The following is a 68,002-nucleotide window of genomic DNA, read 5'->3' as shown; positions in this document are numbered from 1 at the left end:
ACTGCTACTCATTGGCATGATCTACTTGCAGTTTCTGTGAGATTAAAGAGATGAGCCTCATGATAGAAGTAGCTCCAAGAAAACTGCATGACTGAGCTGTGTTTTTGCCAGAACATAGCAACGTCTTAGCCTTGAGGTCTCTCTTTAAGCTACTTGCAGAGCTATAAAATTAATATAGCAGGCTTTGCCCTAGAGTGGATGGGGAGCATGCTCGTGAAACAGCATTTACTGGCTCAGCTCTAATGGTAATGCTCAGCAAAGCATGTGGGAAGCAGCATAGCCATATTTTTGCAGTGAATTCTTGATGCCTAGGATTAAGGCAATAACTATGCAGAGTCTCGAAATACGAAGTGTGAGTTTGATCAAGCCTGGATAATGCCCTACAACCTGTGTACCTGGAAACATACATTTTGTGCTTGGGCCTTTTTAAATGCTAGGTCACAGAATCATAGAATAATGTATATTAAAAGAGCCCTCTGTATGTCATCTAGTCCAACCTCCTGCTCAAAGCAAAGTGAACTTCAAAGTTAGATCAAATAGCTCAACTCAAAATTCAGCTGACTTAAAAATCTCGAAGGATAAGCCACGAAAATCCCGTTGGATAGCCTGTTCCACTGCCTAACCACTCTCATTATTATCACTCTGCGATAATAATGAGGAGCATCCTCACAGGTGGCTTGCTCACAGGAGGCCACTCAAATGTATATTTGGGTTAGTATATCCTCAGGTGAATATGTCACAGAGTAGATAGGATCACTGTCAAAAAAAAAAAAAAAAGTAAAATAAAGAAAGTTAGATACTACAGAAAATAATTGTAATTTGGAACCACGTAATTTTTAACTTTGTCACAATTCAGCCTTGTGCTAGGTTCTGTGCTGAAGCATGTTTAAAGGACCGAGTTCCTGTTCCAAAGAGTTTCCCATCTAGCTCTTTTTATGCTTCACAATTAGTTCCATCACATGCTGGGATTTGCAGAGGAGCTACGAATTCCCCTTAGCTCTCCCCAGTTTCCAATGGGATGCTTTTAATCACATGGTCATCCTTCCACCCAGAAGGGATGGGGACAAAGGTTCCCACCTTTCATATTTTCTGCTCTCAGCACTAGTTAAAGTCTTAGGAGTCATTTTCTCAAAAGAAGAAACGTATGCCTTTCTAAGGTACAGACTTAAGTCCTTGAACAGATGGAAAAAAATTAAATTCTTCTGCTGTCTCATCAGGAGACTGCCTGCAAATTATCTAATCTCACATAGTGACTGTAGCTTTAAAGAATGTTTTTCATTAACACTACATTTTCTATGTTAAAGCATACCATGACCACCAGCTAATTCCATAGTGCCCTGAAGAACTGTCAGGTAAATTGGACTAATAACCAGGAAGGGAATGCCTTGGTTTTGTTTCAGCAGTCCCTCATACTATCAGCCCTAGTTTACCTGACTTTATGCTGATGACTCAGTATGCTTCATAATTTAATAACTGCAATATTGATCTAGACAGCTTTACAAAAAAAAAAGCCACCCTGCCTAATTATGTTAACTGGTGAGCCTTGAGGGGTCTTGCGGGTATGTAACATACAATTAAATACTACCTAATTAAGAATTTCCCTGATATTTTGATAGTCTCTTGAGTAAATGCTATTTGCATGTCTCCATTCTTATCCAGGAACATCTTGTATTTTACTGATTAGCAGTTTCTGCCTGGTCTCAGTGGTACAGTTTGGGAGAAGGGAAAGTGGGGGTGGTGGTGAAGCGTTTTGTAGGCTTTCATGAACAATTAAAAAAAATCATTAATAAAAATCTGTTTAAGCAGTGTTTGAAGTTACGACGAAGTCTAGGCTACTCAGGGTGAATGCTCAGCAGATGTGCTAGGGTACTGCAGTGAAGCAAGAGCTCTGTCTTATGATAAGACATCTACATTGTGGTACCTTGGCAGAGCGGTGTGAGCCACAGCTGATGCGTCATTCCTCTTGATTTCCTGGCTGCGATTCGCTCATGTCATGGCTTCATTGGTTATTAACTCTCTTCTCGAGCAACTAGTTTTGTATTGTTAGAGCATAGATAGACATTTTAAGTCAATGAATGTAGCAGGATGTCCGTAGATCTTAATTTTTTTTTTAGTGTCTTAATGTTCCTATCTGCATACAGCTTTCCTGTGTCAACGAAGTAATTTAGCCTTTTGCTGCTTACTCATTGCCCAATTTTTTTTTTTTTTTTTTTGTGGGAGTATGTGGGGAGGGTGTGCTTCAGAGGGGTTTTGGTGGTGGTTTTTTTTTTATACTGAGGTCATTATAAATGCCAGTTGGAGCCTTTCTCCCAGCTAGAAAAAAATGGAAGAGTGCCATTTCCCACGAATCCTTTGATATGTCCAGGCTTCAACCTTTCTTTTATGAGGCTGCTAATAGAGCCTGTCTTCCATATTCCTGTTTTTCACAAATGTTTAGAGAGTTGAGTATGAGTGATAGCCCTTTGTTGAGATTGGCCAGCAGGCTCAAAAGCAAGTGAGCACATGGTTATAGGTACAGAAAAGACTGAAGTGGTATATTCTTGTTCCCATTTGCTGTCTTAATAAACATGTAGAGTATGTCTCCTTGGTTACAGAAATGACAAGTGCTGGTGAAGAGAATCTTTGTGTCACTTGTTACAGTAAGATGCTTTCTTCTTGGATTTGTCCCCTTGAGCACAGGGATCAGGATCATCAAGGACATTTGCAAAGTACAGAACCTGTGACAGAGTTATCTTATTGTTACTTAGGGCACTGCTGGCATTTGGGCCCTGATGGCTTCACTGGGAATGAAAAGAGCTGTGTACTATGGCAGGATCAGGTTTTCAGGTTCCTAGAAGATGCCTTCAGGTCTGTTAACATCGCAGCGAGGTTGAACCACTGCTCTGAACAGACTGGAAGGAGATAAAAGGAGGATTTACTGAGGACTGGAGTGAAATTGCTGGGAACTGCAGGCATGACTTTCCATGGACTTCTTGGTGATGGGAAGCCAGATTGGTCATGAATAAACCGTGCTAGCATAGTGTGAATCAGATTGCCTGCCTTTTTGTACAAACTCTTCTGGAGTTCCAAAATCAATAACCCATTTAGAAAAGACTAAGTGGGCCCTGAATCAACTGTTGACAGAGATGACAACAATAATGAATGACTACAGCGTAGCACCACAGGAAATACTCAGCAGCAGAAGCAGAGAAAAATGGTTTTGTGTCTTCACTGTCCCGGTTGCTATGCCAGCTTTCTGCACTGGTTCACAGGTCCAGCGCACTCTTCCACCCATCCCTCCGAAACAAGACGGTGTCATTTCATGTCCATCCTCCCACAGTTCTCCCAACTTGCTGACCTGTCTTCCTCTCTGTTTTCTTTCATAGGCCATCATTCTGGTACACTGGCTGCTCACAGTGTGGTGAGTGATTGGTAACTGGCCTGGCCTGGGTGAGAAGAGGGTATTCCTTCAAACTAGGAATGGGACATTCTCAGGGAATCGGCACTCCCTGTTTGTGCCTGTCTGCATGCAAGAACATCCTAAATCTAAGAGTGAGGTGTTTGTATGGGAACAGGGATGAAAGCAAACAAACTGTTGCAGGCTTATTGTGCATGTGGGCTGGGTTTTTTTTTTTTGTCTTGTTTGGCAGGGGATGCATGAATTACATGTTGCCAGCTTCCTATGCCTGGGGGAATTTCAGTGTCCTTGCAGTGGGGATCTGGGCCATTGTGCAGCGAGATTCCCTTGATGCCATCATGATGGTGAGTGTGAGGGTATTTGCTTCCACCAGGCTGCTCAGGGAGAGGGTGGAGGGCAGAGACAACTTCTTGGGGACACTGATGATTTTCAGCTATTCGCAATACAGCAGTGAACAAGTCAAATTCCCTGTTTGAGTTGTGGTTTGATGATGGGTTTTTTTTTTAAGAGAGGGTATAAAACTATAAGCACTGTAAACCATGGTGAGAAGCATTCACTATCACTTATTTTGCTTCTCAGAGGTGAGGCATACTTGATTCTTACTTTTTTACCTGCTGTTGTGACTTGTAATGCCAGAGGAGGACTTAAAGCATTTAATGTGCTTGAGTTGGAGGGGCTTTATAAAACCCTTCTCTGAACATTAAAGAGATTGGCAAGCAAAAATAAACAATCCTGGAGCATATCATGAGAAGATGTCTGACAGATGTGAAGAAAATGCACAAAATAACAGATCATTCATTTAGGAGTCTCTGTCTACCTGGGGCATTGTCAAGGCTTAGCAATGTGTGATACTGGGGTGAAGGCGTGATTATGTAAACGCAAATCTCGCAGGAAATAGACACTGTAATGACTGTTACTCTTAGTGGTTAATCCCCTATTCAGTTCATGTCCCATTCTCTCTTTGTTTCCAGTTCCTGACTGGCCTGCTGCTCACAGTCCTCACAGACATCATTCACATCTCTGTCTTCTACCCTCCAAACAACTATCTCACTGATGTGAAGCGTTTCAGTATAGGCATGGCCATCTTCAGCCTCCTCCTCAAACCTGTGTCCTGCTATTTGGGGTATCGAATGTATCGGGAGCGTGGAGGAGAGTACACCTTTAACATAGGTAGGATGCTTCCTCTGCCTCCACATCAGTGTGGGCCACCTCCTCCAGTGTTAGGGAGACTGCCTTACACTTTGGACCCTTCAGCCTGAGCTCTGTGCAGCTGGATTCTGCCTCCCTTTCCAGGGAGGGGGGGGTGCTTGCTCTCTCTTGCTCATGTCTGTTCTCCCATTTTGTGGTTTTGGTGTGTCTTAGGCCTTAAATTTACGTTCTTCCTCTCTTCCCTTGCAGACCTGGAGTCCTCGTCTGACAGCCATTTTGCCCACAATGGTATTGCTACCACTGCTGTCTCTCTTATTCAATATAACTGAGAGGCTTTTCCTCTCTTCCTCCTGCATTTGTGTGTGCTTGTTGGAAGCCTTTGGGTGTCCTCCTCTCTTTGTCAACCCTTTCTTTTCCTTCTGGGGGAAAGTAGAGGCAGCATCCCCTCTAGCTGGATTATGCACGAGAGGGAAAGAAGCTGGATTTCTAACTCCACGCTTTCTCTGGGCCTCACATGTCCTTGATTGCTTTGGACCTCCATTTCCTCACCTGGAAAATGGGACTGATGTTTACCTCATGGGACTTTGCCTGGAGGCTCTCATTTTTCTCCTGTTTGTACTTGCTAAGGATAATGTGGCAGCCTTGCCAGACAGAAGGGGCTGTGGCTGGATGTTCTGGGTCTCAGTCAGCTTCTTTGCCAAGCATGCCTGGTGCTAGTTTATGCTGGGGCAGCTGCCAGGGATTGTTTGCTGTGTGGGAGTTCACCCTGGCAAAACCAGCAGCCTGGCACAGTTATCTTTTTGCCATCCTAGGAAGGCTGTGCAGAACAAAGGATGGTATAGCTGCATTACAGTGTTTGAAGGCTGTCACTTGTGCTGCTTTGGTGCTAGCAAAGAAGGTTACACTTCCTGTGAAAAGAAGTGGATACCTGCAGAGGAGGAGAGGCCATGGAAGGAAACCATGGCTTGGGGTGCTATGTGCTATTTGCATCTCTCTGCTAGGTGAATGTGGATGTCTTCTCCATCAGCTGCTTGTGCAAATCTGTCTTAACTGGGTCAGAAGGCCTGTGAGTCAACTGCAGTGCCTTGCTGTGGGCCACGTTTGTGCCAATTTTTATTAGCTGCTCACTGCGTTTGTGACTGGGATTTGACATTTGTATCCCATGAAAAGGGTAGGTATCATTGAGGAGTTCATCCCTTTGCTTGGAATTTGGGAGCACTCTTTCTTTTCAACCATACTATCCCAACACAGGCATGATACTGTCTGAGAGTGTCCTCTTAGGCCAGGTTGGAATTCAGACACTTTGTAGTTTCATATCCTCTCCTGAACTGTCTTTCTCACAAGATTTTCATTACAAACTGTGTGCTGTTGTTTTGTCGAATGTGGTTGGCAACTTTCCTCTCTCATTTTCCTGCTGTCTGGCATTTTCCTTTTGAACCTAACAGTGTTGCATTTTTCCTGGTCTTCTCAGTCTCATTTTCTTTCCACACAAAATCCCTTTTTGTTGCTTGGCAGCATCCTTGCTGCATAGAACAAGCCTCTGATATGGTTTGGTGCCCACCTTTGATTCAGGTTGCTTTCTAGCCACGGCAGATGCCTGGCCTATAAATAAAGAGCTCTCCATGCATTCTCTGTCTGTCTCTCTCCTATCCCTGCTCATCCCCTGGACAGTAACATGATTTTGTACCATTCTTGTACCGCAGGCAAATTGTTCGTAGCGCAGTTGGGAGCACCGCTGGATTCAAATTTAGTGCCATGGTGTGGCACACTTGAGGCATAGCTGCGTTGTTGGGAACAGTGGTTCATAGATGACTCATGCTCTTAAATCTATGCTGTCAGCCAGCCATGGTTCCTGCTGCTTCTGTTTTTGTCTGTTCATTTTTCCACTAGATCTCATAAACTTGATCTTGCTGAAATATGCTATTACAGGAGCCTGTTATGCTGCTATGTAGTATTGTGGGTCTTGTTTACCACACAGCCATGTGGCTAAGAGAGCAGTTCTCAGGGAATGAAGACGCATGTTCAAATGCATCTCAGTTATTTTGCCTTTGCTGGCAGGATGAGTTTTCTTACCTCCTGCCTGTGGAGTGAGGATGACAGAACACAAGCACTGGGGAGCTGGTAGAGCAGCTAATGTGGTATGCTCCTGAGCTGTTGTTTTCTTCTAGGGGATTCGGTTCTTCTGCGTTTGTTTTTTTCCCAAGCTTGTTCTCTTCCATCTCCATTCAGGTGTCACCCGTGCAGGCCAGGATCGCAGCACCTACGAGCCAATTGATCAGCAGGATGCCCCTCCACAGTGGCCTGACTCAAGCAAGACAGCCCAGCAGCCGTACTGAGGCCCTCTCTGCAACAGAGAACGGAAGCTTCCCTCGCCCAGTCTAGCCTTCCACTCTTCCCATGTCTGTTCTGATGGAGCAAGACCTGCTACTAAGCAAACAGGAGAGGATCTGATTTTTCATTTCTCTTGCCTCACTGAAGGTTAGGCAGATGGGTTCCTGCAGTAAGTCCAGAAGATCTCGGAGATGTCATGTTAAGCACTGTGACTCTTTGTAATCCCAGTACTCTCCTTTCCTCCCTCCTCTGTATGTGTGAGTGGATGCACCTTCTGCAGTCTTCCAAGTCTTGTATTGTGCATCCCCTCTATTGTAAGGGAACCACTCAAAATATTCCTGGACAAGCTATCTTTAAAAGGCTTATGGACTGCCCTTAAACAATACAGTTTAGCCTGCTTTTATGCAGATACATTTCCAGGAAACATCTGGGTGTTCCTGGGGGTTGTTTTTGATGCTGTTATTGAACTAAGATTTATGACCATAATGCCCTATGCTAGCTGTGGTGGTTTGCACAAAGCTGGGGTTGGTATAAATGCTCTTACTGGGCCAGGGAGCTGGTTGTACTCCCAGTATATAGTCTTGGGTTTTATTCACTGATGCTTTTATGCAAGTTGGAATGTCCTTTAGGATCCTTAAAATGGCTGTTGAATGTAGGTTATAGATACTCTGTGCCTTGAAATGTCCTTTTGCCTTCAGCTGCATATCTTAATAGAACTTGAAATGTTACATTTTTCTAAGAAAACTATAAAATGAACACAGTTTTTCTGTGTTAGAAAAAGTTACACTGATCACCTATGTCTCATTTGAAAATGTAGGTATTCCTGAGGGTTTGGGACTGCAGCCAGGCAATCTGGGAGAGTCATTGTGGGGGGAAGGTCTACAGGGCTTTGATGGCTTTTAGTCTAAGCTTTACTCAGACAAGTAGAGGGTACTGCTTGTAAATGTGTGGGTGGGAAGGTGGGCTAGTCAAATGAGGATTGGGGAAAGGAAAAGATGGGTTTATTTGCGCTGCAGTGGTGAGCTCTGTGGGGTGTCACAAACTAAACTCTAATCTTATACACAATAAATCTGCCCTGCTGTGGCTTTCAGGTAAAATCCTAAAAAAAAAAAAAGTTCAACAGGATTCTTTTTCAGAAGAAAAAGAGTATGTCAGCTTTGGCAGAATGAAAATACTAGTGCTAGGAAGATGTGTGTTTTTCTGAAGCAGTTTCATTTTCAAAGTTTACATCTGTTACTCTACAATTGCATTTCTCTTGACAAGACCTGCTGCTGCATTGATTCTTCAGTGACCAAGAGCCCTGTTAACTTTGCTGTAACCTCTAGAACCATGCCATTTGTATTTTTAAAACCAAGCAATTTTTTCCCAAGTGTGGTCAATTTAAACGTAAGCAGATGCTTCCTCCACTATGCTGCACAAGCACCACAGCGACCTGCTGCTGTACCTGGTCCATCATAATTTATGCTTGGACCAAGCACATGGTAAATGCCATAAAAGTGCAATAATCTGGTTTACTCTCTCAAGGTGAGTGTTGTGCATTCATTTTGCAGGCTGCCACACAATAGAGCATAGGAATAGGAATCAGTCTGCTCTTGTGATCAGATGGGGAAGAAAGAAGAATAGGTAGGCCTTTATATTCAGTGAATGGTTTTTTCAGCTCTTGAGAACTGTACAGTGACAGCACGGATCCCTGACTAACACATTTCAATGCTCAGGTGTTTTCTTCCCTAGACCTGTGAAGCACAGACTGAAAAGAGCTATTTTAAATGCCATGCTTTTTGTGTATTTGCACGAACAGAGTTACATCTAGTGAGGCCTTCCCAGCCATTCTCCACTGCGAAAGATGCCACAGAATCTATCAATACCCATCTGGCTGACCTGCTGTGCTCTTTTCTGTGGAGAATTCAGCACATCTGGGAGCTCAGGGGAGCAGAGCAAGGCAGGAGTTAACTAGGCTGGCTGTGATACCAATTTTGGGCAGTAAATCAGAGAGGTGATGGTAAAAACAAGGCCCCTCTCCTGGCTTCTGAGGAGGAGGGTGTTCGTTTTGGCAGTGCTTACAGCGAGCACCAACGCGCTCTTGGATCAATACCTGGTTTAGTAGGGCGTGTGGGGATTCATCCAGCCTGTTGTGCTGGAGCACGGCCTTGCTGATCCCGGCAGCCTGGCTTCACCGCCGGGCTCCTCGTAGCTTGTCGGCGGGGTCTCCTCAGCCAGGCGTGCAGCAGGTGTGTTACTCCGCACAGGTTTTCTTGCTTTGTTTGGTGTTTTTAAGTCCTTGGGTCCTGATGTGCCGGGTTTTTTTTTTTGGCGATGAGCTAACAGCTCTCTCGGATTAACCACAACCCGCCCAGTGCAGGTGCCTCCCTCAGCGGCAGCGTCTCTCCGGTGGCCTGAGGGGGTGGCGGGTCTGCCCGCGGGGCTAACGGCCGGCCTTCATCGACGGGGCGGCCCTGCCCGCCCGCCCAGCCTCGCACCGCTGCCCGCCCGGGCCGGCCTTGCCCACGCTCTCTTGGGGGTGGCCGCGGGGCCCGGCGCTGCTGACAGGAGCCGGGACAGTGGGTTCGGGGTGTAAGGAGGAGGAGAAGGTGCCCCCTCTCCTGAGGCGCTGCCGCGCGGCAGGTGAGCCTCTTGCAGGTAGGCCTCACCTCCCCGCGGTGAGCTGCCCCGGCCTGCCAGGCCCCGCCTGGTCTGGGCAGCCTTCAGGACGCAGCTTTAATTAGCCGTGGGCGAGAGCGGCTTTCCCGTGGCCATCTGCAGCCCCGGTGACTGGCTGCGTTGCTAATCGCGGGGGATAAGCTGCTTACAGCGACCCAGCTGGAGCGCGGTCGCTGCTGAGGTTTGGGCATTAAGGGGGGACAAAGCTGCAGGTTTGCCCCTGCGCTCGGAGGCACGGGCACAAAGAGGCGTGTGTCCCGTCCCTGAGGTTCTGGCAAGGCGCAGCGGCATGTCCGGCGGTGGCTATCAGAGTAAGTGTTATGAGGAGAGGTGCATCCGCGCCGGTGCAGAGCGCTGGGAGCCGTCGGGGATGCTGAGCGGGGGCCTGGGGCGTGCGCCCCGGCCGTGCCAGCTGAGAACAGGCCTGAAATGGCTCCCCCGGGCTGGGGCTGTGGGTGGTGGCCCTCCCGCTCCCACCACCGCATCCCGGGACACCGGCTGGTTCTTGGATGGCAGCACGCGAAGGGCTGGAGCAGTAACTGCCCTCTCCCTGGTTGAGGGAGGAGCAGTTGTTTGTGCCTGTTGATCTCGAAGTGGCAATGAGAGGCTCATGCGAAGGCAGCGATGGTTCGGTCTGTAAGACTGAGCAGTGGGGGAAAAGCCTTGTTTCTAAGGCATGTGAAGCATGGTCTTGGACCAATCACCAGTCCCAACTTGCAACGTGAAATGGATCAGCCTTGGTCTGCAGGGATGGGAAAATTAGCATTGTCTGTGCAGTGCTTATGTGTTTATTTTTGGGTCTGTCATTGTCATCGTAATGCTAAAACAGCATTCACTTGAAAGAGCTTGTTTTACTTTTCATGAACTGTGCTATTTACTTCCTTTTGCTTATAACAACAGAAGTATGTTGATCAGCTTAATTTTTGTTTGCTTAATTGGATTTGTTTCAGGTTTTAATGCATTAGTGCGTTGCTGCAAAGTGTATATAGTAAGCATGCATTAAATGTTTTGGTTGGAAACATCAAAGCTAATATGAAATCCATTGGTCATGGATTTTGCAGTTCGCAAAATGTTCTGCTTGCCTTGAGTATATCTTTTGGCCTTAGAAGAAGTTTTAAAAAAGCACTTACTCAAAAGGCAACAAGTTTTTATTAAGATTAACTGCTGCTTAAAAGTGGTTCCATTAAAGTCCTGAATGGCAATTTTGGGGAGGCAGACAAACATGATTTTTAAAGGACGCTATCTCTTCCTGGTCTCAATGAGACGGAAATTAGGAATGAGTGAGATGAAGAACACCACCTAAAATAATCATGACAATGTGTTGAGAACCTGGTACCTGACGGAAAGAACTGAAATGGAGAACTAAAAAAAATCACAAGTCATCAAGAAAATAGATTATGTCTAGGTTCTTGAGTGTAAAAGTAGTCCAGTGCCAGGTTCCAGGTGTTAATGAAGCAAAACAGCAGTAATAAACATGATGGTTTCATGTCCTTTCACAATTCACATCCTTTATAACACCTTTTTGTGATACATTACTAGTTGGCTGGATTTTCCTGGGATGCAAGGAGTGCTTCTACGGAACACCAGTCTGCTGCATTTTGTGGTTATACTTCATGCAGTGATAGGAACCCTCAAGAAGGCAGCCATGCTTTGTCTATTCACTCTGTAGTTGCCAACTTCTACTTGTCTGGAAAAAGTAATGGGATCTTTCTGTTCATGGTACTCTTGGTGATGTATGAAAGGAGTTATTAGCAGTTCCCAAGGATAATTGCAACATGGCATGACTGTCTGCTGTTGCTTTAGTGATCGAGGTTTACTCCCCAGTTTGCAGTGATTACCGAAAGAGTTTGCATGTGAGAAGGGTAAGGGGGCTGTTTGCAAACAGGGATGGCTGAGGCTCAGATGCTTTCTTAGAAGAGAATGAGATAAACATAGTTTGGAAACAGTGCAATTTCGCAGGAGGCTTTCTGGTATTTGAGTATGTTTGAAAAAGAGAATGGGCATTGATTTCATAGGCCATGCTGTCTCTTTCTTTTCAGATTGACTAGGGGTTTTTAAAGATGATAAAGGTGTGTGTGTCTTTTCACAAGACCATTTTCATGTTTTAAAAGGGGGGTGAAAAAGAATGGTAGTTAGAATGACAAAGTGATTGACAACTTGCTTTTAAAATTTGAGGGAATGAAAGCACAGTCCCCTCGAATTGCACTTACCTGTTACCAGCAACTTACGAATCTGTGCTCAGCGTGACTGTTGTATGCGTAACCATTTGACTTAGTGGCTAGACTGCAAATTAGATCTCCCATCTATGCTGTAACTGTTCCAGGTTAGGGGACAATGTAGATTCTCTGGATGTGTAAACATGGTTTCATCCTTTAGTGTGGACGAGAAGAAATTGGCCTGCATAGCCTTGAACCTTTGCAGGGCTGTAGTATGATACGTTGACAATTTTTCCACTTGTTAAGCAGTTAAACAGTACCTTAAGTCGAGGCACTACCTTTCCATCAGCCCTGGAGAAAATACAAGTGTGGAAGAGACCTGAGCTGGATTTCCAACCAATGAAGAGGGGTAAGCATTGTACTCTGGCTGAAACCATGTTGCTCTGACTTCTGTAAAAACATATTCTTTTAGACCAGTTCTTGTTTGGTGTTACATAGATGTGGTTAGATGTAAAGCATTCTGGAAAAGCAGCTACGGACTACCTTGTCTTGGCAGGAGGATAGTCCATCCTTGCTAGCAACAAGTTCTTTTTGAGGCTGCAGGTGCATGCATAATGCTGGAAGTCTTTGTTTTCCAGGTTTTCTGTTGAGAACTAAGTCTGTCCCCTTCAGTTATTCCGGCTTTGCCAGACATGACTGTCTGCTGAGAAACAGGAAGAGAGTAGTGTCCGTAATACTTTCAGGACTGAAGCTGGCGGATTGGATACAAGAAATTCATAAGGAAAGTACCCAAAGCCTTTGGCAAACTAGGCAATATGTTATGAGAAATATGCATGCTCCTTTGTTTATATTTCTTCTTGTTTTTCTTCAGAGCAAAGAAACATTCAGAAGAACGTGAATGTTGATCTGTATTTGGGCACTAGAAGTCGAGTAGACATTTCCCATCACTGTCTTGAGGCTGTGGCATTCAGTGTAACTCCCAGCCAGACAGCAGAATGAGGCCGGCTGTGTACCGCACCTCGGTCAGCTGGGAAGAGAGATCCCAGGCTGAGACAGACTAATCCCTCCTGCCCTTCTCAGCCGTTCTGGGACACCAGCAGTCAGTTCTCCAGTTCCTGTGTCCTGCAGCAGAATAATCTCTGCTCCAGGCTGCACCAGCACAGCTCTAAGTGTGTGGCTCATAGGATTCCCCATCTTGCTTTGTCAGTGCTCCCTGCTGTGAATCTCCCTCAGAGACACTCATGCCTTGAGGCTTGTAGTTTAGAAGGGAGAAGGAGTGAGAGTATTCACTTTTCTCAACTACATCATCAGAAAGCAAAGGCAGCTGGTAGCTGCTCCATACACACTGCTTGCCATCGCTGTTTAGAAAGTAGGAACAAGAATAGTGATTATCCAGTGGAAAAACAATAGCATCAGCTTCCTGCTGCTGCTTGTATGGATCCTATGAACGCTTCACTGGTCAATGCACGTTTGTCATCTCGTACTGTGGATTCCCCTCTTAAGCACGAATTGGTGGTGTGTCCTTCTTCAAGGAGCTCAAGTGAAAGTGTGAACGCTTGTTGTAGTTCAGCTCTGACCTTGGGGGATCTTGATCCATCTAGCTTGGAGTCCCTTCAGTCTCTTTTGCAATCCTCACGGATTTCTGCTAGCTTGTGCTATTCAATCCAGAGGCTTAAGCAGGAAACTGCTTTGATGGGGATATGGGGCTCCCTCCCTCTGGAGCCCAAGTCTTCTCCAGTCAGTGGCAGTTTGTGCTTTGCTCCTGATGATTCATCACCTACTATGCTGAGCACAGGAGAACAGCTAGCTGGAGTAAAGACCAGTGCTGCTCAGGCAAGATTGAAATGGGGTGTCCCATTTGCTAAAGACTGGAGCCTTGGTGCAGCGACAATGGACTTCAGTCGTGCAGAACCTCTCTCTGTCTCTCACAGACATGGATACATTGACTTGAACACATGGAGAACCAAAATTTCAGGTGACACCCAGCCAGAAACCCTCTCTTCTGGGGTGGGCGCTGGCAGGCTGGTAGATACAGCAGCAGATTCCTCCTACAATTGCTCCCCTTATTTCAGATGCCAGTCCCAGGCAAAGCCAACTCTGGAAACTGGTAGTCTTTATATTGACATAGAAAGTCATTCCCCTGAAAAGGTTTTTAAAGGAGAAGAGACATCTAATGGGGCATCCCCATGTGCTGTATCTTGGAAGAAAGACCCTCCAGCCAGTCTGTATCCACAGGGTCTGCAGGTGTCATTGGAGACAGATTTGTTGGGGGCTCAGATGAATGTTGGTGTAGCCATGTATGGGACTCCAAGGGAAGTGTGCATGAGAGTCACTTCTCCTGCAGGTAAAGAGTTTAGACCAGTCCAGCAGCTTAGTATTAAATCTGTAGAAGTCAAAAACTCTGAACCTCATGTTAAGTCCAGCAAAGAATCAGAAGAAATATGTGACTCTAGATCACGAGCAGGCAGAAGAATGGCTGTGGTGGGCAGCAGCCAGTCCAGCCCTTTCGGTATTCAGGTTGAAGAAGGCTTTGGTGAATATTCTGACATAGATTGTATGAATGTGAGCAGAGAAGGAAAGAGAAACAAATACTCCCAGCGAAGCAGCTGGAGGAATTGGGAAGCTGATACCAATCTTGACCAGTCTGAAGAACCTTCTGTGGAGAGGAGTGCCAAAGAACCATGGTGCTGTGAAGAAGGGAGCCAGACACAGGAAACTGTGTCCAGAGAGGTGAGGGTGTGCTCGCTGTGTAGCATCCCTGTTCACAGATACTACTTGTGCTTGTTTCTGCTTCTTGCTAGAGGTGCAGAGTTGAAGTACAACAGTGATGGGGGTGCTTGTCCTATAGTTTTTTTCTGGCACTGAATGGCCAGAATCTTCTCTCTTATGGTCCTGCTCCATCCCAACATAGGCATCTTTCTGACCAGCTTGTTAACTTGGTTGTTCTTGGGAACGTAAACACCTGTTTATATTCTCTGGATCTACATGCAGAGGGAAAGCATTAAACTGCTTTTTACTCTGTGTGTAGTTGCAGGGCCCTGAGATTTCAGTTTTGTTGTGCTTTTCCATGTCTGAAGTATGTAAGAGTATTCACAGAGCGATGGTGGGGGCAGTGTCAAAGGCATCTGACATAATACACTGCCCTGAGGCAGCACTGTTCTGATCTCCATCCAAAATGACTTGCCATGCTGGGCACAGACAAATTCTTCAACAGAGTAGTGTGAATAATCACCTGAGTTACTGTTTTTTGTCTGTTTGCAGGTCTCGGAGAACAGTTTCTGGTCGTTGAAGATGAATGAGCAAAGGTAAAAAGACTCTGTGTTTATGTGTGAGTACGCTTGTAGTTAACAGGGGAGGAGAACTGCTGGAAAGTGGCTAAGGAGCCATGTTCCTGGGAACATTTGGTTTTAGGACTTAACCTACATTATTCTGCTATGGCTGGCTCAGGGGCCGCATCCATTTCTTTTCAAAGGGTTGCCATCTAGAATGGAGCATGCCCAAAAAATAATTTCTGTATCTTTTAAAATCTAGCTTCTAAATTCAACCTTGGTTGTTGCTAGCAATGAAGAAGCATTGGTACTATGTATGCTACTTTTCAGTGCCGCAAATTCCAGCATGCTCACCGCATAGTTAGCGAAGATCGAGAAGTGGGCTTATCCCTGAGATGCAATTCAGATTTGTGACCTGTGAATAAGATGTGTGTGAGATTGCTACCAATTTAGCAACAGTAATACCTTAATCTGGTGTGAGACTGCACGTTTTTCACTCTTCAGAGAGAATGATTTGAAATACCTCTTTTCAGCTTGATGGCTGAACTCTGATTGCCACCTCCTGGCTGTGTTTAACTTCCCTTTCTGTTAACTGGAGCTCACTTTTGTTTTTTCTCTTTAAGTTTCCAGCACTTGTGTGACAGACAAATGCTAACTAAGTGCTTCCAAGCCTGGAGGGGACACGTCCTCCAGAAAAGGGCTGCAGCCAGGCAGCTTTACAGACAGCAACTGCTTCGGAAGGGCCTTGGTACTTTGCAGTGGGCTGTGCACCAGAGGAGGATGCAGCTGGAGGTAGCCCAGCAGAGACATGCCGAAGCTCTGCTAGCTGTCAGCTTCTACAGGGTGAGGATGGGCTAGGGACAGTAGAAGTGGTGCCATGAGTTTACTGTTGTGCAGTCAGAGAAGGCAGAAATCCTATTTGGACAGGGAAGAGGAAGGGGTACCCTGTGTGAAATTCAGTGATGTGGACCCTGATACTGATACTCTGCCTGCAGTTTGTTCTAATCATGTGGTTTCTCCTTCAGTGGAAGGAAGCTGTGGCAAAACGAAGCAAGAAGGAAGCTCAACAGTCTGAGCCATGTTTTTATAACCAAAGTTCATCAACGGGGTTTTTTGGCGTAGGAAGATTAGCAACTGTGACAACCTCAGCTCAGCACCAGCTTACAGTAGGATACTCAAAGGAAGCTGAGCAGGCTTGTAGGTAAGCTGAGAGCATTCTTTTTCTGTTATCTTGGACAAGTGGAAGTTTACAAACACAGGGAGAAATTTTTCTCAAATGGTGGGAAACTTGTTTCCAGGTCCTTGGATGTATTGCTGCAGATAAGCACTGCAAGAATTAGTAACTTAGTTTTAAGAACTAAACGATCCTTTTCCAGAGCTTCTGTGCACTAGTGTTTTCAGTCTGATTTGACTGTCTGACAGAAATACTCCTGTACCATTTCTTGAGTTCACCTGTCACCTGCATATGTGATGCAGGCATAACTGAGATTGGAATGAGGCAATACTACAGTCTCTAGCAGGACGGTAGAGGTGTCAAAAGAAAAAACTTTTGTTGTGCCTTCTGATTCTGAAGGCAGAAGAACAAGTCCAGGCAAAATGCGAGAGCTACCTAGGGACAAGGAAGGCTCTGGATTCTGTTCTCTGAGTGCCTCTTTGGACAGATGGATGTTAAAAGCATCATTTTGTGACTCTTTCAGGGTGGAGGGAGGACTGTGGACACAGCTTCATCGTAGGCAGAAAGGAGATGAGTTCTGCTGGAGAGCTCAAGCAATCAGAGATATGAGACGGCTAGCTGGTAAGCACACGTTCCGTAGCTTTGGAACAGCTTGGAGGTAGTCACTGTTTCACCATGTTTCTTGGTTTGTGACTAGTTGTTTTGACCAGACTCTTTCAGAACCTGATCCTGCAAATAGCTGAGCCAGTGTCTGTGATGGTGGAGGGTGGCCCACTTGCGGTGTCATGCACCTTTTGCCTTGTTCCTTGTATTAATTCAGGTGCAGCAGATGCCCTTGCTCCAGCAATGTGAGCTGTCTCCCTTAAGTGCCCTTTCTCAGACAGCTGGAGTTCAGCCAGGGAATGTTTGCTATGTGACACTAAGTTGTTTGAAGTTCTTCTAAGTTATTTTTCTTCCTGTCAATCTCTTCCTGCCCTGCAACACAGCAGCTTTCAGACTGTGGCGCCTGCAGAAGGAGTTGCTGAGCAAAGAGGAAGCCAGACTTTCTGAAGTCCGTGCTCTGCTGGAAAAGAAGCGGCTAAGAAGCATTTTCTGGATGTGGCGTTCCCGATGCTTGGAAATGGAGCAGATTTTAGCACTGACAACTCGGATCCAAAGAAACTTGGTCTCTCGGTAAGTTGATGAGGTCTCTTTTTCATGTGAAAAGTCTGTTCACTGTGAAAGTCCAAGGAATGACAGAGCCAACCCAGACAGTGATGTGTTGTTCCATCTTAAAGCCATCTATTCTTTTGTTTTAGGAGTTAATAAAGATGAAAGTAGAGATAAAAACTTGAAAAGGAACTACTGTGGCCAGAGACATTATGACTTGCCTCCTGTGCACTGCCAAAGCTTTTTGGTCCTGACCTTTGATGTCCTAAAAGACCAAACCTGAGAGCACCCCCTGTGCTGCTGTGCTCTAAGCAGGACAGTGGCTTTTTAATGAAATAAATGAGTAGAAGCTCAGAAGATGACAGCTTCTGTCTGTCCTTCCTGAACTAAACCCAGTCTCAGGAGGAGACACAAGCTTGTATGCTCTTCACATGGTTTTCTATGTGGATTTATTTTCCTTTGGTTTTCTCAGGTGCTTCAGTGCATGGAAGGAGGCTGTTGAGCAGAAGGCGCTTTACAGGCGCAACATGGCCCATCTCAGAGCAGTATCACTGAGGAAATACTTCCAGCAGTGGGTTCAGATGCTGCATGTCAGAGAAGGTGATAAGCAGGCAATGGTGAACTTCTTCCTCCTACGATGGAGGCAGCATTATGGTGAGCAGCTTGGGGCCTGTGCAGAATCTAAGATTTGGAGGTGTTTAGGCTCCTTCCTCATCTTCTTGAATGGTGAAAAACAGCTGAAAACAGCCTGGTAACAGAGACGCTCAGGTGATGCATAGTATTAACAAACCAGAGTGGGTAGAGGATTAGTTGTTCTGGATGTGTCAGTGAAGCTACAGGGAGATTTGTTGCTCTGCTTCATAAACCTAGCAGAAAGTCTTAAACCTTGCTGATAGGAAAGCAGTGTGAGGGCTGGGCTGAGTTTCTTAGGAATGCCTTTTGACAAACGTTGTCTCTTGTCACTCTCTGAAACTGGTTAAGGACCCGTTATAAACTCTGGAGCTGACAAGACTGCGACAAAGAGGCATGAAGATCAGCCATTGTGGACTGTAGAGAGATGTTTTCCTGAGAAAACAGGCTGCTCTCTTGATGACTTCTGCCAAAAGGTGAAGCTCCAGAGAGTATATCTGCTGTGGAAAGCAAGGCTGTGCGAGCATCACAGAGCTGAGTGAGTGAAGAAGAGCCAGTTCCTGGAGCCCTGCCCTCATTAGTAGTGCCCACTTGACTTTCTGGTCCTTCTGGAAGAACCCCTTTTACCATCTATCATCTGTCATGTCTGTACTAGTGTCCCCCTCTGGTATCCCTTTTCAGTCACTTTGCTGTCTCAATATATTCTGTCTCAGTTCTTTCTCTCAGGCTTTGGAGCAGTGTAGACTCAGAAAAGCTCTGAAATTATGGCACCAAAAGTGTCTCATGCTGAAGGCAATTGAACAAAGTCCTAAGCACTTGCACAGGACTGTCTATGAAGAACCTCTTGCTATGATGTTTCCTGAGGACCTCTCAACATCTTCCGGCTTTGACAGCAGTGCTCCAGCTACTCTGGGCTCTCAAAGCTCATTGGAAAAGGTGAGGAGGTCTTGATACATCCAGACTGCTCTGAGGTATTAAATTGCTGGGATTTTTCAGGGCAAAATTTCTTGTTCAACGTGCAAGATACTGTCATCAGCAAACTGTGCTTAGTATTTAGGCCTGAAGAGCACTGAGTCTGTAGGGTCCTGGAGTTTAAATATGATTGGAAATCATGAAGTCACTTCTCTCTGTGCCCTTCCTTGTTCATCATATGGGGAGGTGCTTAGCTAGTGAAGTTCTGTTGTGCACTTGCTCCTGTTTGTGGCTGCAAGGTGGAGGGGATGAGGTACAAAGAACTTCATCACTGAGAAAAGGGAAAATGGGCATATGCACTGTCTCAGTGATGGTTTGCTGTGTTTGATTACTGGTTGTTTTGGGTTTAACCATTCCCAGACTAGTATAGAAATACCTTTCCCATCATGTATGTGCGTGCACTCCAGAGCTGTCCTTCCTAGCCTGCAGTTCCTTTGGATGCATCTTGAATTTCCCTGAATCCTTGCCAAAAAGAGGAGTAAATGGCATGGTCAGAACTGTTAGCTGAATGATTCCATTGCGAGGACGCTTACCTCACAGCATGTTCTTCCCTCCATACCTGCAGGAATACAGTTTTAGTGACAGCAGCCAGCAGAGCTTCTCCTCTGTTCTGACTGCTGAGGATGTCACACACATGCCGTATTACAGTTCTTTCCTGCAACTACACCAATGCGCAGAGCTGCCTTCTGAGCTGGGTGGGGATCTGTACTTGCAGGCCTCCTTTCCTCGACGGAGTACTGGATCTGGGTGAGTTGGATACTGGTTTCTTGGGATGCCAGTAGCAGTGTGGCCCCTTGTTTGGTCTGGCTGAATTCCTTCCTTCTGGGTAGTCCCTCATGTCATCTCACAGCATCCTTCCGGATACTTTATCATCTTCTTTCTTTCCCTTTTCTCCCGACACTTTTGTCTTGCAGAAGAAATTGGTTTGTGGGAGGTCAGTTCCAGTCTTTGGCACTGCAGAGTCCAGACAATAATGCCCAGCCTCTCACCAGTTACTCTACATGGGAAGAGGTGAGGCTAAAAAGTGGTGCAATGCATGTAAATGTGCAAGTGTTCTCTGCGTAGCCCAATTTAGCGAAGAGCCTTTGGGTTTCAATATCAGCATATGGAAGGTCTCACTGCTGTTCTCTCTTTGTTCTTCTCTCTTCTCTCTCAGACAGAAGGTTTGGGAGATTGAGGCATTTCTCAGGGTAACTCTTCCCTACCATTTACCAGCTGAGTTGGCAATTGGCTGTGTGTCAAGGATTTAAAAGGGATGTGTTAGACCCTCGTGTCTGGGTGTTCATGTGGTGTGTGTGTGTGGGTTAGTAACAGGTTGTTAGGCAATCACAAAAGTCGCAGTGGCAAGGAGAAAGGGCTGAGTTGCGTGGAGTGACTGTGTTACAGCAGCAGTTCAAGGCCCTTTTTTTGCTTTCCTGCATTACAGGACTGCAGTTCTGACAAGGAGGTGAAGAGTTGCTGGCACCAAGCAGAGAAATGCTGCCTGCAGAGGTACTTCATTGCCTGGTCAGCTCGGACTCAGCAACTTGTAAAGGCCCAGCAGTACTGCAGGCTCGTTCAGCTGTCTCGGTAGGTATTGTGCTTTGCAGAAGTTTGCTAAAGCTGTCTGTTTTGAGAGCTCTACACTTGCTTTTAAAACAAAAATCTTCCTCTAGCTATCTTTTTTAGTCTTCAGTGGGAGTTTTACAGCCCATTATTTTTTTCCTGCTTCAAAATTATTATATCTGAACACAATAATGTCTGGTTTGATGGGATGCCTCACAAATCAGAGCAAGCCCTGGTAACTTCCTATCCACTGAACTGGCCTTGCTCTCTACTCATTCAGAAGTTGAAGAGAACAACAGGCTTGGCAGAGCCAGGACAGAACTCCTTACTCCCAACAACTTGCTCTGTCCATTGTTTCCCCTGACTTTTAATAGGGAAAGGATGTTAACAGATCAGATATGTTTTCTAAACTCCCTCACGTGTATGTTTATTGTTAAAAGTTTCAGTTACGAGGGTGTGAATTGGTGTGAGTTGTTCCTACAGTTGGTCCAACGACCTTTGTCTTTCTCAGAGCCTTTCTCAGCTGGCACCACTGGGTAGTGGAAAATAAGAACCGAAAAGCAGCAGCAGCCCTAAAACATCGAGTTCATTGCTGCCAGATGGCTTTCAGCCTGTGGAAGAAGAGACTGGCCCAGAAAGTGGAAGCTGACCAGAGATTCAGGTGTCACATTCACCAGATGACTGCTGATGCTCTGTGGCATTGGCATTCCTGCTGGCAAAGTGAGTTACCCCATCCTACAGCAGCACTTGTCTGTAGGAGAGGGATGATGTGGGAATGGTTGGGGTGGAGAAAGTCCCGCTTCTGGTTGTAACTCTGTGCACTGCTCCTCTGGAATGGCCTAGTCCAGGGGTCAGTAAGTGCCTGTGTCACTGCTGCCTTGGGGTTACAAGCCCTGCTGTTTTGTGGTGCTTTATGCTAGGGAAGATGCTCCTTTGGCAGCTGATTGGAAAAGGGGTTGATCTCACTTTACCTGCACTACCAAAGGAGTGTTCAAGCAGTGCATTTGAGCAGCTGGGGAGTTAAATGGAGTTCAGATGCAGCATTCCGAGCTTGAACATGTCTCCTCAGACCCAACAGTCAGGCTTTGCTTTGGTGGGAGCAGGGTGTATCTTTTGGGGCTGCTTAACAGTCCTGATTCTGTCCCTCAAGGGATTCCAGGTGCTTTAAATGCTAAGTACTTACACTGTGCCAGGAAAGGAACACTCCCAATTTTTGATGGAAAACTGCCTTGCAGATGAGAATGAAAGTGATCTGTGATCCCTTGCTTGTTGAAGGACGGGGGGAAAAAAAAAAGGTCTGACTGCCTTGCAGACAAAAAAACTACAACTCTCTTCAGCTGCTGAAGAGAGAGGACAGGAAATCTTAGAAAGTCTGGTCCCATTTGGTATTTGCAGCAGAGGTATTCTCTGCTCTTGTCTGGACTCTGCGATGGAAAAAAAAATTGTTGGGCTCAGCTTAGCAAGCTCTTGTGTTCTCTCACAGGGAAGCGTGCTGTGAGAGAGCTGCAGCAGCAATGGGCTCAGCATAGCTGCCAGGAGAAGAAGAGGCTGGTCCTGCAGACATGGTATTGCCAAGCAAGGAAGCAGAAATATGCTGCTTTATTCTGGGAACGTCTTCTCCTGCACAGGTTTGTTTTCTGCCCTCAAAGCATTTCCGAGGGAAGCTTTGAGTGAAGAGCAATTTATGTAGCAGAGAATCCAGTGTATTCAGACCAGAGCTGGGGTTTGAAAGTACAGCTAACAGAACTCTTGTTCTTCTCATTCAAAACCTCTTTTCTTTCTAGAACTTCTGTTCACTCTCAGTTATGCAGTGTGGTATTTGTAAACTAAGCAAGGGAGATGCAAACAATTTTCTATAGTTTAAAAAAGTGAAAGCCCCATTTCCACTGGAATTATTCAGTATTTGCCAAAAGAAATACTGGGCAGAGGTCTTTCAGGTTTGTAAACATCAGATCTCTGTATCTTTTAGATTCTGGACGCAGCGTGTTGATTTTCATTTAAACTAATGTGAAAAATTGAGTTCAATATATTCTTGCAGAAAAGCAATGTTCAGTAAAGCCTATGAAGGGAGAACCATGATATTCAATTAATTTCTGTCTTAGTTACAATATATGTGAAGCTGTAGTATGTTTTGGAGTCTTATGTTATGGTGCAGATCCTGAAAACACAAGAATTTAATCTGAAGAGCAAGGTGTCTGCTGCCAATCATTAACAACTTCTTTTCTCTCTTAGCTGTTGTTCAGTACCTTTCTCACTGAAATCTGTTTTGTTTGTGGTTTATGTTTTGTGAGGCTACTGTCTGCCTGAAATGCAGTGAACTGTCCAGCTGCAGTGAACCAGGAATTGTTCAGGTGGTTCTCTTTGAGGTAACTCGGGAGGATAAGATTGAGTAAGATGATTTATGCCAAGGATTCATTTAAGGCATGAGAAGTGCAGGTTTGGCCCTAGCAGTTTTCCTTTTGAATTGCAGGTTCAGGCTGAGAGAATATCAAGATCTGCAGAGGAGCAACTAAAAACCCAATAAAGCCTTAGTGGCTGTGATGCTTAGACTCTGCACTTAGCCCACCCAGTTGCATTTTCTTCTGCAAATCAGTCTGTGTGGTGGCACCCTAGTGGGAAGTGTGTTTCAGAGAAGTCCTTAATGTTGCTCCTTCCTGTAGAGTGTGTCTCCACCATTAATCTTCCTTCTGAGTTCTCCTTTGATGAGAGAGCGCTTCTAATTTCTCACCTGGATATGGTACAGGCTGAGCCCTGTCTCTTCTGAGCGGGACATTTTTCCTGCTAGGATAACCTGCAATAGATTCTCTTGATCTTCAGAGTAGCCTGCCAGGCAGAGGATATTTACACCTCTGCCCTGTGGTGCAGTGGGGTGATTTGCATAATGAAAGTCCAAGTGGAACAAGGAACCAAAAGGATAAGCCAGGAGTTAAAAGCAGATTGGCTTCTGGGGTTGCAGGGGAAGACTAGTATCCTCTGCATCAGCCTGCAAGATACAGAGAGATTAATGTGGGTGCAGATTTACAGTGCTGTTAATAGTAACTCCTGTAGACATTGATTTTTTTTTTTTGGAATAAAATTGTCTCCATAAAGATGCTGTATTATTCTAGTTGTACATCCCATGTATGCAGGCCCTTAGTTTGTGACAGCCAAGAAAAAATTAAAATCTAATCTTGACAGAAGCTGCTGTCTTAAATCCAGCCTCATTCTGCAGCAAGCAGAGTCTGCTGGGTTCTGTGCTGAAGGAGATTTTAGCAGTTTTATTCTAATCCCATAAAGAAAGAGCCTTCCTCAGGCATCATCCTAAAGGTCAGCTGCTGGCACAGAGAGAGATTGAAGACTGACTAATTCCTTTTTTTTTTTGAGAGAGAGAGATCCACTATGTGTAGTGGCAGGGTAGCCTAGGAAAAGCATTTGCTTTGTAGGCAAAGGAAAAATGTAGTATAGCATTGCATTCAGTTTGCAGAGGCCTTTGAAGAGGAGGAAATGCTAAAATGGTCAGAAGGAAGCAGATATACTTCTGGGCTTTGAGGAGTTGAGAGGTAACAGTGCTGGGAATCTGAAGTAAAACAAGGGGAAGTTTTTAGCAGAAAGAAACTTTAGTGAGGAGTCTGAATTCACACCTCCCAAGGATGAGGCACTGGAAAAATAAGTAACACAGAGAAAGATACATAAATGTCAGTTGCGGAAGGAATAATAGGAACAGCTTTTTTTCTTGTTGAATGCTCTTTTGCTTGCTTTGACCACTTACGTGTGACACTGCAGGGTGGGGTGAGAAGGTGGAATTTGGTCTATAGCCTGTTCAGTGCTGACATGGAAATGTGACTTCAGGCATCTGCCGCTTTTCTGTGCTTGTATTGTTTTTCAGGTGCCTAGTCACCTGGGCCCAGGTCACTGCTTGTAGACTGAGGCAGCATGAAGCCCTCTCTTGTTTTAAAAGGGTCAGAGAGCACCATCTCCTAGTTGTGAGCTTTACTGAGTGGAGGGTGAAATTCTTGACAGCTGAACAGCGGGTGCTGAGAGAGAGAAACCGCAAGTGGCAGGGACCCTCTCAGGGTAAAGCCTGTCACCGCTGGCGATTGGCCTCAAGAGGACAGCAAGCCCTGCGCCTAGGATCTGTTGCTACTGTAAAACAGGTAAGAAAAGATGAAGGTCCCTATGAGTCAGTCATTCTTAACTGTCTGTTCTCTCGTGAAGACCTCCGTTGGGTCACTAGGCACTGAGATACAGTGACAAAGCTTGTATAAAAACCTGGTTTGACTTGTGGTGATTGCTTAGTCCCTGCCTTGAAATTCTTTGCAGACTGTGCATGCAACTTCATCACCATAATCTGGCATTGATTGCAGCAACCATATGGAGCAGAGCAATAAGGAATGGGGACATTCTGACCAGAGAGACGAGAGCACTCCTTTCTCTCTGCTCAAAGATGAGATGGGATAATCACTGTCCCTGCAGAGCAGAGCAAGCTGTCAGGGTTGCAGCTTTTTTCAAAAGACTCGCAGCTAGCAGACCACAAAGAGGTCGATTGATTTGGAAGGGCTGAGTCAGTCCTGCTGGGATCTCATCTGTGCGGTTTCCAGCCTGGGGTCTAGCACATTAAACTACCTGCAGGGATATGAACATAAATGTATCTCTAAGGCTAATTTGTGTGTGTGCTGTCTGTGCGTGTTGTGGCTGCAGCTGTGTTCTTTCTGTTTGCAGGCCTGCAACTACTGGACAAAAGCAGCTGCCTTTTCCCAGTGCTCACGGCAGTGCAGTACCCTGATAGGTGCTAGGAAGAGCAGGAAGATGTCTCTGTCTTGGTCCATGAGTAAGAAGATGCCCCCTCCTCTCTTCCTTTCATGGGGCCATGTGGGGAGTGTGAGTGAGGAGGGAAGGGGAGTAGTGTTTGCTAGCCAGATAACTGGGATTTCCCTGTGGAGTAGGTGCTCATGGCAGTTCAACTCTGACTGTGGGTTGCTTCTGTGTTCAGGAGCCAAAGGACTAAGGGCCCATGGAAGCTCTGATCTCTCCCTCTCTAGCTCCAAGGTTAGCTCCTGTGTGATTCCTCTTTTCTTTCCTAGAAAGTGGAAGAGGCAGAGAAAAGGGTTCAGCACCACCTGCCCCTCTTGGGCTTTTTCCCAGTGCCATTCGCCGCTGGCTGGTGATCTACAGAAACCAAAACAGGCCTGAAAGGCTGCTGCTCCCTCACCTGGTAGAGAGACCTGGTGTGGTAGGACCCTCTCCCGCACACACAAGGATCCAGGAGAACAAAGCAGAGGTGGACTTGAAGGAGCGGGATGAGAAGTGGCTTGGGTAGGTGGGGCGGAGGGCTTTGGGCTTCCTCTTGCTGCTGCCATCAGGGAAGGACTCCCTTGTAGGGCTGTTAGGCTGGTAAAGCTTATTTTCCTGTCTTGCCTATAGAAGGAAGTATCTGAGGTGGTGGCATCACATGGTGATACTTCGCCGGTGCCAGCATGACAGGAGACTGCGCTGCCTGGCAAGGGGATGGCATCAGTGGAAAGAAGCCAGCAGGGTGGTAATGGTGGCTCAGGTGTTGGTGAGTGTCTGGTGCTGCCATCAGGGTGGCAGTGATGGGTGTTACTGGGCAAGCCTGCTCTGCTTGCAGCCTCACATACATCCTGGGAGATGAGTCCTGGGGATTTAACAAGTTCCAGAGTGTGTCAGAAATCCTAGTTTGCTGCTGTGGCTACTTTTTCCATCTTTCTCTTTGCAATGCCAGCATGGCAAACTAGCATATCCACATTATTTAGTTGTGCTTTGCCCCATCTTACAGATGGGAAGCTGAGGCAGGGTGATTTATTTAGATTGTCTGTAGCCTGTGCAAAAAGTTCACAGCAAGTACTACAATCTGTGTCCTCATATGTGTTCCTGATGCATCCCTCTGGTGTCCACAGCCTGTCATTTGGCCTCCCCTTCTGCTCAGGCCCTAGCCATCTATGGACAAACCCATGTTCTGTCTGGCTTCCTGAGCATGAGCATGAGGTGTCTGAGATGTGCTCTGGCCTTCCCATGGGATAAGATGACGCACGTATAGTGAGTGCATCCATAGTCACTGAGGAGCTGTGCCAGAGCACTGAGGGGCACTGTCCTGTCCCCCAGGGTACTGTGACTTAATTAGCCACAATATTTGCAGGAGGCAGTAGATCAGCAAGAGTTTTGTTAGTGGTCAGCTTTGTTCGTTACCAATGCAAAGTCATTCAAGAGTGACCTGGGAAACCAACTGGAAGCAAGGTGGGACAAGAGGGAAGTGAGGTAGTTTGCCTGCCAGAGCCCAACTAATCTGTGCACTGCCTCTTTTCCTGGCAGGACCAGCAGCGGCTTATAGAAAAGGCCTGGAGGGTGTGGAGACGACGACATTTGCAAAGCCGTGTTGTGCAGAATTTTTTGGAGGAGGAAGCCAGGAGCCTACTATCTCAGGTAAGAGTTTATCACTGCTTTAATTCAGTGGACCAAAAAGCACCCCAAAGGGACAACTGGTGTTCCCTGTATCTCTCTCCTTGCACAAAGCACTTGCTTAGGGAGAAGGGAATGGGACTTGCCCATAACAAAGGGAAATAGCTTCCAGCTTTATATGGGTTCACCTCTGGGTGTTTTTCAAAGCTCTGTGTCAGCAGTTAATTTCCCTGTGTGCCCCCTTCCCCACTGTTACCAGAGATGTTAATCCACTAATCCCCCGCCTCTCAAGAGCCCACTCAGGGAAGAAACAGGCTCCACATTGGTGCGGGAGGACTGTGCTGACTTGCACCCGGGGCAGGCAAATCGCTATAAGTTTGAGTGAGCAGGCAAAGCCTTAGAGCTCAAATAGCTGGTTCACTCCTCTGCCTGCCTCCCAAAGATCCACGCAGCATTAGATCCTCCTTTAACAATCTGAGAGCAAGTACTGAATTTAGAGGGCGGAGAAGGCATTGGTCTTCCTTTTCTCACATTGATTTGTACTCTGCACTTCACTTATGGGGAAGGGTTCTGAGTGAATGGTGAGGCAGTTGGCATAGCCATTGCTAGAGGAAAAGCTTTGTTTACTGGTACTGTGAGGGTGGCTGCAATCCCTCTGGGATAACCTGAGCATTTGATTTGTCCTCTTTACTATTTAAGGCCTTTGGAAGGTGGCGCCAGCTAACAGCATTCCAGCTCAAGGACAAAGGACACTGCTGAATGGTGGGGGCCTGCCTGCAGCTGCTGCTCATTTCAGGACACGTGGAGGATACAGCTGGCTGTCACAACAAAGAGCTGGTCCTGCCGCAATCAAGAAAGTGAACGCTCTGCTCACTTGGTAGAAACAGTGCTGCAGGCCAGAAGCACCATAGCCAAAGGACAACCAGGAAGAGATGGTACCTAGTGAAAGGTCCTCTTTAAAGGACTGATATCCTACCTCCCTAGAGGCACAAATTTGAGAAGTTATTCCCTTTTCTTCTGAGGTTGTGTTCCCTTCTCCTCTGGTCCCTGATTTTGCTGGAGTTCTGATTAAAGGTCAAAAAAACACCTTATAGGCTCCCTTTACTCAGTGTTTTTTCCTGGACAGGAGTTCAGTGTCGTGCAGGGGAGTAAGCAAATACATCAGTCTTAAAGAGATGCGCAGGAGTCTGCCTGTGCAAACGCTACCTCCTGTTGATTCCAAAGTCTGGACTGTCTTTGGTAGGTGTGAACACAGGTCTTTATTTTAGATTTGGCTCTTCCCCTGGGGGGTATTCCCACATGGCTCCCACCTCCTTCCCCTGTCTAGGTCCATCAGCTCTTCATTAAGCCTTTCAGTGGGTGGCCAACCTCTTGACTGCTTCCTGCTGGTCCCTTTCTGTGCTGAATGGGCTAGGGCTGAAGAAACCTGCTGAGAACAGCTGAGCACCAAAAGCTTTGCTGAGGCAAGACAGGCGTGTCTGACCCTCAACCTTCCCATTACTTACTTCTGTGATTGATGCCCTGTAATTACCCTGGATATATGAGCCCAGTCTCAGACAGCTGTAATGAGAAGGTCTGAAGAATCTGGAAAAGGCTTTTCTTCCTTGCTTGTTTGAAAGAGATGCTCACAGTATGGCAGGGATCTCTAAATCCCACTGGGAACTGCCCCGAGGTCTTGTTTTCCTAGCCTGTGGTAGCTTTGCAGAATTGTTAAGTACACAAAGCAGCCTCCATAGCTCCCCCCACCCCTTATTTCAATGCTGTGGGGCCTAAGGCTGTTAAAGAGTCATTAGGTCGGGAAAAATAGGCTATCTTTCCCTACAGGCATTGGAAAAGGACCACCCCAACTCCTGTGACTTTGCAGAACAGAGGCAAAGGTTGTAGCTGGTTGCTTTTGGTAAATTTTAGGATTTAAGCTTTCTTTGTTCTACCATGGAGCTTTGCCCATACTTTACTTAGGGCATGTGTTGAAAGTGAAGGCAGAACTGCCCCATAAACAATTGGTTTTTTTAAAACTTTCCCTTGGGCCAAGCTGATTAGTTTGCAAACAACACGAGTCTTTGCTACTTACAAGAGTATGGCCTAGCACTAGAGACATTTGTATTCGTGTATTTTACTGTATTTTATTTAAGAAATAGTGTGATTCCTATTCATTCTCATCCAGAAGTGAAATTCACACATTCCTATTAAAAAGAAAACAGGGAATATAATAAAAAGAGAAAAGTTAGGGAGAAAACTTGAACCTTCTTCTGGAGTGAGTGCAAAAGAGCCTGATATGATCAGTTATGCAGAAATGTATCTTAGGAGTGCAATGTAAAAGCAACTTGAGCTTCTTTTCAGGGTTGGTAACTGCTGAAAGAAATAGTCTTCTTGCATAGGCACTGCTGACAGGAGTGGTTTTGCCCCCAAGGCAGCATTTCTGGCATGAGGAAGTTACCAGAATCCCACTGAGCTTTATCGCATTGATGCACAAGAATTGTCCTGTTAGTGTAATCAACATAGCCATGATTAGCACCTCTTCATCCTGCAGAGCTGGCCTTCAAGCTCAGTCTAGAGCCTCAGCTCAGAGGTTCAGGTAGTTCTGGCTATTGTTCAGTGAAAAGGGGTCAGGGAGCCTTTGTGTTGGGGATAGAAGAGCATGTAGTGTAGGTAGATCAGAGAGCTAGCCTGGTCACTGGCTTTAGGAGTGTGTGTGGTCCACCATCAGCACAGGAGCTGCTTTTTCTCTGCCTGCAGTCAGTGGATGGACAGAGGAAGTAAGGGATTAGAAGAGGAATTTTCACTGTTGAGTCGGAGAGTTTAACAGCTCAAAAGTATCATCCACAACCTGCCAGAGGCAGTTTTCAAGTGGGAAGTCATTGTCCACCAGGTTGACCAAGTAGTAGTTGTCATGGATGTACTGGATGATCATGCGAGAGGGTGACTCTTCTTCATAGAGCTTGGCCCATTGCTCGATCCACAGTGCAAAGGCCTCATCCTGCCAAGGGGAAAAAAAAATTTTGTAGTGGTGTAATTGCACATGTTAGAGAGCTGCATTTTCATATTACCTTATTTAGGACAACCAATGTCACACATGCCTGGCCAGCCTGTGGCCTGTTCCCTCTCAGTAAAAATTGTAAGAGCTCAGCAAGGAGCCTCGTGCTTTCCAATCAGTGGGAATTGCCTTGAACACAACTGTTCAGAGCTGAAAGGAGACACGTAGGCAGTAAAATGGCTCAATACTGCCCCTGTGCGTGTAAGAGGGGAGGGAGAGCTGCTGCCCAGAGCTTGGGAGGCCAGTACAGTGGCAGTGGTAGCTCCCAAGCCTCCTGTTACTGGGCACTTGGTGTCTGTGAAGAGCTCTTGCAGGAGCAAAGTTCTCCTTATGCTGAGGGAGCAAGACGAGCAATATCTGGATGTCTGCAAGCCAGTGTCACAACAGTACTCAATTGCGAGAAGCATCACAGACTAAAACCAAACCAGACACTCTGAACTTGCAGGACATCACAGCAATGTATCGAGGAGGAGGACTCACCTTCCAAGAGAGAAAGCTTACAGGATCCACTACAGTGGGCTGGATGATCTCTCTGCCTGGGAAGATGCCCCAGGTGACAGCATTGGGTTGCAGATCTGGAGCATTGGTGATATTCTGGCCCTGCCAAAGGAAGGCAAACATTTCTGAAGCAACTGCTGGAGGAAGGACTGAGTGAGTTGGAACAAGTGCATTTACCCTCTCCTTGTTCAGAGATCAGACAGCTGCTGCACATCACAGCTGACTTGCTTCACTTTCCCTTCCCTTCATCAGCCTTCATGTCACACTTTGTTCATAGTGATATCTGAATCTTTGATATTTGCCTCTCTCCCAAGGTGGTGAAAGGAAAGTGTCCTGTAAACAACAGCCTACCTTGACATTGACAATGTGGTAGTTCACTCGCAACTCATACTTCTTCAGCACTTTCAGCAGTGCCATGACGATCTCGCTGGAGGTGAAGAATTCTAGGTATGCCTACAGGGAGGGATGGGGAAGGGGAAAGAGAGTAAGAGCCTTAACCCATGGCAGGCCTGGGACAAATACAGGCGACCAAGAGGACAGTTGTAGAGTCTGGGCAGCTTGGAAACCAGGCAGCCTAAGCCTTGTACGTCCATTCCCAGAAACATGTACTACAGAGGAGGCTTGAGCAAAGGGCAGAGCAAATCAGTAGGAGAGCTGGGGGGAAAAAAAAATAAAAGTTGGGAAGAGCAGAGGTAACAGCCCTGGAGCAGCCAGCTCAGGAAAGCTACAAGCTTCCTGCTTTGCACCCACGTAAGCCAGCAAGCTCCAGACCATGTAACAACTGCTGTGCCTGGGAAGCAGTCTGTGCCAGACAGTATAGAGTGCTCGGAAGAGGCCTGAGCTTGACCTCTATTCCACGCAGTAGCCACTGAACAGCAGTGTCCTGCCAAGGCAGCCCAGTCTGACGGGAGCAGAAGTCAGGGGTCTCAGCTGGGCTCTCCCAAGCACCCTACCGTTTCCTGTCCTCATCTTTTGTTCACAATTCTCCCTGTGTGCTTATACAACCTAATTCTGTACTTGCTCTGTCTACTGCTGCTCTGTGCTTGGCTGCTCCCAACAACTGCTTCCCCTCCCCCCTTTTCCTGGCTATTGTGTGAGATGATGGATTTCCCCTCACCTCGGGGGAATTTTTTCCTTTGAAAACATAACTGCATTTGCCATCTGCTGGTCTCCTGGCTTTAGCGGTTTGGAACCCTTTTGAATAAGGCTGCTTTGTTTCCTAGTATGAGCCACTTGCTTGGCATTTACCTTGATGGGAGATTCCTATCACAGCCATTAGTGGCAAGGCTCTAGGGCCTGAAAATGCCTGACAGTAGGAAGCAGGCATGGCAGATAAGACTGCTTGCAGGCCAGAGAAGGAACCCGGCAGCTGTTTGAACAGTGCAGCGGTAGTGCTGTGGGGTGGGGCAATCAGTGGAGAATGCTGCCTTAGAGGAGAGAGAGGGGAATTTTTAAATGCCCAGTTATTACTATGAGAAGCTGGATGTAGAGATACTACCTCATTGATTCCCTTTTTATGAAAAACCTGGGTGCTTCCTGCATCACTGAATGGGATCAGATGCAGTGGGCAGGCACATGTTTGTATCTAAAGCTTCATAGCCCTGCTCTAGAAAGAAGTTACCAATAATTACTTGCTGAGAGTAAAACAAAGAAACTCTATAAATGTTCAATAGATGTTTTGAGGTGGGGTAAGACAGCTATGAAGTAAGACATAGAAATGACATAGTCTGTTTCTTAAGACACCAAAGGAGCTTTGCCTCATCTCAGCAAGAAGGCATTAAGATAAGGAACAGACAGAAGGATTATCATCTGGGTGAAAGCCTAGGATGTCCCTACCTAACAGAGACCAAACTGAGTCCTAACTCTTTGCTGCCTAGCCCAGAGTTGTGTAGTACCTTCTGGAAGACATAACCCCCACTGGGCCCCCAGCCTACAATGGGGTCTGTGGATGGTTTGCCATTGATGTTTGGCTGGGAGTTGATGGTCAGGATTCCTCGTCTGTTAACCTTCTCCAGCTGCTCCTTCAGAAGGTTGGTTTCAGTAGCAAGAGGGTCATCGTTCCAAGGCATACATGTAACCTACCACAAGGAGAAAGGATGGCTCACAATGGATGTAACAACCCTTTGGTTAGTTACCGTCTGGATGTTGAAGGAACTCAGAAGTGCCCTAATGGTCTCAAACACACCTGCTTCAGGAAAGAATTCCCAGGTTTGGTTCAAGGGGCAGGATACTCTCAACTCTAAGAATGACTGCTGAAGTCTTATCGGTCATGTCCTTATCATGGTCCTGTCATACTGTAGCAGCTTTCCTTTTATGTTGAGCCCTAGCTCTGGCTGCTGGATTCCCTTCAGCCACTATCTCAGCAAGTCCTTTTGGATACAGAAGTGCCAATTCTTGTTTAAAAGAACAATGCGGTACCAGGAGCAAGAGGAAATATGCACTATTGTCTGTGCCATGCTGGCTATCCCTTCCCAGGCCATCACTCACCTTGTGCCCGTTCTTGTTGGGTTCTCCGCTGATGTAACACGTAAACACCTCAAAGACACTTTCCTCACCAGTCAGCTCTTCTCCCCACATCTTCAGGAGCTCCTCCCGGGGAGACTTGCTCTTCAGGTAGAAGAGGTAATAGTCCTTCAGTTCCCCAAAGGCTGGAGAGGAGGAGTTACCCCTGTAAGGGGAGCAGACACAGGATTAACAGGCCACTGAGGAAGATGAGCTGATTTGGTGATGCAGGAAGACAGCCACCCGGGAAGAGAAGTATCCAACAAAATCCACCTAGAGACCAAATACCTCAACATCTTGGTGCCATTCTCCTCACCTCATTCAAATCCAAGCAACCAGGGACCACTTTGTTACGAAGCCACCTGTTCTGTCAAGCCCAAAGTATGCCCAGGACACCCACTAATGACAGAGACTAACTGTGGAGCAGGCTTTTGTACCACACCTCTACCTCACTGCCATTGCAGGTTGACAGCTTACCATCGGCCATTGGGGAAATCATCCCATTCTTGAGTTCGATAGATGTAACTCTTTGGCCTAGACGCCCAGAAGATTGGCCGAACATCTTCAACTCTTCTCTTGGGGTGTGCGCTGACTGCCCAGGGCAGAGGCCGCCTGCATAGGAGAAGCAGATGTTAACACAGTTCCTCTGCTGACTTCCCACTAGAGGCTGGAAGCCCTTCCCCTGGAAAACCTTCCCTCTGGGGAAAGCAAGTAATAGGGGCTGAGAAGAGTTCTCTATTTGTCAGGAAGTAGGACAGAAAACTCTTCTTCCTTCATGGAAAATCTTTTCCCACTCAGTTCCCTCACAGGATGCTCAGTGTCTATTAAATGGTTAAGTACAGGACTGACACCTGAAATTGAACAAGGTAAGGGAAAAGCACTGTGTGGAGCTATTTTTAACAAGAAAAAACAGCTATCCATTTTCCTTTGTTTCCTCTTATCTATGCTGAAGCCTATGGACTTGGAGAGAAGTCCACATTCCCTTTATCAGCTGCAGAGAACCCTAGAAATCCACAGTGGGAGCTTACATAGCACCTAGCTTATAAGAGGGGTTATGACAGACCTCAAAAAACATGTTTCTTCCAAGTGTCAGCTCTAAGAGTTTAGGTTTTAAAGTTCTAGAACAGGCTTCTTTAAAGCCACTTGACTAAAACAAATTCCTCCTTTGGCTATCGCCTCTATTCCTCCCAGCTTTTGTCAGAGACCTGCAGGAAGGGTGAACTTCTAAATGCCGAAAGGTGCTAAAAAAAAAAAGCAGCAGAGCAGAGGTGCCAACCCATCCATTGCTTGAGCCTTCAGTAGATGGGATGGATGGATGGATGGATGTGAAAGAGGAACGAACAGAAGCCAGCATATTCTACTCACCTGGGGTCCTCCCTCCATATGCCCAGGCGCTTAAGGACTTCAGTAGTAGCCACTTCCCGATTGAGGGTGTAAAAGTGGAGTCCATGCACCATGCCACTATCCAACAGCTCCCGGCACATGGACACTGCCAGCTCCACCCCATAGTTCCGGATAGCTGCATCATTGTCCTTGATGGGTTCAATCACATCTTTGATTTCTTGAGGCACTTCCAGCTTGGAGAGCTTCACCAGCTGGCGCAGGGAGTGGTAACCCTGTATGAGGATGCAGGGGATTTTCATTTTTCCAAGGCCCTTTTCTGACATTTGACACAGGTATTTGATCTGTATTTTGTGGCAGGAGATTCAGAATTGGGGCTCCATCTCTAGGATGGGAATGCAGTCCTGATCATGTCACTTTAGGTGATTTCTTCCCATTTCTTTACTCATTGCCTAAGCACAGCATGCTGACAGTGACGACTAACACCTTAGGACTGGTAGACCATTGTCCTTTATATTCCTTTTTGCCATATGGGCACAGAAAACCTTTTAAGCTTATTATTGCATGCTTAAGAGTTTAATTTGGCAAACCACCTACAGATTTATCACTTGTTTAGCACTCTCACTTCCCAGAAATTTTGTGGAGGATATTTACAGACCTCTCTCAGGCCCTGACCCACAAACACCTAATATCCTGGATCCTTATTCCCTCCCCAAACCAGAATTACTGGATTTCACCTGTATGGGGAAGATGCCAGGAATAATGGGGCAGGTGATGCCAATGGCTTGACAGTCCTTCATGAACTTGAGAAAGGTTTCTGATCGGAAGAAGAGCTGTGTAATGATGAAGTCTGCCCCAGCTAAGACTTTCTCCTTCAGGTGCCTCAGGTCTGCCTCATAGCTTTCTGCTTCAGGATGACCTTTAGGGTAGCCTTTGGGGAAGAGGGGAAAGAAAAAAAAAGTGAAACCCTGGTGATCAGGACAACACGCTAGAAATTAGAAAATTGTACTGTCTCCTGCAGCCCAGGTCCAGAGAGGGACTGCTGAGCTGATTTCCCTATCTCAGACCCTACCCCGCACTCTGCAATGAAAGACATTTACCTGCCACACAGATATCAAAGTAATCATCAAATTCATTGCGAATGTGCTTAACCAGGTCAACAGCATAGTTGAAGCCATCTACTTCTTCCTCCCATTCCTCACCAACAGGATCTGAAAAGAGAACAAATCCACAGCTCTCTCCAACTGTTTGCTGGACTCAGATCTGCTAGTGCTGTAAATCCTGCTATCAAAAGGATGACAAGATGAAACTTTGAAGTTTGCAGTTTTACCCATGGACTGCTTTTGTCTACCCTTGAGCTGGAGGGACTTGCTAACAAAGGGATCAGGTGAAATGCAGTCTCAACAATTAATTCCTGCAGCAGAAGGAACTTCTAAATCCTATTTCTCCATTTTTACCCTGGAATTGAACATGATAGCAATACAACCTCAGCCCTATGCATCATTAGACAAAAGGATTCACCTCCACGCAATGCCATGATGTTCTTCAACCCGAGTCGCTTGGCCTTCTGCAGATGCCCTGTGATGTCGTCCTTGGTCTGATTGCAGCATGTCATGTGCAGGATGGTCTCCAGGCCACAGTAGTTGACTGCAGTGTTGGCAATAATCATGGAAGAGGTTTCCTTGTCAGATCCTGGGTCGCCTGCAGGGTGCCACGTCACATCAATAAAGAGTGGACCACCTGCTCCCATGTGGTCAAACCTGTGGATTTTAGAGCTGTGTTAGCCTACCAGGTAGCCAAACCCCCTCTCTATGCCTGGGATATCTTGCTCACTGCTGGAATGCCAGCAACGGGCAGAGAGAGCTTGGATGACAGGAGCAGGAGAGACCAAGAAAAGTGCTGAACTAGGAGTTTAGCAAGTGGCCAATGTAAATAAGGAAAGTCATCCTTTAAGGCTGTATGAGGAGGAGCTTACAATCTCTTTGCAGAAGAGGTGACTTAGATGTTCCCTGTAGAATAAACTTCCCCCCAGCATGCTCTATTAGACTGGTATGTCTTCTGATAGACAGCAATTTAAGCCCCATTCCTTTTGAGATGGGAGACTATGCTGCAAACCCCTGCTCCCAGCTTTAACTGTAGAGGCCACAAATATGAAAAGATGGACCAGATCTCTGTTGTGTTCCCAGGCGTGTCTACTGGAAGAGACAAAGTCTCCCTAACTTGTCTCTCTCCTGCTCTGGGTTGGAACAGGCCCTTCTGTTCAAAGTAAACCTGGAACTGGCATACAGCAGTTACAAATAGAGTTATGAAACTCCGTCTTCTCCACCAGGTGAGTATATGGTGGCTCCTGGGGCTCCCCACTGTGCTCCAGGATAACCTTTAGCTCTGCTGAGAACTATCACCTTTCATTTAGCATGTGGATGGGGACACCTGTCTTGGAGGCTAAAACGGTAGTCCTCAGTAATACAGAGGCACAAACCATAGTGGCTGGATGATTCTGAAAGCGACTGGGAGTCTGTTCCAGAGACTTTGGCACACTGCCCATCAAGTAATATTTTCTGCTTTTAATAAGTACTTTTCTGCTCTCTTGTCCCCCAGCACTCTGCTTCAGCCCCAGCACATGACAGTGGGGTTGCTCCATCTTCACAGAGCATGGGAGAGGGGAAACAGTCTGGCCCCCTCAGTAACCCCACCATGACACTTAACTCTTCAGGGCCTCCAAGGAAGACACGTTGCCTGGTGTCCATTACTCTCCTCAGCAGGAAAGCACAGCCCCATTACCTGCTTTGTCACCTGAAAGAGGAGACAGAGCATGGGGCAGAGCCTGCCTCATTAGCTATTTCCCAGCCCTCCAAAGACACTTAATCTCTCCCTCTCCTACCCTGCAGCCCTCACCTGGAGATGAGATTAACAGCAGCATTGGCTGTGCGTGGAGGGAAGAACTCCAATGAGAACCACTTGTCTCCAGAATCCTGCCGTCGTCGCATCTTCTCCCGCAGTCGCTCATGACGGTCAGCATCGAGGACAGGGGTGGAGCAGCGTGAGCTGTCCTTGGAGCTCTCGCTCCCGCTACTGCTGCCACCATCAGACTTGGAGCTGGAACTGGCACTGCAGGTGTGCTGGGTCTCATTGACCATGGTGAGCTCTCTGGAGGAGGGGAACAGAAGGAACACAGTGGGTACAAGACACGACACAGATCTCAGCAAGAAGCAGTCATAGCTAGGGTGGGCAGCAGATAAAAAAGAAGCCTGTGCCAAGACCCAACATAAATAATCATCAAGCAGTCCCTTTTGCCAGCCCTCGCTATAAGCTGTAGTGGGGGGATCTGGTGAAAACACAATAAAAAGCATGTGTTTAGATAGTGCTGAGAGAAATAATACAGTAGATGGCTTTATGCCACTTTGATGCAGCTCGTCTGTGCCTGCTGGGTCAAATTTGGCTCTCGGAAGAGTCAGGTCAGCATCACTTTTGCCCTGACTGTAACTTAGCAAGCCATGATACCCACATGCATCAAGTGAGGGCCTCTTTGATCTTGTGGCCTTGGGCTGGACATGCCAGCAGATTCTTTTTTTTCCCCTACAGCAGCTGCTTCTTAGACTGTATCCATCTTCAGAGTTTCCCTTCTGTTTGTTCCCAAAAGCCAGTGCTGCTTTAGAGTGTAGGTAGGAGAGCAAGCGCTAATGGGGCAGGTACACAAGAATGCACAAACTACTTGATGTCAGAAAAAAAGTGAAGAATCCCCTCTGATCAGGCCGTCCCCACAAATACCATCCTTTGTTTTGTCTTTGCTGGCATTAGACAGTTGCATTTCTAATCATTAGCCTTCTTCCGCAAGACACACCATCTCCGCAGATAACTGTCCCCTGCACCAATACCACTGCACACACTCAGCTCTTTCCTTTACCAGAAACGCTGTTCGTGTCCCTTTCCTCACCCATTGAGGCTGCTTGGAAACAAGGTCAGCAGAGACTGTTCCCTTTTCCCTGCCTTGCAGCATGATCAGCTGTGCTTGCTTGGCTTCAAAGAAAGGAAAACAGCACTGCAAGTTAGTGATACGAGTGAGTCTAGGATGCCCGACTCCACTTAGCTCCCAAAAGTGTTTCACCCTATGCCTTTAAAATTAGGTAGTGATTACAGATAATTAGAGAAGAGCTACCATAAAATTTGCATCTGTGTTATTTGCTTACATCCCTGCCAAAACTTAAAATTGTCACTGGGAAGCAGCATGTTGTTTGAGCATTATATAACATCAGAGCCTGTTTTGGAGGAAATAGTTGTGCGAGCTAGTGGACGCTCTGTCCTTACCGTAAGCGCTGTGGGTTTCGGTTATCCACAAAGACTTTGAACTCATCTTCTACTGTTTACACTGAGTTGCCAATCAAGCAAAACTCTTTGGGAGAAAGTCAACTTTTACCACCCGGGGACCTCTCCAGCTGGCAGGAGGTATGAGAAAGGAATGCAGGCCTTCTGCTGCCAAGAGGAACTGGGAGTCTTAAATCTCTTGTGTACCAACATAGCGGGCCATGATAAAAATCTGCAGCACAGACCTATAGACAAGTGAAGCAAAAGCAAAAGTAACAGGGCCCACAGTAACAGCCCTGACCAAGCTCTCCCAAAGGACTTTGCCTGACATCCACATGGCACTAATCTGGGAGAATTATCCCAAAGCGTATGTTAGTGATCAAGCTAGCAGCGCAAAATCATGTGCAGTCAACTCCCACTATCTCACTCCTAGCAAGCATGCCAGATCACCATACGCAAATCAAAGGACCTCTGTTTTCCCACTTGAGATTTAACACCCTTCACAAGGGAAGGGTTCATGTATTAATGTCTTTATAGGATGAGACTTACTCTTGAGGAAAGGTCCTTATCTTACTAGCAATGTAGAACTACAAAGACAGGAGATAGGCCCCACTTAAATGTTGTCTACATGCAGCATTTGGAGCAGTTTCCTTACCATCACATGCATCACAGATCTGCTGGCAGCTTGCAGTTATTGCAAAGAGAAAAAAGAATTTCTAAACCACAAAAACAGTTGTGAAATAAGACAATCTTAAACACCAATCAGCTCTGTCGGGTCAGCACTCCTGCTCCTCTGTCTCTATCATGCTGCAGAGTTCAGAGCAAAGATGTGTGGCTCAGCACATTGATGCTGATCAGCGTGGATGTGCCGGCTGTGTTTCTGTGATGTTGCTGGTGCCTATTTGCTTTGCTGGAGGGTATTTTTACTGCTTCCAGGCCCGAGCTGACACCCACACACAGCGTGGAGGTCTGCATCCCCCTAAGCTTATTTTTACCACCCAAGCTAACTCGGCTGCACAGATCTACGCTTCACACGGGGTGTGCAGTCCCGCAAGGGACTTGTCCAGGGCATTGCTGTCCTGGGCCGTGGCATCGTGCTGACAGCCCTACGGGGCAGCCAAGGGGCCCGCGGCTGCATCTACCGCCTGGCCAGTGGGGCAGCGGCACGGCCACGGAAAGGCCGAGGGGAAAGGGCCGGGAGCCCCGTACCCCCGCGGGCTGCCGGGGGAGAAGGGGCGCCAGCAGCGTCCCTGGTGCCGGGGGGTCCCTGCGCCGCAGCCGGGCTCGGGGCCAGGCCGGGATCCAGCTGCAGCGCGATCGCTCCTTCACCTCAGCTGAACCCGCTGGCTGCGCGGCTCGGCCCGAAGTAGCCGGCGGGCAGACAGGGCCGCGGCGCAGCGGTGGCCTGGCCCGGCATCGCGGCTCGGCCCGCCGCGGGGGCTCCCCAGGCGGCGGGGTCAGTGATCGGGCCCCCCCCCCCCGCCCCGCTCACCTGCCAGCGGTGCCGAGCGCTGCGCATCGCGGGCGGCCGCACCCCGCGGCGCTTTAAGGCCGGGCGGGGCGGGGCGGGTCACGTGGTGCCCCGCGCTTTCCCTTCTCCGACATGGCGCCGTGACCTCAGCTCCCCCGCGCCGCGCTCAAGGGGGCGGGGCTAGGCGGCGGCCGCGGCGGGGTCACGCGCGGCGCGGTGGGTGGGGCCGGGAAGGGGCGGTGGCGGCGGCGGCGGAAGATGGCGGGGTGCGGGTCCGGGCTCTGCTGCTGCTGCTGCCCGCGCTGCTGCGGCGAGCGGGAGAGCCGCACCCCCGAGGAGCTGGTACGGCCGCGGCCCCGCGCGCCCCCGGCCGCCTCCGGCCTCGTGCCTGCTGGCGGTGCCCCGACACCGGGCCGCGGCCTGGCCCCGCCGCCGCGTCGGCTCTGGGGAGCGCCTGAGGGCGGGCGGCTGTGGGGGGCGTTGAGTGTTGCTATGGGGCTGGGCCCAGTGCCTCCGCCCCAGGTGCCGGCGCCTCAGCCCACGCTCGGCCCGGCGCCTCAGGGCCCGGTACCTCCGTCCCCGGTGCCTGCGCCTCAGGGTGCGGTACCTCCGCCTCAGGGTGCGGTACCTCAGGCGGCCCTCGGCCCGGCGCCGCAGGGCGCGGTACCTCAGCTGGCGCGGAAGGGCCCAGTAGCTCAGCCGATGCTCGGGCCGACGCCTCGGCCCGTTCCCGTTCTTTTGCCCCGTGTTGCGCCCAGTACCTCAGCCTCTGTTGCCAGTGCCTCGGCCCGCGCTGTCCCGGTACCCCAGACAACGTTTGCTTTGGCTGGGTCTGGTATCCCAGCCTCTGGGCTGGTGCCTCAGCCTGTGCTGCAGCTCCTCCCGGGTACAGCACCCCTTGCAACCATTAGAAAGGAGTGGCTCTGGCAGGGGTTCTTTCCAGCTGCAGCGTAGGAGAATGCTGTCTGTGCAAGTTTCTTGCCCTGTGCTTCCCTGTAACCTGTTGCTGTGAAGGAAGCTGGGATGTGGGTTTAGAACTCAGCTTTACTATGCTGTGGGGAGCTCCCATATAGAAGTAATGTAGTCTATTCTTGCTGAGGGGCAAGCTTTATGGTAAGACCCTATACAGTTACCCCAAAGTAAGTGGTGGTCTGGTAATCCATACTCTGGCTTTATAAACAATAGTGGCATAAGCCTTCCCTAATTTTGACTTCACTACCAATGTTCGTGAGCACTTTTACATGTGTTCATTCCCTTGATGATTTTCGTTTCCCGTGTTTGTTTTGCAGACAATCCTAGGAGAAACTCATGAAGAGGAGGATGAGATCCTTCCACGCAAAGACTATGAGGTGGGAAATTAACTGATAAGAGCTTGTGAAATTAACGTGAAAAGAACTGTAGGCAGGTTGCTATCTGTTTGAGTTTGTAAAGGGGCAGGTAGTCAAAATGCATTACAAATTAGATTGCATTGGCATCAGCAGAAATACCAAGAGTTGCTGCCCTTGCAAAGAACTGTTCCTCACCATTATACGTTTCTGGGTTAAAGCCCTGTGAGTGGAGCTTGAACATCTGCTGCTCAAGTCAGACTGTCGTTGAGAAAATTCATTTTCAGGGTCTGCTGTGTTGTTCCACTTTTTTAATGTGAGATTTACAGGCTCTAGTGGTCTTGTTTCCTCATGACTGTAGAAAGTATCTGTAGCTACTTGGTCACTGTTGCCTTACTGCTGCCTCTTTTGTCATGCTGGCTCACAGCAGATCTTCTCATCTATCAAATCCTCCTTCTTACAGTAGATTTTTGCTTTTTGCATGCCTATGTGGTAGCCCTGAGCTATTTAGAGCAGTTGCTGTCAGCATGGGTGTCACCAGCTCAGCCTGTTACTGGCTTGAAAAGGTGAAGCTGATGTACATAGAAGGTACTGGTACTTTGTGAGTACGACTGGGCAACTCTATATTGCTTTTAATTCCCTGCTGTGATAAGCTTAAGAATTGATGCTGTTCATCTGGAGAGGAATTCCTATTTAGTGTTCCTGTTGTAGTGAGAGATTAAATATACATATCTAATGTTATCCCCTGTACTGTCAAATTGGAGGCACTTAAAGAAGTCAAGTCTAAATCTGTACAACGTGACTTCTTTAATTTAAAGTTGTATTAATTGGTCGTGCTCCTGTTTGGTTCCCTATCTCTCTCAGCTTGGGCGGTGAAATAGGTCTGTTCTTTCACTTCCTGATTTTCAGGGTCTGGCTCTGCTGGAAATATTTAAATGAAGTTATTTCCAGGAGTTTTTGCTCCTACTGTTGTTTGCAAAATCTGCTGTGGGGGTAGTAATGACTCTGTAGTCTTTAACAAGGTCTTCGATCCATAGTTTTTTGCACAATCTGTTGCAGCTGATTCTCTTAAATTGGTGTTTTGGCATTCTTTCAGAGCTTGGATTATGATCGCTGTATCAATGACCCATACTTGGAAGTTTTGGAGAGCATGGACAACAAGGTAGGACCTTGTTCTTTCTTTTTCATTAGCTTGAGAGCTAAAACTGTGGAAATTGCCCAGGAAAATTTGCACAGAGAAGTTGTGGATGCCCCATCATTGGAAATGTTCAAGGTCAGGTTGAATGGGGATTTGAGCAACCCAATCTAGTGAAAGATGTCACTGACCATGGCGGGGGGATTGGACTAGATGATCTTTAAAGGTCCCTTCCAACCCAAACCATTCTATGATTCTAAATACTCTCCACTGCGGGAAGTTTTGTGGGGTTTTTTTCTTCTTTATGAAAGAAATTCTATGTGTTCTCTTTGTTTCTCTATGAAAAGAATAAAAATATGGGTGGCGATTATAGCTCCCAGCATCTGTTCTTATCCTTAGGTTTAAAGTGAGTGAGATGTTCAGCACTTTCAGTTCCCTATTTTCAGTTTGCTGTTGTCACCATCTTCTGTTGATTTATTACTCTAGCTGTAATTGAGCTGTGGAGCCCAAAACCGCCTTTTTCCGATCCCCATTTCTATGTTGCTTTGACTTGGCTTTTTTTTTTTTAATCCTCTTCCTAAACAGAAAGCCCAGAGATATGAAGCAGTGAAGTGGGTGATGGTTTTTGCTATTGGAGTCTGCACAGGACTGGTAAGGGTCATGCTGTTTGGGGAATGAGGAAAATCAGGAGACTAAGCAGGAATAGTTTAGAAGTCAATGGCCAAGGAGTATAGAGGAGGAAACATTCTCTTTCATGAAGTGGAGAGCTTAGTAGCTGGAGTTGTCTTTTGGGAATTGTAGCACATTGTTGCTAGATTATTTTGCAGGAAGCCTTTTTTTCTTTCAGATCTTGCTGTGCTTTCTTTGCAAAGTATTCTGGCAAATCCTTTAATTCTGCATACAGGAAAATTTGTCCAAAGTGAGCACTTAATAAAAAAGGATGCTAATTTACAGTTGAGTTGTATTTTTTTTAATGTTTGGTGGTACTAACTTTACTGCATGTGTTTTCTAGAGTATTTGAAAATTAGCTTTGCTGACTGTATGCCTCCATTAAACACCAGCTTTCTTCTGTCCCCTGAAGTATGTTGTGGGTGTTAAAAAATGCTACCAGATTAGTACTCTGAAATGCGTCTCTTCAGGAATAATTCTAAGATGGATCTGTCCTAGTGAGAACGAGGGAGGCATCAAATCTGATCTTCTGAAGTTACTTTACTCTGAACAGTGCTTGTGCCTTCTTCATCCTCTGTCCTCCCATGTGTGCATACTTCTGGTAGGACTTACTAGAGGCTGGTCTTTGTTACTTGTATGTAGTAATTTCTGATGGCAGATCTGTCTTCTTTTTCATAGGTGGGCCTCTTTGTGGATTTCTTCGTACGGCTCTTTACCCAGCTCAAGTTCCGGGTGGTACAAAGCTGTATCTTTTATCTAGTGTGTGGATTCCTGTTAGACTCAAGTGACCTTTTCCTTTCTGTTGCTGTGTTTTGCGCAGAACAGCTGACTCTCAGACTTCTGCCGTCAGTCATGTTGTTGATGATTAATCAAGTTTTCAACTTGCCTATGTAATTCAGTCCATGAAATCAAGAAATGTACGTAGAAACCAGTATCATGTACGTAGGCAAAGGTTAATCCCTGAAAGAATATGTGGTTTCTCTTCTTGTAGCTCCATCTTGAGCTCTGAAAAGAAAGCCTGGCTTCCTGATAGGTTGTGTTGGCTGCCCTGGCTGGATTAGGAAGCACAGGCTTGACTTCTGATGCCAGTGGGACCCCCAGACAGTACCGAATGATTGTGTGGTGGTGGTAGGAATGTTGTTTTCCTTGACCGTCCCTGCAGCGGTGGAAGAATGCACTGAGAAAGGCTGTCTTGCCTTGTCCTTGCTGGAGCTGCTGGGGTTCAACCTGACCTTTGTTTTTTTTGCCAGTCTTCTGGTCCTGATCCAAGTAAGGCTTTGGTCCACTGCTGCTCCTTACCTAGCCTCCCTTTGCTCTCACACAGGTCCTGGGTAAGAAGTTTCCTTCTTGCCAGAAGCACTTTCTGCCCCAAAACATCAAACTAGCATCACAGTGCTAATTGATTTAGCTAAGCAGGGTCTCTTGGTCCCTTGTGCTCTCTGATGAGATACTGTTGGTCAGTTATGGAATCGATGCAGCACAGCATCAGTGTTTCTTTTCTGCAGCCTGTAGCAGCTGGATCAGGAATCCCTGAAATTAAGTGCTACCTCAACGGGGTAAAGGTTCCAGGGGTTGTGCGTCTCCGGACGGTGGTGTGCAAAGCCATAGGAGTGCTCTTCAGTGTGGCAGGAGGTAAGAAGGACTGTGGAGTCTTGATCTTGTTGGGGTAAGGAATCACTAAAGGGGGAAAAATGCTGTCTCTGCTGTATGTAGGGTACAAAAGGCTTCTACCTTTCCAGTAAAATGATTTTGATGGGCTGGAGCAGAGTGATGAGCCCGGAATGCATGTATAGAGTAGAAAATAGACAGAAGGATGAGGACTATTGGGGGAACAGATCTTTTTCTGGGTAGGCTAGTCAGAAGTGGCTCTTTGTGCCTCAATCCAAGAGGGAGACCTGACAATTCTCCAGAACACATTGTCTAGAGCAGCCTGAAGGAGTCTGTGTTCTAGGCTGCAGGGCAGAGTAACCTGGAGAGTTCAGAGTCCTTTTAACAGCTGTCTTTGAATGGTTCCACCCACTTGGAGTGCCAAGTCTGTGAAAGTCTTCACAAACATTTGGGGGGTTGAGGAGACAAGGGTCAGCACCTTCCTTCACCTTGAGGGCATAGGGAGGAGCTGCAGGCTTGGCACAGGTGACTGTGCCATGGCATGGGAGTGGTGAGCTGATCTCTCCTGGCATTGTCAGCAAGGGAAAGGCAGGGGAGCATGTTGCCTCATCAGTTTTGTTTTTCCAGGTCTTTTTGTTGGGAAGGAGGGTCCAATGATTCACAGTGGTGCTGTCGTAGGTGCGGGTTTGCCACAGGTTAGTGCTGGCCTGGGTCGCTGGCCTGGTCACACCACTGCTTTGTAAGAGTACTGTGAGGAGTAAGTTTCCATGTCCTATGTTTCTAAATCTTTACTTTGTTTGTAGTTCCAGAGCATCTCTTTGAGGAAGATCCAATTTAACTTTCCCTATTTCCGCAGTGACAGGTACTGTACCCAGGATGTGGAGGAGGGGAAAATGGGTGAGCAGACTTCCTTGGGAGAAGGGTGGTGGGCTGGGATGAATCAGTCTGCTGTTTTTTTCATTTTCTCTTTAGTGTCCTGCAATTTCATTCTGCAGCAAGACAGCACCAGGGCTTAACTCTTCCATGCTGCTCTGCTGTGGTCTCCATGTTCATTGATGTTCTCTTGTACTACTCAGCAAATCTCTACCCATTTAAAACCTTTAATGTGAATGGTTCAGTGGCTTCATTGTTGGGAACAAGCTCAGTTACTCACCCCTTATGACCAAGATATACTACAGAGAAGGCTGGTCCACCTGAATGTGAACAAAATCTTGCCCTTCCCTCTCTGTAGTTCCTTCAAGTGATGCTGGAGCACCGCAGTTTGGGATAGTTCTTCATACTGGGCAGTGGTGTAGTGCCAGAGTTTTGCTCTGTATTGGTGCTCTAGAGAAAGAGCATGATGCTGCAATGACTTACTGAATAAATGGTGTTGCCTGCAATGGCCAACATTTCTCCCAGCCGTGACTCCTGTATCCCTGGGATATATCCATGAATAGGAATGGTCTCTTTGCAGAACCTAAGCACCTCCAGAGCTCTACTTTGATAGACTGAGATTGTTTTCCTCTTCATTTCAGGGATAAAAGGGATTTTGTATCTGCTGGAGCTGCTGCAGGGGTTGCGGCTGCCTTTGGAGCCCCAATTGGGGGCACTCTTTTCAGCTTGGAAGAAGGTTCCTCCTTCTGGAACCAGGGACTTACATGGAAAGTGGTGAGTAATGACTCTGTCTCTTTCTGTGTGTCTCTTCCTTGAGCTGGACCTTTGGGAGGGCTTGTCCATGAGGGCATTCAGATTATCCTATGTCTCCTCCTGAGCTCTCCTGGCAGGAGAGAGATTGCCTGCTCTGAGTCCTCCAGAATTACTACAGATCAAGAGCAGAGACAAGTCTGGTAGTATCTGGGACTATGGGGCATCTCTGTAGGCAGCAGATTTAGTGTACCTGGGAGAAAGGGCTCCTTGGGGAGCTGTGTTGCAGCAATGCCATGTGCCTTCAGGTTGTCGATTTCTCTGCTTCTAGCGCCTACTTTCATGAAGTTGACAGTATTTTAAAAATGTATTGATTTCAGGATGTTTTTTGCATTTCTTATGCCAAATGTCCTGTTGATGGGATTCAGTTACTTTGCTCTTTCTCAGTGGGGATAAAAGGAGCCAGGGGATTTGCCAAGATAGCAACTCTTTCAGAGCCAATGAAGACCTCAATTCCAACTCTAAGCAAGCTGTGTTAGTGCGTTATAATTGATTTGCAACTGCAAATTAGCATCTTTGACAAAAAAAAAAAAAGGAGCTTTTGCTGCAAGAATTACTAGGTGAAATTCTTAACTTCTTGTGTGGGAAACCAAATCAGATAATTATAGTAGTCCATTCTAGCCCTGCTGTCTTTTGCAGCAGGCAATGGGTGTTAAACTTCAGTAGGACTATTCTCCTAAAGCTTGAGAAGGCTCTGAGATTTCCATCCCCAGGCATAAGTCTCAAGGAAGAACTGACTGTGCCAGTCTTAATTTTGGGAGTGTTTAGTTCTTCTTTTTTTTTAACTTCCTCAGCTTTTCTGTTCCATGGCTGCCACCTTCACCCTGAATTTTTTCCGCTCTGGGATTCAGTTTGGAAGTTGGGGGTCTTTCCAGCTCCCTGGGCTGCTGAACTTTGGGGAATTTAAGGTAAGATTTAGTGCTGTTATTTTCCCCCTATTCCAGTTGCTTGTCAGTTCAGTGTTTCTTTTTTTTTTTTTTTTGACACATGCTTGTATTTCAGTTAAGGGCAGTTGATACTTAGCTGCAATATATTGATACCCTAAGACAGAATTTTTTCCCTGTGGTCATAGCTGCTGAAAGTCTCTTGCTGTGGAAACAGAAGCGTTGGTAGGAAACTGCAGCAACTACTCTAATGCTTTTTTTTTAAATGCTTTTCTACATGTAGTGCTCTGAGTCTGATAAGAAATGCCACCTCTGGACAGCTGTGGACTTGGGCTTCTTCATTCTGATGGGGATTGTAGGAGGCCTTCTCGGAGCCACCTTCAACTGCCTGAACAAGAGACTTGCGAAGTACCGCATGCGGAACGTGCATCCCAAGCCAAAGCTGGTCAGGTACTTGTGCTCTCTTGAGTTTGTGCAGGGATCTCTGATCTGTGTTCAGTGTCCCAAAACAAAAGCATCAATCTAGAAGACCCCATGAGAGGAATTGGAGGAAATCCTAGACCTATTATTTTTGAAATCACAAAATGAAGTTCTCCACAGAACTTAAAAATGAACACCAGAAACCAGATGTTACAGTCCCTCTGCTTTTAGTAATTACTCTGGTGGTACAGAGAGAGCTGCAACCCCCCTTAACAAGGGCTATGAAGGGAGCTCTTTATTATAAAGGCTATAGCTGAACAAACCAGAGCTTTGTCTCCATGCAGTATTTTTTTATTCTTGTCCAAACAGATGTGAAAGGAATAGCTGATTCCACACTATTTTTTTTTTTCATTATCTTGGTTAATTAAATCCACAACTGAGCTAATATCTGTGCTATTTAGAGGGAATTGCTATATAATTCTGGAAAATAGATGTTTGTTTGCTCTAGACAATTCCTAAATAAGAAGCCCAGGTTAAAAAAAAAAATAGTACTTCAGCAGTTAGAAAAGATATTATGAGAGACTATGCATCAACCTGTCCAGTCCTGTCTAGACTGTTACCCTGTAAGGGTCTACAGAACATTATTCCCATGTGAACAGCCTCATCCCTGAACCCTTCCGTGTGGCTTTTTATGCATGACTACTATGTGTTCCCTGGGCAGAAATAGCTCCTTTTTGGGGCAGGCAATTAAAAAGGGGAGTTAATGCAATCCCTGGCAACCAAGTCATAATTCAGCTTGACTTGCAGAGTCTCCCTGCTTCTGATGTTAAGCTATGGTGACTGTGTCTTCTTGCAACCTTATCAAAGTTGTGTGTGGAGCTGGGACTGGGTTACAGGGCTGAGTGTGGCTTCAATGTATGGTTTCTGTTGTGTACTTGCAGGGTCTTGGAGAGCCTGCTGGTGTCGTTGACTACCACAGTTGTGGTCTTTGTAGCCTCCATGGTTCTGGGGGAGTGTCGGCAGATGTCTTCTACCAGTCATAGTGGCAATGACACTCTGAGCCTGCAGGTGAGGAATCTTATGTGAACATTATATGTCCCCATCATATTGTTCACCCTCCAGAGAAGCACAGGCACATAATGAGCTTTTGACAGCATGCAGTATGTAACAGAACTTCAGTGAAAGCCTACAGACAGTTGCAGGAGCTTAGGGTAATAATGAAAGCTGCCTTTTCTGCTTTCATACTTTGAAGCAGCTCAAACTGTGAATTAGCGACCCCACTGATCTTGCAGGCCCCATCTCTGCTATTGATGTTTGGTCTGAACTTCCCAAGTGTGAGCTGGCAGCCCTATACAGAAGGGTTACTCCCATTCTGCACAAAGACTAATGTAGGAGAGAGTGGATTTTAACTGTTTGTGTCTTTTGTGTCCTGCATTAGGGTATGTCAGAGGATGTGAACTCAAGCATCAAAACTTTTTTCTGCCCAAATGAAACTTACAATGACATGGCCACACTCTTCTTCAACCCTCAGGAGTCAGCTATCTTGCAGCTCTTCCACCAGGATGGTGAGTAGCTAAGAGACACTGCCCCATCCCATGCTTAGGCTTCAGAGCTTCATCTTGCTTGAATCAGCCTTGTCATAAGAACCACAAGGCTAAGAGGACTTCTAGTACAACAGGTGAAAGCCTCCTCCATGGGAAGAAAGGCCTGCTTTTCCTCTCTTTTTCACTTATTCATTGTCTTCATGTGTGTTTGGACTGGGAGACTAAGTAGCTGTTGTGAGATGAGCCTGCTGTGAACGGAGGGGTGGATGGTGCAAGACTACTGTCTTTGTCTGACAGACCTGTGCCCCTTTAGTCATGATTCTTTTTGTGTTGCAGGTACTTTCAGCCCAGTCACACTGTCCTTGTTCTTCCTTCTCTATTTCTTACTCTCCTGCTGGACATACGGGATCTCTGTGCCCAGTGGTCTTTTTGTGCCATCACTGCTTTGTGGGGCTGCCTTTGGACGCCTGGTCGCCAACCTCCTCAAAAGGTGCATTGAGTGTGTGTATGTGTGCGAGAGATGTGCTGCAGACGCACGCCGAGCTCTCAGTCAGGTTATTCTAATCTCCGGGCTCTGTGTTTCACCCTAGCTACATTGGCCTGGATCACATCTACTCGGGAACCTTTGCACTGATTGGGGCAGCAGCATTCCTGGGAGGAGTGGTCCGCATGACAATTAGCCTGACCGTCATCCTAATTGAATCCACCAACGAGATCACCTATGGGCTCCCAATAATGATCACCCTCATGGTGAGTGCAGGGTCTTAGCTCTGGCTTCTTGCAGACTGCTTGAACATGTGCTGGCCCTGAATCTCTGTTCCTTCCAGGGCTATGATAAGCCAAGGGGTCTTGTACTTGGAGCAACAACTCAGTAGACTTTCCATTTGCTCTGCAGGTAGCCAAATGGACAGGAGACTTTTTCAACAAAGGCATCTATGACATCCATGTGAACTTGCGAGGAGTTCCTCTTCTGGAGTGGGAAACAGAGGTGGAAATGGATAAGTAAGGCTGCTCTTCTTGGCAGGGCTGTGGGTTAGAGTGTGGTAGGATTCTTGCTCAGAAAGGAATGCTGTAATACGAGGGGGATGATGCCTCATCTCCAACGAATCTGGCTGCTCTGGGAGGAGCAGCTGTGAGCAGGACTGCTGTGAGAGGAATTGGGAGTTGTGCATCAGGCCTGTGGCAGGGAAGAGGTGCTGGAGCCCTTTCTGAGGAAGGGTAGACAGGTGGAGATCTGAGGAGCAGATTTGTGAGATTCAGCAAGAAGTCTGTGAAAATGTTCCACAGGACTCCGCTTCTTGCAGAATTTCATCTTCTTCCCACCTGTCGTCTTTTCCCAGTAGTGTTTAAATACTTTCTATGTTTTAAGTTGGAATCTTTTTCCTTGCCTATAGTGCATCATTGATGCAATGTTATGTTAAAAAAAAAAAAAACAAAAAAGATCAATTGTGCCGGCATGGCTAATAACACAGTGAAGGTGAGCACACGGGTACAAGGAACTGGCAGAACTAAACTTCAGCAAACTCCTTCAGGATCTTGTTTTGGGACTGGTTTGTTTCCTTGTTTGTCCATCACCAGCCTTCTGTCGCTGAAGTGATGCATGCAGCAATCTTGGAATTCTGTTTCCTCAGACTACGAGCCAGCGACATCATGGAACCCAACTTGACATATGTCTACCCGCACACCAGGATCCAGTCCCTTGTTAGCATCCTGCGCACAACTGTCCATCATGCCTTCCCTGTAGTGACTGAGAACCGGGGCAATGAGAGGGAGTTCATGAAGGGAAATCAACTGATAAGTAACAACATCAAATTCAAGGTAAGAAGTTGCTTGTTTGATAGGTTGAAGGGTAAAGAGCTTTGTTTTGCAGGCAGAAGGCCCTTTCTTTTGTTATTTAGGCTTTTGTCAGTGCAGAATTCAGGTCAGACATAAGCACCTACTGCAATACAAAATTTTCAAGGACTCAATTTCATTCCATTCTCTGGGTCATGGTAAAGGCAGAAGAGTGGGCTGCATTCCTAGAGGCAGAAGTTAAGAGGATGAAGTAACCTGTTTAGGATAGACATGGAAAAAGGTTGGATTTGGCACTGAAGAACTGAACCCGCCATTGAGATCACTAGTAGGTGCCTAAATCCTTCTTTCCTTTGTAGGAGGGGTAGTGGGGCAGATGCTTTAGTCTCTTGGGAAACTTAAATTTTAAGGTCAGAATGAATAATGAACGTGCTTGTGGCATACTCATGCTCTAGCAAAAAAGAGTGCCTGAGTTCCTAAACTCCAGGTTCTCTGTCCAAGGAGAGTACAGTCCTATTAGCTATACTTACAAGTACTGCGGCAGCACTGACTAAGGAACACCTTATCTCGTGATATAAAGCTATGATCAAATAGTTCATAGTCGTTCTTGGATAACTGTTGATCTGCTTAGGGGGGTATCTGAAAATTGTTTGTTGTATCCAGAAATCTAGCATCCTCACCCGAGCTGGAGAGCAGCGCAAGCGTAGTCAGTCCATGAAATCCTATCCTTCAAGTGAATTGCGTAACATGTGTGATGAGCACATAGCAACAGAGGAGCCACCAGAAAAGGAGGATCTGCTGCAACAGATGCTAGAGAGAAGGTGAGATCCTGGTAGGCACAAACGTATGGAAACAGGGTGTTCCCATATGTTGAGATGTGTTCTGATGCTTCATACGGTCCCTGTCATTCCATATGTCAGAGGAAACAGTGCTGGTATCCATGTTTTAGGAGAAGTGACTTGTCACGTCTCATCAGCCAGTGCTGGGACTCACACATGTGACTGAGTCCTAGGCTAATGGCTTGATGGTGTCCAACCTGTTAACTTAAATTTTCTTCAACCACCTATCCAGAAATATTTCTTGGAGACGGTGGAATACCTGGGGAAATATCTTGTCTGTAGAAATCAATGCCCTCTTGTCTGCAAAAACCTGCAAAGTTCATTTCTCCCAAGAGAGGAGCTAATGACTTGGTGCCATAATACTGATACCACCTTTCCGCTAACTGGGCTGAGTCACCAGGCTTGTATTGCAATTGCTTCCAAGCAGAAGCCCAGTCTAGTGAATCAGTTTCTAACCTAGTGATTGTGACTCTTATGGGTGGAGTCATGACCCTGACATTTTGCCAGATGCTTCAGCTTTTATTAGAATCTGAATAATTTGGCACTGAAAACTGCTTTCGTAGCAAGTGATTTGAAATTGAGGGTTAGGAGGCTGTCTCTGTTCTTCTGCTGTTGTCATACTCTGCCCATGGTAATGACTCTTGACCCCTCTCTGCTATTTTGTTCGGTGGAGAAAAGACTTGCTTGACTCTAACAAGTGTCCCTGAAATGTTCAGGAAAAGGTTGCAAAGAGCTGAAATAGCTGTTGTTGTTTTGGAGGCGGGAGTATGTGTCTCTCCTTAACTTCATGCAACTTATAATATGTTCAATCTGTTCACAGATATACTCCCTACCCCAACCTGTACCCTGACCAGTCTCCCAGTGAAGAGTGGACCATGGAGGAACGCTTCAGACCTTTGACCTTCCATGGCTTGATCTTGCGCTCACAGCTCGTCACCCTCCTTGTCAGGGGTGTTTGTTACTCCGAGAGCCAGTCAGTGAGTCTTCCTAATCAGGAATTGTAGCAGAGACATCCCTACCCTCTCAGTTGAGAAGATTGGGAACAATATTTATAGGCTGCCAAAAAGAATTTACCTTTTCTTACACTTTAAGGAATGCATCTGTATTTTAAAAGCTGCAGATGGATAATGTGAATTCTCCCTTGCAGCTCTAGAATAAAAAGAATTTCATTTCAGTTTAAGCACCCCCAGGAAAAGAGGACAGCTACTGTTTAAAAAATAAACCAACAGACACATTTGTTGCATAAAGGTGCAATCCTGTCAGAACTGGGGAATGGAGGGCAGAGCAACCAGCAGCGTATACTGTGTGTTTAGTGCTGCATGCGAAGGTCTTACCAGGAGAGTGTCAGCTGTATTGCTGAGATCAGGATGAGCATTTGTATGAGCATTTGTGTTTGAGGCCCGTCTTCCACAAGGCTGATTTGTTGCTGCCCTCCAGTGTTGAGCGTAGATCTATCAGAGGTTGGAGAGCAGATCTGTTGCTCTCTCAGCTAAATGCCTCTGTAGGTTTGGGCTTGCACTGCTGCATTCTGAGATGAGCTGCTAGCGGTACCTCTGTAGAAGTTGTATGTGTGGGCATGGGAGGATAAGGAGAACTGGGTGAGCAATTGGGAGGCATCATTTGGTGTGTTGATTGCAGCTCATGTACTATCTGGGATGGTGACACATCGGTTCAGTGGCATTTGTTTACTTATAGAGTGCAAGTCAGCCTCGTCTGTCCCATGCAGAGATGTCAGAGGATTACCCCCGCTATCCAGATATCCATGACCTGGACCTCACGTTGCTGAACCCTCGCATGATAGTGGTAAGAGATGCACTGCAGTGTGATAGTGTTTCCTGATACATCTTTAGGTCCCAAGCCTTTAAAAAACACTGAGAGCACATTTAAGTCCACCCTTGGGTGCAGTGACCAACATTCTATACTTCTGATGTGTTCAGTCAGTCTTGTCTGCATGTGGAAATCAGTCCTGATACCTGCTATGAGGTAACATCGCACACAGGTGCTTTACTTTCAGAATAAGACGCTGCCTGTCTAGTTTAACTTCCTTCTAGATTAGACTCCTGCCAGAGTGAGATTGGACCGGCAAACTGCTGATACGTGTTAGGAACTCTGTGTGCTGGCAGCTCAGTCAGTGGCAGGCCTGTCATTATCTTTGTGACAGGAAGGTTGCTGTGTAGGCCAAAGTGCTTTTTTTAATATGCATTCTTATTTTTATGGACCTGCATTTATCCCGCTCAGAGGCTTTCTGCAGCATTGGGCTCTTAAGATCATGGGTTACAGTGTTCGAACAAACTGTGACAAATTCAGGTTCCTGAAATAATTTTGGATTTGTGGAGAAATAGAAGATGCCCGCAGTCCAATACCCTGTCCAGAGATCAGTGCATTGGAGGAGTTGTAGGAATTGCTTGTTAGTGATTCTCAGAGACAGTGAAAATGCCTCTTGTAAATAATATAATTGTTTTTCTTTCTTAGGATGTCACCCCATACATGAACCCATCACCCTTTGCTGTCTCTCCAAACACTCATGTGTCACAAGTCTTCAACCTGTTTAGGACAATGGGACTCAGACATTTACCAGTTGTGAATGCAGTTGGAGAGGTGAGTCCTTATCTCCATTTTGCCTTGGCTGAGCAAGGAAGCCACTGTGTTTTTTGCAATGCTTTCCACTTTTGGGAGAATTAAGATCTCTCTTAACATCAAACAGAAATGCTTTAAAGAGATCAGATGTGATCTTCTTAAGGCCCTGAAGCATTGTTGATTACTGTCACTTTGTTACCATCTTTTGTGTCGAAGCCTGCTTCCTGCTTTCCCTGCAAAGGGCAAGACATGCAGTCTCTCCCCTGTCTCAGGTTGGCAGCATGTGGAAGCTCTTACTGTCTTGTAGCTGCTGAGAGGCCTTGAGCTCGTCAGAGGCCACTAACTTGGCTTCCTCTTTGACAGCTTTATTCAAGGCCAAGAGCAGAATTTCCTGTGTGTTGGGGTAGGAGGTTTTTCTGCTGGAGGGGAACTTGCATTCTGTTCCTACTCAAAGGAGCAGCAAAATAAAGGAGTCTTTGAATGGTTTGTGCTTGATTCACTGTACTTGTCTCTTTGCCATCTACAATGCTAAGGAATAGTCAGTAGGTGTCAGTAACTTCCTATAAACATAATGAGAAACTGTTTCCCTTAAGCCTGAACTGGTCTGTCCCTATGAGACAGTGGTGCTTTTTCTGCCTCTTGAGGTTCCTGATAGCCACTCTGCAGAGCCTGTTGGTTGAAAACAAGAGGTGTTGACTCGTTCCACGTTTAGTACAAGATGCTCTTGCAGTACTAGAGAGCAGCCTAGTTCTAAACTCTTTCAACGTGTAAAATCACTGAGGTGTTTCATCAGCTGAAATGTGTGGTTTGACTGTTTCCCCAGCAGGCTGGGAGAGGGTTCCTTTTGTGACCTGCCAGCTAGTGATGGCCACTGTGCAGTCACCACTTAGCTAGCTTTACCATTTCTCTGTTTTGATCTTTAGAGCTTCCTAGAATGTATCTGATACAAGTGATCTGCAGTCATATCATGTGGCATACCAGAAATGTCTCTAATGAAGCCATAAGAGACAGCTTTGTTATTTCCAATTACAGTTTTCACTTTCCAAAGGATTTAGTTACATCTGTATGCTACCGTGGACAGGATTTCCCTTCCGAGGCAGGGCTAACTACTGCTGTGTCCAGCCACGATAGCAGCAGTTAAGTTGTCTGTTTGGGTGTAGTTAAAACAGTGTCTTGCCTGTAGATAAGTGCTGGGAGAGGGAGGGATGTTGTTTTGGTGAGACTTGAACTTGAACCCACTCTAATTCAGCATTGGTCAAGAACTGCTTGCAGGTTCCCTCTTTTCTGGGGGTTGGAAAGAACAACAGCTCTACCATGCACGTCTCTTAGTGGCACATCTGTGATACTGACTTGTATCTTTTTTCCTCTTTTCTTCCTCTTTAAGATTGTTGGGATAATCACTCGGCACAACCTGACCCACGAATTTCTGCAGGCAAGACTGAGACAACACTATCAGACCATTTGATGCCCCTGCCCACCCTGCCCCACTGTCGGTGTGGCTACCTCCCTCTTCCAAGCCTGCACACGCGCTCGCATTCTGCTTGGACCCCACAAGGCCCAAGACTTGCCGTTTGGCTTCTCACATGCATATCAAGCCTGGGGAGCTGGAAAACATCTTGCTAGCCAGAGAATTAGAGGAGCTGTCTGAGCCCAGAGTTGTTGATTGGTCTCAGGCACTTGGTTTGACCACTCTTGATCCAGGTTTTTTCTTTTCCTGTGCCCCAGTTATTTCTTTTCATCAGATGTTGTCCTGACACTGTGTGTTCTGCTATTTTGTTTTGGTTTGGGTTTTTTTAAGGGTTGGGAAAAAGAACCATCTAGCTCCACTGTGTCCTGTGCAGAGAACTGCAGCATCTTTTCCCTGTCCTCCTGTATGTCTCCCTCTTCCTCACTTGTTCCTGCAACTGTTGCCTTATTTGTGTGAGAAGGGCATCGCTGTCAAGGCTGAAAGGAGATACTAAAGTTTGCAGTTATCAAATAGCTGCTCTGGAAGATGGCTTTTCTCAAAAGCAGTATTAAAAAACCCAACTCTTTGGAAATACACATGTTTTGTCGGGTGCTCCCAGTTGCCCATATTTCTCCACTCTGGCTTCATTTGTTCCTAATTTCTCTCCTTCTTTCATGGGGAAGCATCCCTGCTGTGATGTTTTTGACAGCAGCTGACTTCTGAGAGCAGCTCAGTAAATCAGGAGTTCAAAACAGTTCAATTCCAGTTACTGTTTGGGATTATAAATATTTAATACACTTGCAGAGCATCTTGGAGAAGGGAGATCTCTCTTTCCCTGTTAGCTGTTGCTATTATCTCTCTGTAAGAGACTCTTCTAAGGCGCTTTTTGGCACTCTGCTTTGTCACTTCCCTGACACTTATGCATTTCTTGGCATTTGTAGGCCCTCTGTCCTTGTACTGATCCAACAGTGAGAGCCTGGGACACCTTTCCAGCTAGGGTTAGAGACCAGGGAACCCCACGTCTTCAGAGCATGGTGAAGTGTTGCTTTCTGGAGGCAAATAGAACTGATGCTCTGTCTCTGGGCTTGGTTGAACTATCTCTGTGTCATGAGAGGAGCTGCTGTAACTTCAGGCTGCCGTACAGGAGGTGACTAACAGGCAGGATCTGCTGCAGGGTGATAAGTCGGACTGTCTGTGCTCTAAAAATGCCTGGGATAATGTTTGCAACTGCAACAGCTGAATATCTGTAAGGGTAAAATCAGCACTTAGAAGCCAGTTGCAGCCAGTTCACTGCTTTAGCAGGTACCATCCTGGCCAGCACCTGTATTGTTCCAGCAGGCACCTGCCCTCCTGAGTTTTGCATACAGATAACCCTCAGTGGGAAGCCAGCATTGTGCCTCCAGGGGCTGCAGAGCTGATTGGCTTGATAGAGCACAGAGCATTCTCTCAGCCAAGAGACTGGTCCAAGTAACATGGGGAATGCATCCCAGAAAAGCTTCTACACAGCCTCTGAGCACTCCAGTTAACCTGTTGTCTGCCATAAGGAGCTACCTAGATGAGAGTTGTGGCAGAAGGAAATCGGATGTTACTGTATTTTCTGAATTCAGGAACTCATCTATGCTGAAGATTTTCCCAACTAAGCCTGAAGAAGTTGTGCCCTTTCCTTATGTGTGTCAAAACACTAAATCTGTTAGAACAGCCTCTTTGACTGACTTTGTGGAAGCTGGTTGTTCCAGGGCACTGCTCTGCAAACTGCGGGCTGCTGAGCCCTACTCCAGTTAGGGTTAGGAGGAGGTTTTGTGCCCAGGTCACCAGCCATGCTCTTGATGTAGGGCTCTTTAAGTCACTGAACTCATAAAAGTTCATGGAGTCTTTGCAGTCTGGGTGGTTGGTAGGCAGATGTATTCTCTGTCTGTGCTTGCAATAAAGACAGCTGAGTCATGGGACGCTCTTGAACTTTGTCCAGCAGATGAGAGAAAACTTGGTCTTACAAGTGGTTCCTGAGGCTGAGTTTTAGGGTAGAATTTGTTCTTGTTATACAGTGCATGGCATGGCTCAGCTGGAAAGTTTGGTTTTAGCGAAACTGTTTGTAAGCACTTCGATTTTAATTTTGATTCCTCTCCATGAACATCTGGAGGCTTTTTTTTCACTTACTGTTTTTTCCCACCTGCTGCCTTATTAAGAGAGGAGGGACAGATCTTTGTTTTCAAGAATGGATTTATACCATTTCCACAAAGGAAAGGGTGGGCTGTGGTACGTGCAATGGCAGTTGTTGCGAAGGAAGCTCTTTGTGTCCCAGGACCCTTTGTTAACTATGGCCACTCCCCAGGGCTGCTTGGGAAGTGACCTATCTAAAGAGCAGGGAATACATTTGTTCTTTTCCCTTTCTTACTGTGGAACCTGCAGCAACAGCTCGTCTCCTCCACCAAAATAGTTTTGCTGGCTTCTGAATATCCTATCTCCATTTCAAATAAGGCATGCAAGCTCTTAAACTTCCAAGAGCAAAGCGAAGGTGTTTTCCTACAGCCAGTATCCATCTTGTGCCTTCAACCTGGACTGCTTAGCTGGACAGGTGTGGCGTGTTCCTTAAAGCGTATGAGTTGGCATCAGCTACTGCTCTTGACTTACAAGTTCTTTCCCTGTAAGTAGAGTAAGGATGTTTGTTCTCTCTGGATAGTCTCTGCAGATGATTTCTAAAATGCCTGTGTTCCCTGAGCTCTGGCCTTGTGCTGAGCTATCCCAAGAAACTTCCAACACCCTTCTGTGCTCCCTGAAGCTGGACTGTAGGTTTGAAATATGCTTCTGTTAACCTACCTTTCATTCAAAGGATTTGTGCTCATGAGCAGTTGCAAATCACAGGGATCCTATTCTGATGGGATTTCAGATCACTCTGATGTGGAATTAGCAATCCCATACTGTCAGTGCACCTGTCAAGAATGCCCTGTGTCTCTCCATGACAAATCTTTTTCCTCTTGCTCATGTTGAGTGATAGTGTGTGGAAGGTTCTTTCTCTTCCTGCACATGAATAGGGCTCCTTAGATTGTTTGCCTTGAGCTGATCATGTCCTGTTTTATTTTTATACACAAACTGCAGCAGTATATTTTGCTGCGGGATGTCTTGTCATCGCTGCTGAGGCCTGGAGTTAGGCAATCCAGACAAGACAGGCTGAAAAATCTTGTCAAGGTTTGCCTGAGCACCAGCTGCGCTTCCCCATGAGAAGGCCACTTGCCTTCAGCCTGCTGTCAGCACTGTCTGCTCTGCCTATGCATCTATCTTATTCAAACGTTTCAGCTGAAAAACACACCCCTTTCACTCCTTCAGTAAATAAGTTTTAAATGATGATGGTGGGTGACCCTGTCAGCTGCTTTAAAGGGAAATCTCAGTGTGCAATCACTGTTATGTAGCCTGCAGAAAGGGAATTACAAGTTCATCTAAAGTTTGGAGATGCAGCATTTCCCTTCTGCTAAGGACTGGTGCAAAGGGGCTTGTATTGAATCAGTCTTGTTCTCACACTTTCGTCACTTAATTCCCTTCTTATAACACACTAACTGCTTCTACTCTGGCTCTGGTTGCTTAGTGATTTACCAAGAAACTTACTTCTAACATAGGTGCCTGTAACCTTTTACTCGGAGCAACACTAAAGGAATAGTAACCAAGAACTGGATTAGTATTGATGGCAAAAGTTAGCGGGTAGTATGGGGAATTCTCCCCTGCCTCATGGTTTCCTGTGCAGTGTTAATTATGCCGTTTTGAATTGTTAACTTACTGTGAGCCATTCCAATGGTAGCAACTTACCTTTCCATTTGGTTTTTTGCACTGTTTTTTGTTATGAAATGATGTAAGCTAATTCCACAGTGTATATAAATTGTATTTTTTTTAAATTTGTATGAATATATTTTTATTTGAACTATGGCACTTGGGAAGTATTCATGTAACCATAACATGTCTGAGAGTAAAATGTTTGTGTGTCTCCTTCAGCACTTTCAAGGCCTTTTGATGTTTCTAGCGTTGTCTTATTTTTGCCTTTTATTATAATAAAACTAGTAGAACATGGCAATATCCAAGAACATGATTAGAGGTAGATGAGTACCTTTATGAGCTGTCTGGATCTAACAGTTCGTGCAGAAGGTGCTCTGAGGCTGGGCAAAGATAGGAATTAGTGTAATCCTTTAGGTTGCTACCACCGTAGTCCTGTGTTCTCTCACAACAGCTGTTTAAAAGGAGGGAATTACCAAATGTTTGATAAGGAGCTGAACTGCGCACATTGTGTTAGAGGCAACTGCCGCTTTTCTTACCTGAGAACTCTTGCTTTCCACCTTCCTCCCAGTAAGTTAATGAAAGACATTTGAAGTGCAGTGTTGCACCTCTTGTTTTACAGGTTGCTTCTCCAGGATGTGAAAAATCTTAATTTCATCTTTAGCTTTTATTTAGCTTGTGGCTATTTTTCCTGCTTTGTCCTGCTGTCTACCTTACAGAAAAGAACTTTTGACAATTTTTGATCTTTAATCACATGCTTACAGGCCAAAAATGTAAGTATACACAGCACCGTAGAAGTATCTGACCCAAAAGCTCACTGCCTTTCCAGGTTTGTGCTGTGTTTCTGGATCAGGTAGCTGTGTTGTACAGGGTGCATGTAGTAGCTCTCTGATGCACTCTAACAGAAAGTTAGCCAGCAGCTCGTCTGGCTCCTGCCCTCAGTCTCTCACTTGGTGTGTATGTAATGACAGGGAGAGCGTGAAATAGGTAAAAGCATCTGTTGGGAGGGGATGGTGGAAAATCTGTGTTTGGGAGCTAAATAAGAAGTGCTGTGGTGGTCCTAATAAAGCTGTGCTCCTAGCAAGGAATCAGATAGAAGAGAGTCATCAGGAGAAAAGAGCAGGGGGAACTCTGCTTCAGCTCTGCTACTGCCTTCAGTCATAAATGCAGTAATGTAGGAGGGAATGAGAGAAGCATTTCCTTCCTAAAACTGAGGTACATCAACTGCCACTTCAGCATAACAGTAAAGGAGGAAACAGACTATCTGTCTTTTGTCTACTTTCTCACCTCCTGCCCCCTAAAAAAAAGGGGTAGGAGAGGTGTGTCTGTCCATGCTTACAGCCACAGCTTGACAATTTGGTGTAATGGCAACTTCCTTGCAGCCAAACCTACTAAAGCAGCCAGCTGGACTGATGCAGATACCAGACACTTGCTTAGAGCCTTTGTCAGCTTTAGAGCTGCTTTGGGTGCGAGTTGCTTCCTGTTGCAGAGAATAAAAGCAGTAAAGTTTCTTGCCTGAAGAAGGAGGCATCAAAAACAGTCACAAGTGGTGGTTTGTCTTGCATTTTATCATGGGTGATAGAGGTGGTTACTAGAAAAGCTGTGTAACACCTTTATGCTTAAAGCAACCAACTTCATGTTTAGATTAAAATCCCTTTCTACCGAGGTTTATAGACTCATTAAATCCAACTATGTGTCATGATCCTGTACCTGTAAACTGTGCAGAAGAATTTAGTGGTTTTCAGTGAGATTTTTTTATTATTATTTTTGCTTTGCTTTGCTGGCAGAATACCAGCTGCATACTTTACTATGTGTGTATACACATACAGGTGTGTATCATACAGTGCACACAGGAAGAAAGAGGATGGCCACCCTGAGCTTTGGCTGTGCTTGGATATAAGATGAAAGAACGAAGCTGCTCTTCTTGTCCAGGGTGCTGAAGCACTTCTCGGCGGCAGTGGGATACACTCAGCCTTTCAGCATCCACTGTAGCTTTTCAAATGTAGTGTGTGGAAAAAGCTTGTTCATAGTTGGAATGAGAGGGCAGTGAGTTCCACCACTGTCTGGGAAGGGTATCAGTTTATGAGGTTTAGACGTTGGGATCACTGTTTAAAAGTAAGCAGGTCATCCCTTTCTCCAGGCTGTTTCAAAACTGCAGAAATAAAAGCATGAGGCACTGTATGGGCCATGTGTGGTTTAACACACGTTTTGGTGGTATTTAAGCATCTAGGAGTAAGAGACTGGAACCCATATATACCAGTTTGAATAGATGAACATACAAAACAATATTGTGTTGAAGAACTCGTGACTCTTAACAGAAAAGACAGGACAACCCTGAGACCCTTGCTGACTCCCCCAGTAGCTCCTTGATGCTTATACTAGAGAATGGAATGGCCAGCTTTACACATTGATTCTATCTTTCTTTTGCTTCTTCCCAATTCCCAGCATAGCAGGCCTGACCCTAGCTGCCTTCTCACTACCTTCTGTTTTCTTAAAACTTCCCCTTCTCCCAACTCTACTTCTCTTTCTATACAGGATTCTGCTGATTTTCCAAGAGAGCATTCAGGAGATGGGAAGGTAGGGGGAAGGTCTTACAAATCCTCCTTCTTTCCTCCCTTCCTTGCCACATAAAAGACCCCAAACTGTGATTACAATTGTAAGCCTTATATTTGTCTTTTTTTGTGGAAGTATATCACTCAGGGATAGAATCTGCTGCTAGGAAAAAAAAATCAAGGCATGGTATAACCTTCTGTTTACAAAGGGTGCGTTGTACTGTTGAGAGGGGAACTGATGTGTTCAGGATTCTTTGAACTAGGAACCCCAGTCATACTAATTCCTTTTGTTTTGTTCAGATGGGATGATGGGAAGGCTGGCCTCAGGAAATATTGCAAGCAATCAATGAAAAGGACCAAAGGCAGCAGCTGTTTCTGGTTGCCAGCAGTGAGGCACAAGAGCCCATCCTGTGGTCTTAAAGTTACTTCCTGCCTTTTTGTTTCACTCTGGTGTTTTCCTTTTCCTCACTGTGAGACTGATTTTGAGACCTCTTCTCTTTATACTTATGATGATGGCAGGAATAAGATTCAAAGAACAAAGCCCACTGCATTCTATTACTTGCTCTGGTAAAGGATTGGGGATTGGAGCTAGCAGAAGATTCCCTTTTAAAGTTATTTGTCCATAGCAGCTGTTACTGGAGTGGCAATGGTTCAGCTCCAGCAAGGAATGACAGCACAGGGACATCTGCTGCAAGAAATGTTCTTCATTTGTTTCAAGATGTTTCACACCTCAAAGGTGTGAGAAAAGCACCAGAAAAGATCCCCCTTCCTTTATCTCTCAGCAATGCCTCTGGACTCTTCCTTCTTCGGTGTGAAAATTGAGACAAGCATTAGACAACTGGGTGCCAACCATCTAATGGGATCTGTACCTCTGGGTACGCATGCGAGAGACTTGGGGAGAGGCTGTTCTCAGCACGGCAGAGTTGTCAACAGGCTTTCTGCTAAATTCTGGACTGTACAAGCGTACTGCTGGTAACCGCTGTCTTTGGGCATGGTGCCAGTGTACTATCGTCTGTAAAGAGTTGCTGCATAGGATGACTGGGACACACTTATCAAGCAGATGTCAATCAGCAAAGCCCTTTGGGGGCCAAGCTTCAGTGAAAGTAAATCAAGCAAGCTGGATATGGCCAGATTGTTATGCAAATTGGCACAGCTCCACGCTTCCCTGCAGCAGCAGAGGATGTGTGCCCTATACTTCAAATGTGATTTCTTAGAGAAACAAAGCAGTGGTGACAGCTCCTCTTGGCATTCGTGCCCACAGACTGGGATTTCAGTGAAAAATTTCATCTAGTGGGAAGCTGGAAAGGGATAGTGCAGTGTCTGAGGGGGAAGGAAACCCTCAAATCTAATTTGCAAAAAAACCCCACGCCAGCCGGACCACCTTTCCAAATGAGGCTCATGCCTTACAGTGTGCATGAAGCATGCTAGTATAATTACTGTATTTCAAAGTTCAAAGGAAAGCAAGCTGCTGAATTATGCACTGCCAGTCAGGGTTACTGTCAGAAGCTATTAGGACGTGAGTATGAAGTCTGGCATTGCAGGAGGTGGCAAATGTCATTAGAGCTGGGTGGAGGACATTAGCCCGGTCCTTCTCTGATCCCACTGGGATATTTCTTCCTTTGCACAATGAGCGTGATAGCACTTGAATGCATCCTAGGTGCTCTGTTGTGTGGGGTTGATTAAGGTTTATAAAGCACTCTGATGCCTGACAGGGTGGAGGAGGGCAGGATTTCAGGACCCTGCCCCATGGTCCATGCTGAATAGTTGCTTGGAACCTAACCTGCATTAGCTGCTTTTGATACCAGCTCTTGCTTTGCAGTGATAGCTTTGTCCCAAACGCATCCTGTGGTTAGACTGTTTCTGAAGTGTTTACAATTACAAGCTACACTGATTTCCTATCTTGGGGCTAACTCACAGCACAGTTCCTAAAGCAAAACTCTGAACTGCTTGTTTGGTTGCATGGCCACTAGCCTTTTTCCTACGCTATTATTGACATGTCACCAACCTTACCTTCCCCTAGGGGAAGTTTCTCTAGAAGACTTGAGATGTGTCTTGGATAGGTGTGAAGACTTAGTAGGAATTAATGTAGAACTGAAGATTAATGTATCTTCAGTTCATGTCCTCGTGAGAGTCTGGTACTGCTTGTTTCTCCTCCAGTCCAATCCCATATTTTCCTCCAAAAAGTTCTACCAGAATTAGTTTCCAAAAATTGCAGGTACCGAAGGTGGATGCACTACAAACCTGAAGGAAGTTACCTCACATTTAGATGTGGGTCTGTGCAGAACTCTCTACTGCTGGAAGAGAGCAGGGCCTAGTTAAAAGTAATACCTGCATCCTTTCATGGATAGCATGTGCAACTGTGCAAATCCACTGCAGTGACAGCAGCAGCAGAAGAAATAAAAGGCTGTCATGTTAGCACCTGATGTGTATGTATATGGGCCAACAGGACTGTCCTTTGAATCTTTGAACCAAGAACACAAGTCCAGGTTGTTGCAAAGTAAGGTAGAGCACGAACATGTAATGCATCCCATGCTGTGGTAACTGCTTGCGCCTCTTCTCTTCCCCTGCTGTAAAGTTCAGCCTGCTGACCTTCAGTGAAGAACAGAGCTGTGGCACTTGCTATTGATACTGCTGGGTCACAGTGTATGTGGCTATTCTGTGAAACACCTGATAAATTAATTCACTTGCTAGCTCACTCCAGGATCCTTCATTTCTGCACCTACAGGCTGACATTCCTGGCCTCGCTGAAAGCAAGTTCCTAGTGGAGCCTTTTATGTTTTCTATATGCACCCTCTTGGTCACAGTCTTTCTGTACCCTCTTTAGAAAGCAATCAATACAGCTCTAGGGAGACGTTTAGCTTTCAGATGTCCTTGCTTTCTCCATAAGCAGTGGGCCGCTTTTGTCTCTGTGCTTGTTTGGGACTGGCTGTTCCCAAGACTGTTCCCTGCTCTCTCTGATCCAGCTCTCACAGCAACAGTGGTAGCTTTGCTTGTCCTTGGGGGTGATGCTCTTTGCCTGTAGAGCCGGTCAGTGCTAAGTTTCTCTCATTCAGCTTTTCCAAGTGCTTGTTTCTGTGTGCAGTCCTATTCTGACCTGACTGTGAGATTTCCCTGGGGGAGCTTTACAGCTCAGTGTGTTTATGGGAGTAGCAGTAAAAATCCAGCCACAGAGATGCTTTTTTCCTAGATTGCCTACTCTCCATTAGGCTCTCCCAGACCGCAGGGTCTATTAACATACTGTCTGCAAGCCAATACAGACTTGTTCCACCGGGAACTGGCTTGCTGTTAATACTGGACCCACCTGGCTTTGGGTCAGGCAGTGCCAACTCTTCTTGCCATTTTTAGCACATTCCACTGAACTCATTAGTGTGTTGTGCCTTGAGGGGCTGACAGGGAGGGACAATTTACAGTGTCTATGCAAGTTTTGCTTGACTGGGTAAAATTCAGCTCCAGCAAGGGCTGTTATTGTTAGAGCATGAGGATTGTTTTTACTTTCCTTTAGAGCAGCACATGGGAAGTGGGGCTGTTGCCCATTGCTAGTGTGGAGGGATCCACCTGCATGTTCCCATCGTGCTGCAGCAAGAAACAGGTGGCTGCAGGGGTATGTTTGGAAAGCCTGTTTGAGAAGACAAAGCCCATTGTCCCCACAAAGGCTCCCCAAAGGGTGACTTCACACCACCTTGATTTGTGAAACCACCTCTGAGTAAATGCAAAGTCACTGTAGCTTTTCGCTGCAGAGCTGTCTCATGGTAGCTGCTGGGAGTCTTGACCTGGGAATCGGTTCTCCTGCCAGGGAAACCTATGTGGGCACTATTGCACAGAGTATTTTATCTTTGGCTGGCTCTGCTGGAAGGAGAGGCTCTGATGTGTGATTTTTATCACACTAGGTGTTGTTTCCCATTGGAGTAGAGCAAAATGATTCCCTCAGAGTAGGCTTCTGCTCTTCTTCCCTAGGGAAGAATCACAAGGCCCAGCGTGTCAGGGAGCATGCGGGTGCCTCTCAGAGGCCATGTCAGCAGTACAGGGAGTGACTGAGAGGGTGGCTTGTCAGAAATGTGATGTGTGACATAAGCCCTATTAAAGTGGTACAGCAGCCTTAGCTGTAAACAGGCATGTGTAGGAGTGGTGTGCCATTCAGCACTCAAACTTACAGTTTCACTGTAGCTATGGTTCCTGAGAGCTGTTGTCAGCAGCTGTCATGGCTCTGGCACATCTGCCTCCCCACAGCCTGTCTTGACCAAGTATCGTTCCTCTCCCTATGCTCATATGCATAAGCAAAGTCAGAATTAGACTTGTGCAGTTGAGTCCATCCTGGTGCTGCTGTGTTCTTAGGCCCTGAACGAGCTTTCCGGGGTGCTCGAGTAATGGATGCTGGAAACAAGACTCAAAATTAAATGCTCAAAATAACGCAGTTTCTAGCGGTACGTGCAATCACAGGACAGTTGCGTTGAGCCTGGGCTCAATGCCATTGTTGTGGCTGACTTGGGCTTCCGAGCTATTTGGTCCTTGGGATGCTAACTGAATGTGGTCTTGGCAGTATAATAACCCTATTTGGGGGGGCAGGGAGAATGTGGTTTGGGCCAAATTCAGATCATAGGTGTGAAACGTAGCTACAAAGGCTTAAATGAAGCCTTTATCAGACTTGCAGTGTTCCCATTAACCATGTTTAGAACAACTTTATGCGGGGCCATTCCCAGAAAATGATAAATGTTATGTACAAGCTGCTTTGTAATTGGAGTGATCCCACCTGCCCTCACATGAAAAATACGATCATAAGATTCAAGCCCGTTGAGGATCCATCAAGAAACACTGGGGAACAGCACCTCAGCCACATGCAGAGTGAGACAAGACACAGTTAATGATGTATCTTTCTGTTGATGCTCGTAACCTTTATTTGGTCAGCGCTAGAAAGCATATACAATGAATTCCCTTTCCTCCCTCTGGTTATCTTGAAACTTGTGGAGTGTTACGATTTTTCTTATTTCTTTTCATGTAAATTTTGCTTACGTGAGGGATTTGTGACAGTTCCCTTGACTGAATTATCTATACCAGCAAAAGGACTCTCTTGTTACTGAAACCCTGTCTATAGGAGGACTCATGCTGGTCTTTCAATATTGAGCAAGCTTTTTTTCCTGCTAATCTGTTATTATTTCTTAGTGCAAAGAGAAAACTCTAGTGAAAAACTCATTTTCATTTCTACCAAGTTCATACTTTCTCCATCTTCTGTAAGTAAGATCCAGCCTTGTGGGTACCAGAGTACCAATAAAACATAGGCTTTTGACTTTAGGAAAATACAGGAAATTTTAATGCAACAGACAGGAGAGAGGTCCAGCATAGATGTCTAACGTGTTAGTTTTATTTAAAGATGGTCTCTTGGTGCTAGAGTAAGAAATGTTCTTTAAAAAACATCAAATAAATAAATAAATAAATAAATAAAAATAGGAATCACTTTCTGTTGAAGAGCTTAGAAAGCATCTGGCTTTCATCTTGGGAGGAACGAGTACTGTAAAGCATTCTTCAGAGTAGGGTGTAGGGAGGTTGTCCTAATTCTTCCTGGAACCTGCAAGCCAAACATGAAATAAATGTTACTAGAATCTGTTTCTCTCTCAGTATATGCCACTATTGTCAGCAGTGCTTTTGCCTACCAAATCAATAGACACAGGGTTTCTTTTGAAAAAACAATACTAGCTTAAATATTAGGCTAAGATTAATTTCTTTCTCAAACTGTGTCTTATTAAAGACTTAAATAAGAACCTGCTCCTCCCTTGTCACATGACACAGATGGAATCTGTTCTATTCAG

At 46.2% G+C, this 68,002-nt stretch overlaps 5 protein-coding genes across 7 annotated transcripts in view; 3 read left to right on the top strand and 2 right to left on the bottom strand.

Annotated features, from left to right (window-relative positions):
* Nucleotides 1–6,981, top strand: part of AGTRAP (angiotensin II receptor associated protein) — an 8,994-nt gene extending 2,013 nt beyond the window's left edge. Inside the window, exons 2-6 of the mRNA XM_059830064.1 lie at nt 3,366–3,400; nt 3,630–3,741; nt 4,369–4,567; nt 4,796–4,834; nt 6,776–6,981. Coding sequence (XP_059686047.1) covers nt 3,366–3,400; nt 3,630–3,741; nt 4,369–4,567; nt 4,796–4,834; nt 6,776–6,882 — 492 coding nt within the window. The 3' untranslated portion in view covers nt 6,883–6,981. The remainder of the gene's footprint in view (nt 1–3,365; nt 3,401–3,629; nt 3,742–4,368; nt 4,568–4,795; nt 4,835–6,775) is intronic.
* Nucleotides 6,982–18,696: 11,715 nt separating this feature from the next.
* C27H1orf167 (chromosome 27 C1orf167 homolog) lies at nt 18,697–27,655 on the top strand. The gene is made up of 12 exons (XM_059829850.1): nt 18,697–18,849; nt 19,451–19,632; nt 19,800–19,896; nt 20,312–20,454; nt 20,942–21,150; nt 21,914–22,058; nt 24,296–24,563; nt 25,129–25,237; nt 25,491–25,722; nt 25,831–25,966; nt 26,737–26,847; nt 27,523–27,655. Exons 1-12 carry the CDS (start codon nt 18,697–18,699, stop codon nt 27,580–27,582), a joined length of 1,845 nt encoding a protein of 614 aa, XP_059685833.1. The 3' UTR covers nt 27,583–27,655.
* A 1,275-nt stretch (nt 27,656–28,930) lies between these two features.
* Nucleotides 28,931–40,023, bottom strand: MTHFR (methylenetetrahydrofolate reductase). Its single transcript, XM_059829811.1, has 12 exons — nt 39,993–40,023; nt 37,094–37,345; nt 35,720–35,958; nt 35,299–35,409; nt 34,936–35,129; nt 34,223–34,473; nt 33,335–33,469; nt 32,843–33,023; nt 32,251–32,433; nt 30,707–30,808; nt 30,338–30,457; nt 28,931–29,800 (listed from the first exon to the last, which is right to left on the bottom strand). The coding sequence occupies exons 2-12, from the start codon at nt 37,333–37,335 to the stop codon at nt 29,603–29,605; spliced, it is 1,956 nt and encodes a 651-aa protein (XP_059685794.1). The 5' UTR covers nt 37,336–37,345; nt 39,993–40,023; the 3' UTR covers nt 28,931–29,602.
* A 206-nt stretch (nt 40,024–40,229) lies between these two features.
* On the top strand, nt 40,230–56,409 carry CLCN6 (chloride voltage-gated channel 6). 2 transcript variants are annotated; one of them, XM_059829809.1, is made up of 23 exons: nt 40,230–40,313; nt 41,261–41,320; nt 42,393–42,458; nt 43,017–43,082; nt 43,779–43,845; nt 44,263–44,369; nt 44,606–44,732; nt 45,336–45,403; nt 45,512–45,570; nt 46,223–46,355; nt 47,186–47,299; nt 47,559–47,725; nt 48,637–48,763; nt 49,134–49,260; nt 49,576–49,729; nt 49,830–49,989; nt 50,135–50,241; nt 50,871–51,057; nt 51,694–51,851; nt 52,690–52,846; nt 53,565–53,672; nt 54,342–54,467; nt 55,831–56,409. In XM_059829809.1, the coding sequence occupies exons 1-23, from the start codon at nt 40,230–40,232 to the stop codon at nt 55,909–55,911; spliced, it is 2,610 nt and encodes an 869-aa protein (XP_059685792.1). In that variant the 3' UTR covers nt 55,912–56,409. The 2 variants fall into 2 exon arrangements, with proteins under 2 accessions (XP_059685792.1, XP_059685793.1); XM_059829810.1 differs by lacking the exon at nt 42,393–42,458.
* Nucleotides 56,410–67,060: 10,651 nt separating this feature from the next.
* The window catches only part of LOC104252905 (natriuretic peptides A), a 3,050-nt gene continuing 2,108 nt past the window's right edge, over nt 67,061–68,002 (bottom strand). The window contains exon 3 of one of the 2 annotated variants that reach the window (XM_009817634.2): nt 67,061–67,761. In XM_009817634.2, coding sequence (XP_009815936.1) covers nt 67,745–67,761 — 17 coding nt within the window. In that variant the 3' untranslated portion in view covers nt 67,061–67,744. Of the gene's footprint in view, nt 67,762–67,783 lie in introns of those variants that run through there. The other variant, XM_059829991.1, reaches the window with a different exon arrangement.

This window comes from Gavia stellata, chromosome 27 (assembly GCF_030936135.1).
Source record: "Gavia stellata isolate bGavSte3 chromosome 27, bGavSte3.hap2, whole genome shotgun sequence".
Classification (NCBI taxonomy): Eukaryota; Metazoa; Chordata; class Aves; order Gaviiformes; family Gaviidae; genus Gavia; species Gavia stellata.
Note: the sequence above shows the minus strand (reverse complement) of the source record. Positions and strands in the feature narration are given on the sequence as shown.

What these genes read in the sequence shown, in the direction of transcription:
- C27H1orf167 (XM_059829850.1), top strand. Translation starts at nt 18,697, where the DNA reads ATGCTGAAGGCAATTGAACAAAGTCCTAAGCACTTGCACAGGACTGTC. An exon ending in TTGGCATTCCTGCTGGCAAA is followed by an intron (nt 21,151 to 21,913) that starts GTGAGTTACCCC and finishes GTTCTCTCACAG; the next exon opens with GGAAGCGTGCTGTGAGAGAG. An exon ending in CCAGGAGCCTACTATCTCAG is followed by an intron (nt 26,848 to 27,522) that starts GTAAGAGTTTAT and finishes TTACTATTTAAG; the next exon opens with GCCTTTGGAAGGTGGCGCCA.
- MTHFR (XM_059829811.1), bottom strand. Translation starts at nt 37,335, where the DNA reads ATGGTCAATGAGACCCAGCACACCTGCAGTGCCAGTTCCAGCTCCAAG. An exon ending in CTTTGATATCTGTGTGGCAG is followed by an intron (nt 35,130 to 35,298) that starts GTAAATGTCTTT and finishes TCTTCCCCAAAG; the next exon opens with GCTACCCTAAAGGTCATCCT. An exon ending in ACCACATTGTCAATGTCAAG is followed by an intron (nt 30,458 to 30,706) that starts GTAGGCTGTTGT and finishes TTCCTTTGGCAG; the next exon opens with GGCCAGAATATCACCAATGC.
- CLCN6 (XM_059829809.1), top strand. Translation starts at nt 40,230, where the DNA reads ATGGCGGGGTGCGGGTCCGGGCTCTGCTGCTGCTGCTGCCCGCGCTGC. An exon ending in GCCGCACCCCCGAGGAGCTG is followed by an intron (nt 40,314 to 41,260) that starts GTACGGCCGCGG and finishes TTTGTTTTGCAG; the next exon opens with ACAATCCTAGGAGAAACTCA. An exon ending in GCTCTTCAGTGTGGCAGGAG is followed by an intron (nt 44,733 to 45,335) that starts GTAAGAAGGACT and finishes TTGTTTTTCCAG; the next exon opens with GTCTTTTTGTTGGGAAGGAG.